The sequence below is a fragment of the Leiobunum rupestre genome, chromosome 2, assembly GCF_980474605.1.
Source record: "Leiobunum rupestre chromosome 2, qqLeiRupe1.1.hap1, whole genome shotgun sequence".
NCBI lineage: Eukaryota > Metazoa > Arthropoda > Arachnida > Opiliones > Sclerosomatidae > Leiobunum > Leiobunum rupestre.
This window is the reverse complement of record NC_143385.1, coordinates 56,334,082-56,406,170: the sequence shown is the minus strand read 5'-3', so window position 1 is coordinate 56,406,170 and position 72,089 is coordinate 56,334,082. Positions and strand designations below refer to the sequence as shown.

At 37.9% G+C, this 72,089-nt stretch overlaps 3 protein-coding genes and 2 long non-coding RNA genes across 10 annotated transcripts; 3 read left to right on the top strand and 2 right to left on the bottom strand.

Annotated features, from left to right (window-relative positions):
* Positions 1-16,057: 16,057 nt before the first annotated feature.
* Positions 16,058-16,703, bottom strand: LOC149958487 (uncharacterized). The gene is made up of 3 exons (XR_016478509.1): positions 16,624-16,703; positions 16,451-16,558; positions 16,058-16,295 (listed from the first exon to the last, which is right to left on the bottom strand). It is a non-coding gene; the product is annotated as an uncharacterized LOC149958487 (long non-coding RNA).
* A 16,907-nt stretch (positions 16,704-33,610) lies between these two features.
* LOC149958486 (uncharacterized) lies at positions 33,611-46,862 on the bottom strand. 5 transcript variants are annotated; one of them, XM_090165899.1, is made up of 9 exons: positions 46,721-46,862; positions 45,208-45,401; positions 43,473-43,522; positions 43,354-43,408; positions 43,194-43,274; positions 39,604-39,743; positions 38,101-38,139; positions 37,983-38,019; positions 33,611-37,240 (listed from the first exon to the last, which is right to left on the bottom strand). In XM_090165899.1, the coding sequence occupies exons 7-9, from the start codon at positions 38,137-38,139 to the stop codon at positions 33,750-33,752; spliced, it is 3,567 nt and encodes a 1,188-aa protein (XP_090022025.1). In that variant the 5' UTR covers positions 39,604-39,743; positions 43,194-43,274; positions 43,354-43,408; positions 43,473-43,522; positions 45,208-45,401; positions 46,721-46,862; the 3' UTR covers positions 33,611-33,749. The 5 variants fall into 5 exon arrangements, with proteins under 5 accessions (XP_090022025.1, XP_090022024.1, XP_090022022.1 ...); XM_090165900.1 differs by lacking the exon at positions 39,604-39,743 and having other exon boundaries at positions 34,360-34,488; positions 34,565-37,240; XM_090165898.1 differs by lacking the exon at positions 39,604-39,743 and having other exon boundaries at positions 43,464-43,522.
* Positions 46,863-50,911: 4,049 nt separating this feature from the next.
* LOC149958485 (integrin beta pat-3-like) lies at positions 50,912-58,715 on the top strand. The gene is made up of 9 exons (XM_090167197.1): positions 50,912-50,932; positions 50,976-50,984; positions 51,771-51,907; positions 51,975-52,047; positions 52,682-52,873; positions 52,943-53,041; positions 53,813-53,939; positions 56,715-56,834; positions 58,516-58,715. The coding sequence occupies exons 1-9, from the start codon at positions 50,912-50,914 to the stop codon at positions 58,569-58,571; spliced, it is 834 nt and encodes a 277-aa protein (XP_090023323.1). The 3' UTR covers positions 58,572-58,715.
* A 2,805-nt stretch (positions 58,716-61,520) lies between these two features.
* Positions 61,521-64,264, top strand: LOC149958484 (uncharacterized). Its single transcript, XR_016478512.1, has 2 exons — positions 61,521-61,635; positions 64,008-64,264. It is a non-coding gene; the product is annotated as an uncharacterized LOC149958484 (long non-coding RNA).
* A 2,055-nt stretch (positions 64,265-66,319) lies between these two features.
* LOC149958483 (uncharacterized) lies at positions 66,320-70,103 on the top strand. Of its 2 annotated transcripts, XM_090165904.1 has the most exons (4): positions 66,320-66,383; positions 66,905-67,062; positions 68,645-68,752; positions 69,761-70,103. In XM_090165904.1, the coding sequence occupies exons 1-4, from the start codon at positions 66,377-66,379 to the stop codon at positions 70,007-70,009; spliced, it is 522 nt and encodes a 173-aa protein (XP_090022030.1). In that variant the 5' UTR covers positions 66,320-66,376; the 3' UTR covers positions 70,010-70,103. The 2 variants fall into 2 exon arrangements, with proteins under 2 accessions (XP_090022030.1, XP_090022031.1); XM_090165905.1 differs by lacking the exon at positions 68,645-68,752.
* The last annotated feature ends 1,986 nt before the right edge of the window (positions 70,104-72,089 follow it).

The window sequence follows — 72,089 nt, the reverse complement described above, 5'->3', positions numbered from 1 at the left end:
TAAAAACATGTAGAAATGTATATGAAATAAATTTAAGAAAACTCAAACATTTGACAGACATACCTTTTCTGTTTTAAATCAACAATTTTATTATTCTTTCTTTTCATTTTTTTATACAACCATTTGTTTTTATATAGATAACCTGAGAACGGCTATAATATGAACATATACCAAAAAAATCGGGAATTAAACACAAACAACCTTAAGTTTACTATTTTTATATTCACACGTCCTCAATTATGCAAATTTTATATTAACATTTCTACTATACATATTTCATAATTAATATTTACATAAATAATTATTTTTTATATAAAATCGTACAATTCTATCAGAACTTAAACCGTAAGATTCAGGCATATAATTTCCAAACACACAAACTACATTTGGAGTACTAATATTTATACTCACACAATTATATTTCGTACTAACAATTTCACCATCTTTTAAACTTTCAAATACTGCCAAGTGTTCGTCGCATATTTTTATACTTCTCGAGGTGTTAAAGAAAAAGTGGTTCACACCAGAGCAAACTTTTTTCAATTGAAAAAGCATTTCACTCCCCGAAACTGTCACTTGCTGACAATGTACAAAGTCGGGCTTACGGGATTTCAAGTAATTTAACATCCACGATTTTCCTTCATTTCCATCTTTTCCTATTACAAATATTATTTTTCTGTCTGATAGAATTAAATGTTCCAAAAAACGTTTCTGCCATGGTCTAAGTTCTATATCTTTGTTTATTCGTTTAGGGGTTTTCATTTGTTCCACCCTACGGCGGCACACAAGACAAAGAGTCATGCCGGACAGAAAATGCACTTTGCGAAACAAACGTTCGGCCAGTGAGACAGCCATAAAGACAGGCTCACAGATGGCAAACAAACGCCCTCATCACGGCCCAACAAAAGGCGACACCATGGGCCTGCCCGAGAACCCACCCTCGCACAGCTGAGGGATAGAGAGACTTTCTCTTCCACTGCAAAAACCATCCCCGATAAGGTTATCAAATGACAGGTATGGTGAGCACCATTTGCACGAACCCAAAATCCAGGCCCAACAAGGAAAACGATATACGTCTCCCCTCCGGGGAAAGTGTTTGGCGGCGGAAAGTGTTTGTCGGCGAAAACACAATCGAAATATTTATTACCGCCACGCGCACGAAAAGTGTTTGACAGATGCCCTAGGGGGGACAACTTAAAAGACGTATTTTCAATGTAAATCGTATTATAAAACCTGTACTTGAAAAATATCTTAATAAAACCATATAATTTGTATACACTCTGCTCTTTTTTTCCAAAACACTTTTAGCGATGACCGCCCGCTATTTTACGGTAGCCTTTTACAACCCTTAGGGGCCCTAAGACAGCGAAAGTGTTTGAAAATAATGTTTGTCGGCGGAAAAGTGTTTGTCGGCGGAAAGTGTTTGTCGGCGTAAACCCATTGAACTATTTATTACCACCTCGAAAGACAGGTGCCTTAGGGGGACATTCACTATGACGGATAGTTTTTGACAGACCTATTTAAACGGTTTATCGCTGTTTGCATAACATCGTGTCAGCTGATTCCACACCACCTACCGAATAGGGACTTTTCGCCGTAGACTCGGACGGCATAGTCGAATGCTACCTCTGCCACGGACAGTTAGGCAGTTGGGAAGCCGGCGACGTACCCCAAGCGGAACACGACAAATTTTATCCTAACTGTCCATCACCCGCCGCTTTGGAGGGCCAAGATATCCCACCATCCGAGAAATACCTCTCCGGCGGACCCACAACCACCCCCGAGGGACACGGCGACGATATCGTAACTCTTACCGTCAAACGCCTCGAGGTAGAACATTTAATGAAAATGCTCGTAAAAACGCTAATTTCAGATGGTTCATTTCAACCCTTTGAGTGAACTTCGGTATATACCCTACGAAGATCGACGTAATTACCATGATATAAATTAAATACATTTCCAAAGACGTATTTTCAATGTAAATCGTATTATACAGCCTGTACTTGAAAAATATCTTAATAAAAACTTATAATTTGTATACACCCTGCTCTTTTTTTTTCAAAACACTTTTACCGATGACCACCCGCTATTTTACGCTACCCTTTAAAACCCTTAGGGGCCAAAAGTGTTTGAAAGTGTTTGTCGGCGGAAACCCTTTGAACTATTTATTACCAACTCGAAACACAGGTGCCCTAGGCCAGACATTCACTATGACGGATAGGTTTTGACGGACCTATTTAACGGTTTATAGCTGTTTGCATAACATCGTGTCAGTCCACACCACCTGCCGAATAGCGACATCATCTAACCTATTGACCTAAAATGGGGGGCTTACCACCTGGGTTTTATGAGGGGTTATAACATCATAAATCATCTAACCTATTGACCTCGTAAATCAGCTAACCTTTTGACCCCGCCGAAAATGTACGCAAAATGGGGGGAATGGGGCGAATGCTTACCCCCACTTGGGCCTGTTTCACCCCTGTTTCCCCCTTTGTAGGGACCCCTATCGGCACGCACTCACTTTTCTCTAGCGTGCTGGGCCCATATCCCCAAGGTCCGTGGATCGGAACCCCGCTCTGCTAGCCCAGGCGGATAACTTGTTTGAAGAAGATTTTTCATTTTTCATAAATGCAATTTCTTAACATGGCAACCGCTAAGCAGAGTGGCGCAGTGGGAGCGTGCTGGGCCCATAACCCAGAGGTCCGTGGATCGAAACAACGCTCTGCTAACTCAGGCGGATTACTTGTTTGCCGACGAATAGTTTTTTTTCGTTAATGAAACTTCTTAAACGCGGCATCCGTCAAGCAGAGTGGCGTAGTAAGAGCGTGCTGGGCCTATAACCGAGAAGTCCGTGGATCGAAACCACGCTCTGCTAGTTCAGGCGGATTACTTGTTTGCCGACGATTTGTTATTTTTCATAAATAAAACTTCTTAAACGTGGCATCCGTCAAGCAGAGTGGCGCAGTGGGAGCATGCTGGGCCCCTATCACAGAGATCCGTGGATCGAAACCACGCTCTGCTAGCTCAGGCGGTGTACTTGTTTGCCGACGATTTGTTACTTTTCATAAATAAAACTTCTTAAACATGGCATCCGTCAAGCAGAGTGGCACAGTGGGAGCATGCTGGGCCCCTATCACAGAGGTCCGTGGATCGAAACCACGCTCTGCTAGCTCAGGCGGTTTACTTGTTTGCCGACGATTTGTTATTTTTCGTTAATGAAACTTTTTAAACATGGCATCCGCCAAGCAGAGTGGCGCAGTTTGAGCGTGTTGGGCCCATAACCAAGAGGTCCGTGGATCCAAACCACGCTCTGCTAGCTCAGGCGGATTATTTGTTTGGCGACGATTTGTAATTTTTCATAAATAAAACTTCTTAAACGTGGCCTCCGTCAAGCAGAGTGGCACAGTGGGAGCATGCTGGGCCCCTATCACAGAGGTCCGTGGATCGAAACCACGCTCTGCTAGCTCAGGCGGTTTACTTGTTTGCCGACGATTTGTTATTTTTCGTTAATGAAAATTTTTAAACATGGCATCCGCCAAGCAGAGTGGCGCAGTTTGAGCGTGTTGGGCCCATAACCAAGAGGTCCGTGGATCCAAACCACGCTCTGCTAGCTCAGGCGGATTACTTGTTTGCCAACGATTTGTTATTTTTTGTTAATGACACTTCTTAAACATGGCATCCGTCAAGCAGAGTGGCGCAGTAGGAGCGTGCTGGGCCCATAACCCAGATGTCCGTGGATCGAAACCACGCTCTGCTAACTCAGGCGGATTACTTGTTTGAAGAAGATTTTTTATTTTTCATAAATTAAATTTCTTAACATGGTATCTGTCAAGCAGAGTGGCGCAGTGGGAGCGTGCTGGCCGCATATCCCAGAGGTCCGAGGATCGAAACCACGCTCTGCTAGCTCAGGCAGATTACTTGTTTGCCGACGATTTGTTATTTTTCGTTAATAAAAGTTCTTAAACATGGCATCCGTTAAGCAGAGTGGCGCAGTTTGAGCGTGCTGGCCCCATAACCCAGAGGTCCGTGGATCGAAACCACGCTCTGCTAGCCATTTAATGAAAACTCTTTGGCTCGTACATGGTCTTTCTATTCTAATTCTTTCAGACTTTTCATTTTACTCTATATTTTACCTTATTTCGAGGTTCATTGCAATCTCTTGGAAGGTACAAAAAACATTTTACAAACCGTACAATTTCCCAACATATGCTTTGAGATTTATTATACATTGAAAACATTTACATTTTACAGGTAAAAATGTATTTACAAACATACAGATTAGGATAATAAGGGGATCAAATAGGGGCGCAAGTAACTATTTTACAGTGATGTTAGAAGATGTAATGGGAAAAGGGGTAAAAGAGGAATTGGAGGACCAATATTACGTTTTATTCTCTACATTGCTACTAAAATTAAAGCAATGAAGCGGTCGCGTACTCTCAAATTTTAGAAAGCCCCACCTATTCTATAGTTCAGAAAGAAACTGAATGTTCCTTAGCGGAAAGTCCATAAACATCGCAATTAGTCATTCGGGACAGTCTACATGACAAGTACGTATCAAGACGATCGAGGAAAATGAGAAAAAATCGTTTCTATATATTTTTATTATGAAGATCAAACTTACAAAAAAATTTAAACCATGGCCCAAAGTAAATAAACATGTCTATTTATTTACGTATGCTTAGTCATATAGTAAATGGGGGGGAGTGACAGGATACATTTTGATTTGGTGTTGGTACTTTTGATCGAAAAATATGTGATCGACAGTCGATCATTATACGTTGCAATTGATCGAAATTCCATTTGATCGAATCCCATTTGTCATTTGTTTCATAAGATCGAACCTTCAAATGATTGAATACTATTTGATCGAATTCAAAAGTATTTATAGTACCAGTTGGTATGTTTTTATTTTACCGAATGTCCATATGAAGTGCAGAAGGAATAATGATGGATTAATTCATTTCTTTAACTGTATTAAGCCACAAAGATGAAGAGATTTTTACTTTATACACTATATGATGGAATTTTTTATGACATCGACGATAACGGCCCGTTGTTTTTGTTATATATAAATAGGGTAAGGTTAGGTTAGGTTAGGTTAGGTTAGGTTAGGTTGATGTACGCGTGCCGTAGGCGCGTATGCACCGTTGTATACGAGGGGTCTGACCTAGTTCACCGCCCTTCTATTGCTAAAAATTAGGTACAGAGTTCTATTAATTATGTAGTAGTTTTACCCTACAGTAGCTTTCTATCAAAAGCATTTCGATCAAATGGAAATTCGATCAAATGGGACCCGTTCGATCATTTGGGAATCGATCAATTAGACTCAAACCTTTGATTTGACTAAGTGCCACAGGTGTTTATTTTTCAAGTTTATCCTTCTTTGCCGAGGTTAAACTCCCTTTTGAAACTGGGATGAGATGATAAAGCGACATTTTGAATATGAATACGCTTCTTATACATGTATTAGACTGTAACAATAGGTAAAAGTGGTCCTAAAATAATATAGAATAATAACAGAACCGCGCAGAGGTTCCCACGTTTGCCACGACAAAAACAAAACGTTGCACAGTTTTAAAAACATTTCATACCTTTGAGCATGGACTGAATATTATCAGAGTCTGTGCCATTTACTCGTTCTTTTGAAAGTAATCCGTTTTCAAAAATATTACGCCACGCTTTAAGGTTATAATAACATGCCATTACATTTGGTCTATCAGCTGGCTGGTCTTCAAACATCGAGTTTCCATAATTAGGATTCATTTCGTAAGTCAACTAAATCTATACCTTGTTTACTTGGAATTTGTGGATTTCAGCTTGCAAGGTAAAAAACAGTAGTCGCCCACCCCTAAACTTTAGTAATTGCTTAATATTTCCGATTAGGTGACTGGTAGCGCTTGAATGAATACATGAATCTAACGTCCTGTATTTAAAATTCCAAAACAAAATATCGTACATATTTTAAAATCTTAAATTAAATGTAGATAATATATCTTCAACTAGTTTATTTTAAAAAATCATAGTACTGCACTGTAGTTGAAATTTTGAAGAGCTTAAATGTAGTTAATTTTCCATTGGAAGAAAAAAGAAACTTGGTGTGTTTATCATAATACGAAGACACAGCCATTAAAATTTTAATATGCTCAAAATAACCATCTACCCGGTTCCTGTAATTCACGGAAATTCCTTCAATAATGAAAATTTATCAGATATCTAATGATGAGTAAAATTTTGAATATCTTGATTATTACCTAGTCTTAGACTTTCAGTGTAATTTTTAACAGCGGACAATGCCCGGGTTAAATTATACAGGTTTTGAGAATTTAAATCATTTAGCATAGGCTTTGGCTCAAATTCTTCACTAAGCAAGCAAGTTTCTATATTGAGTAGTAGATTGCACTTAAGTGTATTAATACAATTTTTTTTAATAATAACAATAATAAATAATCAGCTAGGCTAATACCCAAGGCACCACCTTAGGCCCAAGTCATCGAGTGACTTTTAATGCCTTTAAACAGGTGGCAGGGTTACAATACGTCCCATTTATATAAAGGGACTATTTAGTGGCTTTGAGCCAAATATTTCTGTGTTTGTTTCCACATCCACAGTACTAGTACTATACACAAGGGGTCGGAGTGTGCAATAACTGGTGGCTTTACCGGGGAGTCGGGGTCCGGCTCTTGTAACCCAGCACGGGCGGTGGCGCACTGGGAGATGTTAGCTCCGTCCAAATGGTCCTATCTCCACTTGCGAGTTCGGTCCGGTGTGGGCTGGTAACTGGGCTTCAGCCCAGGATAACGGAGAGGGTCCGGGAAAACTGGACGTCTCGGCGGATTGAGTAGCCTGCTGTGGGGCTGCGGGCCTCCGTATGAGGGCACGGCGAACCCATCTCCCGGCCTTTTGGGGTTCCACTGGGATATCCGGTGCCAGCTGTGCCGGGTTATGCGGGCTACCGTGTGCCCGCCGTTCCCCTTTAGGAGCTCTTTCCAAAGGGCTTGGCTCTCTACCTTCTTGGGTAGGGTGCCGGCCAGGGTTGCCAGAGCATCCGCTCTTATTCCCACTGCTGTGTGTGAAGTGGGGGCTGGTCGACCCATTGCTGCGCCTTCTGCTGGGTTGAGTGGCTTGCGTCGAGGGTGTGACCATCAGTACCGCTACCAATGCTGGATTTGTCACCTGTCCGGGCTTGCGGACGCTGGCGTAGGGCATTATGATGATGGACCTCCGGTGGTGTGGTTTGAATCTTACCGGCACACTGGGCTATAAATCTGATGCATGTCCAGTACTATAGTACTATATATGGTAAAAGGAGTTTTGGGCCCTGGTACTACTGTCAGGAGCCCTAGGCCATTTATTTTGTATAAAAATACCTACACTAAAAACGATTCTTTAATATATAAATTACACCGACTTGCTTAGGCAATTAGTGCCAGCTGTTCTGTAGATTTTTTGAATCATTCCAAATATCCTAACTCTAGAAGGCAGAATTTATAGATGAGCGGACGAACCAAAGAAGTTATACAAATTCCCGCCAGGATCGTTAGTATCGCGAGTCACAAATTTCGAAAATTCCCACGTTTAATTTCAAACATTGCGAAGCGTTGTGATTGGTCGGATTTTTTACGGTGGGTAGAACAAGGGGTTTGCATCTTAGGTTTCATGGAAGCCATTGGCAAAGCTAGAGAAAGGTTCAAGTGGCAGACTTTCGGTTTTATGTCTATTTTATTTTGGTGCAATGTCTATAAAAATATAATATTTTTATTATTATTATCTTCGTTTAGGAGTATTCTTGAAATAATTAAAGGTATTGTACTGGCGTGTAGCATTTTCCCCGGTGACAACCGTCTCGCAGAGTCGTTGCCCCTCGTTGTATTGGGAAAGTTTAATGCCCTTATAACTTGGAACCGTTTATCAAATAAACATGTATTAAATTTGCTTAGGAAATGTAATACGTTGTGAGCTTTGTTTTGTCACAACATGATGAATGATAATTGCATGTTTTGGCCGTTATTTCTATGTCGCCTCGGGTTTTATAAAATGAGAGCTTTCGCCTTTTCGCCATTCGAGACCTTCGTGCGGCACTCACCTCCGGCCACTTCGGTTTCTTCGCTTCCTACATTTATATTCCCCGCATTGGGATAATTTTAAAAATTTTAACTTATCGTTAGTCAGTTTTCAATTTTCTAGTTTTGGGTTTTCTACTTATTTTTGTCAGTTTTCAGATATATTTAACTTTTTAATTTTCTGTCGGATTTTATGCTCCCTAACTTAGTTGATTTTCATTTTTCTGTTCATTAACTTTAAGTTACCTTTTTGATTTTCTGCTCATTAACTTAAAGTTAGCTTTTAAATATTCTTCTTATGTTTTGTAATCGCTTGGATTTCTTTACATTAATTTTGTAACCCATTGGATTTCAAACTTATCTTTGGACTTTCTGCTTATGTTTACTTAGATGAGGAAGTAATAAAGTACATTCAGAAATGGAAACCCCTTTTTGTGTGTTTTAAATAACTCTTGACGTTTTAGTTTATCTGTCTTTGGTGTTAAGGTAAGAGTTGCGAATAATATTCCCTCGTAGGTTTTTCCAACTTCAACCACAACAGCTCGTGTCTGTAGGAATTCGAGCTTTCACTGTTGATTGCCCCGATTTGATTTTCAACTGGTTGGTCTGTTTCTATTTCCTGTTAATCACGTTCGTCGATGTGGACAAAGCACTGTCTCAAGACCGCATAAGTTAGTTATAAAAAAGTCTTTTGAAGTAAGTATTTTTAGGTAAAAGGTCAATTAATTAATTATGTTTACGGTAATAGTTAGCGTAGGGAGCTGTTAGCTCGCGTGGCATGAAGGGCTTGCCACCACCCTCCTACGCATTGTAACCCGGCCACCTGTTTTAGGGCATTATAAATCGGTAGATGATTTGGGCTTAAAGTGGTGCCTTGGGTATTAGCCTAGCAGATTATTACCCTTCCGGTAACGAACCGAGAGCAGTGCGAAACTTAAGATAGTTTTGTGTTTAAAGAGATGTTACTCCACCTGATCAAAATATTTGCATGCGTCCTTCTTCGAATATGAACCACTGATTTTCATGTTGGGGCCTCTATAACGGCTGAGCTCGATCTCTGGGGGAGAAATAAGATGCACGAAACACGTTTAACTCACTTTGAGCCTTGTAATGTCGTTGAAGTTTTTAAAGACGGAGTCAAAAACGTCCCAGATTTAAAAAAAAAATAATTTGCTAAGGCTAGTGGAAATTGGGTGGTTTCTGTGAGGTCGTGTATCTCCCCAAATGATATTGACAAAAGGTAGAAGCCACTTGGGAGCATATATGGATAAATCTCCGCGAGGTGAAAGCTTTTGTACTTGTCGGCTCTCAAAAACGAAAGTCTGCGCCCAAAATTTAAATGAAAAATATTGTTGATTAATTTTATGTCTACTCTATTTTCTCTTAAATTTTCACGAGATGATTTATTTGTTTTAGTTTGTACTCAGGATAAATTGGCTCACTTAAATTATAGGTAACGAAGATTTTATCATTAGGTTGGGCTAGGAGACATGACCAGGAGTTGACAGCGTTTGCCGCGGTGAATGGACCCCGGCGTCGTGAACACAAAAACCCGTTTTTCCCAATAACCCCCGCTTTCTACCCACCCCTCGAATTTTCTTCTTTTGTTCCCTTTTTTTCTCAGCCGTCGCGTGAGATCATGCACAGTGGATCTTAAAATCCACTGTCCATGGTGAGATACTTTACTATCAACATTGCGCTCTCTGGGAGACGCGGTGGAAGCTCTCGTAAGTCAGTGGCGGCTCTACAACCCAGTCAGAACTGCTTTTTTCTTCAGCGGTAGTTCCCACAATACTCGCTAGAGAACGCCACTAAAATATTTCATCTTGAGTCCGTCTCCGAGACTGGAGATACCACGGTTTGGGGGGGGTAAAAGTTAGAGAAGGGAAAGACACGTTTTTCGTTAACAGCGCGCGTTGGGAAAAGCGCCCGGCTGTGAACTCCTAGTCATGCCATAGATATTAGAGAGGGTCACGCCACCGCCGCTCCCAGCTGTAGGACCGATTTTGGTTCAGGAAGGGAAAAGGGGGACCACAAGGGAGGATCCCCTTCCTCTATCGTCATATCTCCTGGCTGGGCTCGTAACACTGATGCGTGGGAAATTAACATTGGGTTAACGCTATGGGAAAATCGTAGTCACGTCATAAATGTTTTTGCGCGCCTGTACTGTTAATACGGTTTGGTTGATTGTTTTGAAATTTAACAGGAAAGTCATTTAAAGCATTTAAAAATCATATCAATTAATATTAAGGGTAAGATAATTAATTTTAAAAATGTTGTAGTACATTTCACGCAAAAGATGGCAACAGCGCTATCGATCCAATTTATATATTGTTGCAATATCCTGTCGAGGGGCTGATCACTCCGCGTAATCGGTGTACCTTTGACTGTTCTAATGGGAAGGCCCTAAATGGGTTAGAGTGTGCAATAACTGGTGGCTTTACCGGGGAGTCGGGGTCCGGCTCTTCTAACCCATAAGGGTGGTGGCGCACTGGGAGATGTTAGCTCTGATCAAATGGTCCTATCTCCACCTCCGACTGCGGTCAGATTTGAGCTGGATACTGAGCTTCGGCGCAGGCTAACGGAGAGGGTCCGTGCAAACTGGCCACCTCGGCGGATTGGGTAGCCTGCGGTGGGGCGGCGGGCCTCCGTATGAGGGCACGGCGGACCCATCTCCTGGCCTTTTGGACTCCCACCGGGATCTCCGGTGCCAGCTGTGCCGGGTTATGCGGGCTGCTGTGTGCTCGTCGTTCCCCTTTAGGAGCTCTCTCCAAAGGGTTTGACTCTTTACCTTCATAGGTGGGGTGTCGGCTGGAGTTGCTACAGCATCCACTCTTAATCCCACTGCTGTGTGCGAAGTGGAGATTGGTCCACCCGTTGCTGCACCTTCTGCTGGGTTGAGTGGCTTGCGTCAAAGGTGCGACCATCAGTAGTAGGGTTCTGCTACCCATGCTGGGTTTGTGTTTATTTTACCTTCATTAACGTAAAAAATTGTTGGCACAGCTGAATATGTTGTTAAACTATTTTTTATTTTAATTTTCGTAAAACATTCATTGGTGAAATAAAGTAAATTCTGTGATTAACCTGGACGTATAATGTTGCTTTAGTTTTAAGTTTTTACATTTTCCAGCCACAAAATGGTAATAAAAATGTTAAGGAGAAAAGTTAATATAGGTCTTAATAATATTCACCGATCATTAGCCTTTAGAAACTTGAAAAAAGAAAAATGAGAGTTTTTTTTTCTATTTGGGGAACAATTTCTGACTGAAAAAAACAATCCAGGCATATTTAAACAATTTGGCAAATTAAATAAATAGTCAAAAAAATGCAAACTGGGTTTTGCGTCGTTCTCTACCAGTGTTGAAGCGCGCGCTATTAACTAGCAATACCGCTGGCGCCATCTCTTATCCTATGGGCATTTTCCCCCAGAAAAATTATTATGGCTTTTTGAAAGTGAGACGTATCTCTATACTATACACTCGATGCTTTAAACCTTTAAATACTAGAAGGGCGGGTCTAATGCTATCTTCCAAAGAAGTGAAATAGCCGAAAAAAACCTATTTTATAGAAATTTATATGAAATACTTCCAGGAATTTTTCAGAATGTTTGCAGTTTAAGCTTATAATTTAATACATTTTTCATGGCAAAAATGTTTGATAATTGTTTGTATTGACTATTGATAATAAAAACTTAATATTTTTCAAAATATTTTTTTTTTGGTTTACAACTTAATAGTTCTGAAGAAGGAGCATATATTATAGGAAACAGATCAGCTTCTCTGAGGAAAAATAGGATATACAGGTAACCGTGTACATTTCACTTCCGTCAAGAAGGGACAAACATTTTAGATAATAATTGGTGAGATCCAAGAGGGAACATTCTAGATCCTTATATTTTTGTTTCATCAGAGTTGTTATGGTAGATGTATTTCGTATTTTAATTTAGCCTAATTTAAATTCAAATCTTGCCTTATTTAAATCCAAATTGAGCCTTATTTAAATCTAAATTTAGCCTTATTTAAATGGAAATTTAGCTTTATTTAAATAAGATTTTAGCTTTATTTAAATTAGCTTGTAGCTTTATTTAAATGAAAAAGTAGCCTTATTTAAATAAAAATTTAGCCTTATTAGAGTTCTTATGGTGTACAAATTTAATAGTTTAAAGGGAGTATTGAACCCTTAATTTAAATTTTGGATCAGAGTTTTTATGTTATTTAAATTTCGTAAATTAATTGACCCTTAATTAAATAAATATTTGATTCATGTCTTAAGCCTGACTTTTACTTTGATAACACACCCCGGGCTTTTGCCTATTGGAAAGTCGTGGGTTCAAATCCGGGCTCTGAAGTATTCTTTTGTGATGAGCATAATTTTAATTGGTTTTATCTAGTAAAGTACCATTCACACTATACAACTTTCGTTGACCATTTTGATTAGGCATTTTATTTTTCCAACTAATCTCGCACTTTGAAAGTGGAAGTTTAGCAAATTTTGGATGCTGCGTTAATTGTTCGATTTTACACTGCGCAATTAGTTTGACGGATGAAAATGATCAAAGAAAGTTGTATAGTGTCTCACTATACAACTTTCTTATATTACTTTCTTTGTATAAACTAAATTTTACTTCCACCATTCCATTAGACCAAGTGTTACATGTAGACAACGGGAGATGTCACCACTATAGTGAAAGAAATTCACTGCTTTAACAATGACTATATATTTGTTGCTAATCCTTTGACCGGAGCTCTGTTGTTTGGAATATTTTACATGGTGTGTATTTTCAGCTTCAATTCTTTCTCCAGAAGATGATCACTATTGGCTTTTTATTTATTTTGGATTAGAAATCTATAGAATATAGCTTATGTAGGCTTTTCATTGTCCCTTGAAAAAAAGCGCTTACCGGCTCTGCTAGAGGTATTGTATGATCCCCTCCAGAAACACCTTCTTTCTTCCAAGAGTCTACCACGCTAAAACCAGGTAAATCATTGCTTAGAGGTAAAACCACGTAACTCTCAATTTCGTTAAGCAAGCTCCGCTCAAGTCTATATCAGCCATGTTTAACTGTAACACGGGCAACGAAATAATATTATCGCTTTCTTGGCGAACTTGTTAAACTTATAAGTGAAACCATTGCTTTTTGTTTGGAGGATTAATTATGTTGAAGCCGTTGATTTGTGTCTACTAGATTTTACCGATATCTACAAAGAGAAAACGCTTGATAAATCATTGCTCCAAGTCAATATTTGATATAAATTTATAATGAGTGCGCTTCTAATTCCAATCAAACAAGTACCGCAGTGTTCCAGAGATCCCAAACTTGGAAACTAATTCCACAAAAGATAATGTGGAAATAGCTTTACATATCCTGCTTCAATACACTATACGAATTATTATTATAAAAAAGCACGCGCTGTGACACCTGGTGGAGGAACAAGCTTCCGTTCCAAAAAATGGACAATACACCATTCAAACTCTTTGCACAGACGAAATAAGAGCGAAAAAACTCTGTTTTGGCCATTGTCATATTTCAATAACACTTTTCCTCATTTGAATTCAATTTACTTAACTTTGTTAACCAAAGCCGCGCTATTTCGGCTTGAAAAGGTAAAAGTAAACAAAAGTTTTTTTTAAGCAAATGCGGGTTTCAATATCTGCCAACTAGTATAACCGAAATATTGTCGTACGCTTATATTTTTTCTAGTCTAAATTTTAACGTTTTGAGGTTGTTTTCAGCAATGATTTAAAAAAATACGTATATATGAAAAATATGCGTAGATACCACCCCTATCTCGACCCCTCTCAGGTATTTAAGGAATTCTGTCTACGCCACTGGTTCGATATGAGCGGAAATGAGAGAGAGACATTATCTAAACAGCTCTTGAGTAGAGAGTGAGATACCAATATGTCAGGATGAGCCCTTTTTGACCTGATATAGAATTTTAAATACCAGGAGTGCTATCTCTTTTTAATATATTCGCGAACCATTCGGGAAACTGTACACCACCTCATCTGGGTTTGGAAAAAAAACTTGTGGTGCAAAATTCTTTCAATCATCACTTGATGTTCAGCTAAGTTTCTAAAGGCTCTTAAGAGGTGAAATAAAACATTTTTATATTATCACAGAACGAGAAGCTCTGTGGATTTTTCTGTTTAATCGGCTCAGAAAATTACTCGCAGTTATATTTAAATTTATTTTGTTCAAATGAAAAGATGTTTATTATAATTTACGGAATAAAACTTGACGTTAAATACGATAATCTAGGACGCTATATAGTGATTCATTAACAAACAATTTATCGGCTTCTAATTTGTCAAATTTGGTCGAATCTAAGTTATTTCAACTAATAATATGACGAGCAACAAAATCCGTAAGCGCAACGGTTCTCGAGATAGTTTTTGAACGACCTTGATGGCATGGTTCAAGATCGTTCAATTTTACACTAGTAAAAGTCCCCCGGCACGAGGAATGTTCCATAGGAATTGGAATTTTTTCAAAAAGCCCGTTTTTCACTTATTTATCATTTTTCGATTTTAGTGGACACCATGTAGACCTCGTACCCTTGATTCGAAATGACTGCCTCGTGCATCATCAATCTAGCTTTTCCCTGCCAAAACTTCCAAAAATTAGCCCCATAGCAAACATGGTATCAAACTTTAGGTAGCGCACTACTGGTAGGTGGGGTGGCGGAGTGGTTAGCGCTTTCCTCTCGCAGCCAGAGTAGCCGGGTTCGATCCCAGCTTGTGGCACTAGGTGAAAACTCGGAACAACCCCTGCGTTGAGTTTGCAAGTTCTTTCCCCACTGGTTTAAGGGGTTGTCTCCCGAGCTCTTAGGTTTCCCCTTCCATAAAAACTTGTAGAGGTTAACGGTAATAGTTAGTGAAGGGAGCTATTGGCTCGCGTGGCATGCAAGGCTTGCCACCACCCTCCTACGTATTGTAACCCGGCCACCTAAATTAAAGGCTTGACGACTTAGGCCTATGGTGGTGTCTTCGGTATTAGCCTAGCTGATTATTAGCAACCGAGGGATTCTGATTTTTCGGAGGTCACTTGCCGGAAGTGGGTAATTCCGCACAATCGGAAATATTTCTTAATTCGAATTTAAAGTACGGGGTCCCATATTATCTTCCATGCTGCTTTTAAAGTCATATAAATATATGCCTTTACCTCTCTTTTTCTCAAATTATGGGAATTAAACTTCTTAAAAGTAGCTAAACAATCAAAAATTAGCATTCCAATTTTTTTGTAAAATTTGTTTTATTTCAGCTTTCCGTTGCTACACAACGCGTTCTGAAATTTTTTATGTTTACGCTTAGTTTCTGTTTTTGGTGTAATAGTCGCGAGCCAGATTTCCCAAATAGGACAAAGCAAGTCTATGGTTGGAATTTCTGGCTATTTAATTTCATTTAGTTTTTCACTCGAAGATCTATTTGGTCCAAGATTCGCATATTTTTGTTTGCTCGAAGACCTATTAGTACGAACAATTTTAATTTCTTCAAATTTCTTTAGGGTTAAGCATTTTTATCCCTTTTAATGTTGGACTATTCTACTTATTCGCGTTTTTATTAATCTTTGCAATGTAGTCCATAGCCGTGGTTCCTCTTAACTTAATATTTGCCGTGAGTCTTGCCCAGGCAATAGAGTCTAGAAACGTGAGAAACTCGTGTTCAGAAAAAACTAAAATGCCTGAAATATACATTTAAGTTTAAACAGACACGAGCCTTTATTATGATATACGCAACGTTTATATAATAATGTAATTAAGATAATTGATTTTTTAGTTTTAAATTAAATTTCATTAAAGGAATTTTAGTTTTATAAAGATTGTTGTCCCCCTCAATGTAATAGTTTTAATATTTTAGAATTTTAAATATTGCGAAGCTTTTCTTCTATTTTATGATACTCACTTGACTGGAAAAGGCGTAGCAATGAAGGCAGTAGCTACGTGTCCCCCACTCATTAGCACCAGCGTTTAACAACACAAATATTGATGTCCATCGTTTTAAAAAAAATTATTTATTATTTCTTTCCGTACATTAGTGAAATTTTTCAAGTTGAGAATCAGTCGTTGCATGTGCACTGATAGAACACCTTCGTTTTTAAACCCCTTATTTCTGAAACTGCCGCGTAATGACCATCACCTGATCCAACGCGTTCTTTGCAATAGCAACTCTTCTTGGGGCAATCGCTCTTGCATTCGCTTTCCTTATCGTAATTACCTAAAATGGATTCTTCAAAGATTTTTGGTGGTTAGGAAGAGAGGCTATAGATACGTGGCGTAAAGGCCCCCAAAATTAAACAAAAAGGTGCATAATCAACTACCATTTTTATCGAGCAGAGATTTGCTTTAAGAAGCAGTGTCCAAAATTTTATATGAAATCTTTACCTTCGGTGAATTGCAAAACCATCGCTAATAAGACCATAAATATTTGAACAGTCTGGATTAAACTGATCTTCGATTCAATACCCATTCTGTATTTCCTTGATAAACCAACTGAAATGAAAAAACTCAGTAACTAAGTGGAATCACTTTGAAATAGAGCATAATCTGGAAATTACGTTGCCTTGATAAAAATTTCTTCTTAACTTCTTTCTTCGGCTGAGCGACGATTTTTGAAACGAAACAACTGGAAATAATTTTAATTCGTTCTGTGTCCACGTAGATCGCGTTTTATTTATCTCCCACTGAACCGGTATATTTTGAAGGTCATAAATTCGGAAAAGAGTTTTATAGTGTATTGTAGAAAACTTGGACACAAAATATAAACTATTCTAATAACCAACAACATGTAAATTGCCATTTTCCTTTAGTTTGAATCCTTTGTTCGTGACTGCATAAATTCAAGAAGGTAAATTGTATCAAAAGTATATTTGTTTCCTTGAAGAAGTATCCATGAGTATTCTGCTAATGATATTTTCTAGAAACTCGCCTTTTCGCTGGCTCCCGCAGATTTTTTAAATTACGTTTCGTTAAAAAATAGGGTCACCAGAAATACATTTTTATAAGTGTCTTAATAAAACTATTACAACGGGAAAACATGCAAATTTACCTAGGGAAGGTTCGTGTTACGTATTTAGGTTAAGTATGTATGTACACTGTAAATTATGAGCCGTGATGCAGTGTACATTTCCGCAGGTTGGAGGAATTTTGCGCCTTTTGATTACTGTCTATAGCCCTTCAATGTTTCATATTTTCTTTTTGATAAGTACTTTTTTCGTAAGAGACATGTTATATACTCCTGATTTAGTGATTACATCTAATAACATATACTATAAGTTCGATAAAATATCTATTTTTGAACTTCCAACAATAGTTATTTCTAGAACGTGCTAAAGTCACGATGAATTTAGGATTGTCTAGCTCGTGTGCGACGATTATTCAAAAGTCGCTTGATGACTTAGGCCTAAGGTGGTGCCTTGGAAATTAGCCTAGCTGATTATTATTATTAGCTGATTATTAAACATATATAGATTTGATCCATTAAATATATCAGTAAATTATATGAATACACTTGGAATGTCGTTCTCTGGTGATTGCCAGAGAAACGGGCGTGGTTTACAGCGGAGTTTCCTTCCGCAGTAATGTACTTCACATATAACCTCATGTACGGTATTTTCACGCATACACACAGAAAATATTATTGTAAATTTTATAGTAAGCTGCGGTCAGCATAGATGCCAGCAGAATGCTGTTAATTTCAAAACCAACTCTGACTGTTTTTTTATTGTCATGCTTCCTGTTAAATTTACTGGACACTCTGCTGTTTAATAATACAGCAAGATAAAGTTATAATTACAGAGTATTGCTGTTTATTTAACCTTCATTCCAGACGTATTTAATACGGTAAATGCATGCAGTTTTTACAGTAAAATCCAATGTTTGTAAAATTCCAGTGTTTGCCGTAGTTTTAGTTATCAAACGTATTTAGTACAGAACCTATTCACAACCTTAAAATTTCAAAAAATAATTTACGGATTAACCCATTATCACATTGGTTTTATTAACAAATTTCAAATATTTCATAAATCAATTCATGATAGAAATATATAAAAATGTTTATCAATTATTAAATTTAACTTATTATAACAAAAACTTTGACTAAATATTTTCATAATCCAATAGAAAACTTTAATCGAAAATTTCCAAAGTGACTCCAATTCTAGTTAATCATGTTTAGCTCGAGCCTTTGTACTTTAGAGTTATAGGGAAAACCAAAGGAAATTAAACTATTTACTTGGTTTGAAATTATTAAGCACACGATTAACAAGCGTTGTAATTAATATTGCATTTTGCGTGGGATGCTACTTTTACAAAAGAGTATATAAAAATATTTTTCTCGGATATTATTATATTTAAAACTAAAATGAAACTTGCACGATTTAAAAAAATGTTTTGTCAACTAAATAATAATTAGTTGTTTTATATACTAGCGCTTGCCGCTTATAACAGAAAAAAAACAGCAACGTGTGGTAAATTTTACGCATTTTTGAAGTAAAACGTCAACCACGGTTTCATATTGTTAATTTTAATATAACTGTCATTTTAAAAACAGTACGAATATGAATTTTTATAGTCGCTACTGTTTTCTTCAAAATACAACAGAAAGCTGTAAATTTTACAACAAACTGTTGTTAACCCACTTCAACTGCAACTTGCTGTAAATTATAAACCGTATTTGCTGTTTTTTCAACAGTAAGTTTTGAGTGTGTATAACCCGCACCATTTTTCATTTTTTTAGCGTGGGTTATATAGGGGAGCGGCTTATATAAGGGAGCGGGTTATAGAAGAAAAAAATTACCTAATTTAGGATTCTAGGTGGGATTCGGCGATATTTTGTTAAAAGTAGGACGTTTATTTAACGCGTGAAGCTTGTAAACTGTTTTAGCCAACTATAATCATGACTTAATTATTAAAAATTTAATAATTTTTAATTAAATAAGATTTTATCCATTTAATCATGAATTACTAAAAAATGCGGGTTATATTCGTATGCGGGCTATCTAAGTAGGCGGGCTATATGCCTGAAAATACGGTAGATATCTACTGTGTAATTCAAATTTAGTCGTGCATCATTAGATTATTTAAAACAACCAAAAACTGGCCAATTTGATTCCTGTTCTTAGAATGCATAGAACAAACATCTCCGCGTTAAAGGAACCTTACTTAATACGTGGACGCCTTTTCGCTGTCGGAGATACAGCTTTCACCCCCACTTTGTTATCAAAATCGTGCAATCAGGACTTCACTGTACTTTTTCGAGTGTAAAGTGCCATCTGTTGTAAATTAATTTAAAACAAAACGTACATGTTTAACTGGACGATTTTGCGGGGAAAAGGAAATAAACTTAAAAAATAGTAGATACAAATATACGACAGAAAAAACCAACAATACCAAAGATTAGACAAACAAGATTAAATCAACATAATTTCATTCGTAAGAAAACCAGATTACGCCTTCATAAATTCATTCATAAAAAAGAATCAAGACTTTATTACCTATTATGCTTACGATGAGTGTCTTATTTTCAGTGAAGCTAAGCAGCTATCGGTGGTTCTGTGATAGAGCGCTCGACTGCCAAGCCGAATGGCGTGGGTTCGAAACCTGGGTGGCGCATTTGTTTTTAATCAATAGAGAAAACGCTAAATTAGAATTTCTTCGATGCAATATTTTAAATTTCAATTCCATTTAAATTAAACCAAAATTTCGTACTCTATTAAATACGCTTCCGATAAAGCTGAAGGTCTAATTTTCAATGAAGCGTAACAAGTGTCGGTGGTTCTGTGGTAGAACTTCCGCCTGTCAAGCAGGAGGTCTCGGGTTATAATCCCGCCCAATGCGATCGCAAATTGATACTAAGACGAATACCGTAAACAATTGGTGGAAACCCTGCCATTGGAGGTTGAGAGGTTGCCATAACTCGGTCCGTCCCAAAAGTCAATAAGAAGGAGTTGGAGAATACGCACCCATAATAAACGTAGCGACGGGGGGCGTTAACGAAAAAAAATAAATATTTAGTTAAATATAAGAGTAACATAATTTATAAATATTTAATTAAATGTAAGATTAATATAATTTATAAATATTTAAAATGATGTAGAATAAATTATAGTACCTAACGTTATAACTTTGTAAAGGACATTCGCCAAAGCTGTTTTTTAGAAAAACACCGTGAATTGACAAGCGTTGGTGGCTGAGTGGTTAGAGTACATCTCTTGCACGAGGCAGACCCGGGTTCGATTCCCAGCCGGCGCCAATAAATCGTAAGCTGATACTGAGACGAATACCGTGTACAACTGGTGGAAACCCTGCCATTGGACGTTGAGAGGTAGCATAACTCTCAGCACTAGGTCCGTCCCAAAGTCATTCAGAAGAAGTTGGAGAGACAACGCCAACAACCAGACCAAACCCAACCGCAAATCAATCAAACGCGTTCACAGACTGGACAGACGGAAACGGTGATTGTATAACCCCTCCTAGGGGACTTTGTCCCCTCGGAGAGGTAAAAATATCGGATTGAGCTGCAACAGCATCCCCGACGTTCACGCTTCCGCTAAATATGGGGGAGACGGAGAAGGGCCCAGGCAGTTTGAGTCTCACTCTCAACCCAGCCGAATCTTTACTAAACCAGCCGTTCGAGCTTCACCAAGATCAACTGTTGCTGTTTTGCCGAGACCAGCCGATCCTGATTCACCGAGGCCAGTTAGCTCGCCGCTCGCTGTTACTGCACCAGCCGTGTCAGACAGGGGCGGATTAACCCTTTCGGCGCCTTTAGGCACAGAATAATTTTCCGCCCCTGGGCATTGTCTAACGGGTTGGTCAGCTTAGTAGGGGCAACCCACGTACTTCGACCGTGGGGCTTTATCACAGTTTTGGCACCCCTAGAGAAATGGCGCCCTAGGCACGTGCCTACTCGGCCTAATGGTTAATACGCCCCTGGTGTCAGATGATACTAATCCAAGATCGACCGCTACGCCCCAGCGTTATAACTTTTAACCGCGAACGTTTGGTTCAAATTATAAAACTTGATCTCTTGTAAATAAAGACTCACAACAAAAATCTTCGAAACAAAACCTAACGTTTCAATATTCAATTTCAGGCGTACTGCCAACTCGTTTTAATTTGTATAATAATAATTCTGATAAATATTATAATTAAGTTATAATATGACGAACGGAAGACTAGTTACCGCTTAACAACACGTAATTTTGTATATATGAGATTTGTATGTCAATTAATTCGACGACTGACACAGCCCTGTTTCAGGGTTAGATTAATTTGCGTATGGTTTTTGTTCAGACGTTTTGCCTGACATTCGCAGATTCGGTTTAACGATTCGCTTAAACAATTCTTACGTTGAGGTTTTTTGTAGACTTAGCTCATTTTATTGATTTTTAATATCTTAAGCCGCGTTCACAAAGACGTTAAAAATGGTAAATAGCTTAAGTTGAAAGCGAAAGGTAGAAGACGAAGTTAGAAATCGGCGGTTCACAAACCCGCCGAAAGTCGAAAGGGGAGAGAAAACTTCTCAAGACGAGAGGGAAATCGGTGGAGTCCGAGGCCCGAGGAAATGAAAGACTTTGTTTACCTCGTGGTTTCGGTGCGCTATGGTTGCCACAAATAAAACTCTGTAACTGTTAGCGCGAGTAAAGGAAGTCTTTGTGAACTGCTGACTTTGTGCAGAAGGAGAAAGAGAAAGGCTGAAGTCGGATCACCCCGCCGAAAGCGGAATGCTCTTCCCCCTTTTACTTTAGAATTATCCTCAACAAAATGTCTTTGTGAACGCGGCTTAATTAACGATTCGAAAAACTTGAAAATGACTTTTTATTCAGAAATATTACAAGAAAACATCTATTGCTCTCTAACTTGGTGATTAGAACGAGCCTCCTAAAGAACGCCTATTGGTCCAATAAAATTGATAAAAGTATAGAAAAATTAAAGGAATTTGTGAAACTTTTACAACCCAATGTTGGTCATTCTTCGTTTATTAGATTTAAACTATTATGAATTAAGGTATGAAATAATAATTGCTCTACTTTTATAGGAGCTATTGTTGAGGTGAACGGTCATAGTGAGTGTCGGGAGCTGGTGGCTCGCGTGGCATGAAGGGCTGGCCACCACCCTCCTACGCTTTGTAGCCCGGCCACCTGAATTAATGGCTTTAAAAGTCGCTTGATGACTTAGGCCTAAGGTGCTGCCTTGGGTATTAGCCTAACTGATAATTATTTTTATACTCAGATAACTAAGATAATTCGACTTCCTTCTCCCAGGGAAAATTAACTATCGGCACCCCTGCTTCTAGTCCACACGTGCTTTTGAAGTCCACAAACAAAGCAATATAAATGTACTTGAAACAACCCTCTCTATCCCTTTAGACAAAGAGACTCGAATAATTAAATATTATCTAGCCCACTAAGGTGTAGTTGACGGCTTTTTCGCCTCAAGCGAGAGGAGCACTAGAAGAAAAGCGTTTCTCCGCGATTTCTTCGGTTTCCCCTTTTTTTAAAAAAAAGGAAATCATTCCGGAATCTCATTTATTCCCAAAAAACAAGGCCTTTTGACGTGATTAAAGTGCACTCATGTAAAGTTTTTCGTATTCTTTTCTCGTGCACTTGATGCCCGCGGTTCGTCTAAAAATTGTCATTCTCCATAACAAAAAGCAAATCCTTTTAATATAACAAGGTTATCAATTAAAAAAATAAATATTATATAAATAATCTGTCGCCTAAGCTACGATTCTTTTTAGTACCGATATTATATTTCAAATTATTAAGCATGATTCCATGGATTAATTAAAATATGGATCAGAGGATGAAATCGAGGATTAGCGAAAAATAGAAATGACAACTTTTAAGCTACCCTTCGCATAAAGAGAAATAATTTCGCGAAATAACAAGAACGGCCAAATCCGTTAATATTACCCAAAAAAAGGGGGCCCAACTGTACAAACCTTCCTGACGCCGCCACTAATAAGACTTTAAACTGCCTCAGTGCGGCAAAAACTACGACCTGTTTCGTTACTCCTCGCGGTTCCGCTCTAAAAGTTGATTTCTTACTTTTGGAGCTCAATCGTTTTCTTTTAATCTCTACGATTGAAATCGAGATTCCAGACGAGCATTTTTCACTTGGCAACTCTGCGGACTAGCTAAGCGTTTTGGCGTTTCCCTTTTCATGCAGGGCAACTTCCACTTACACGCCATGAAATTCAGTTACTTAAGTTGGTGGGAGCCTATGTATAGGGAAAGCATAAAAACGTATAACTCGCATGTCCCGAAGATGAGCTTATGTCACGAGAATAATGAGTTTTCAAATTATAAAGCAACAAGCTTAATATGATGTTTTTCTCTTAAACCAAATCAGTAAAAATACATTGATATCATCAGTGTGTGAAATTTTCACCGCAAAACCAGTGAAACCGCAAAAGCACTGATATTTCAGTACACAATTTTTTTGCCGTTGGTGGCGGCCTTCTGTTGGTGAGGGGTCATAATCCGGCACCGACTACCTTGTTTATTATCTTTTCATTTAGTGTGTGAAAGTGCAGAGTTTTGCCGGAGCAAAATTATTTGCGGAACGAACGCCAAAATTGAGTGTTACAAGAAACAATAATGCGTCTACTCTTGTACCAATGACAGTCAGTGCCAGGACGCCTATACAGGGCCATTAAAAAAAATAGGAGGAAAGGCTAAAAACGCTTGCCCCCCTGAAGAAGCGACGCCTTACTGTTACGGCACTAATATAAATTGCTATTGCAAGTATAAACCATAAAATGGGAACTCAGGTTAATTCTAGTACACGGAAAGAGAAAAGACATTCGACACCTAAAATTTAAAAATAAATTTATATCAAGAGAAAAAATTTCATCTCTAAAAAACATAAAATAAACATGAATTTAATAACATTTGTGAACTGGTTAAAGAGGTTTTCCCCGAGCTCTTTGGTTTCCCCTTCCATAAAAACTTGTAGAGGTAAACGGTATATTTAGTTAGTGTAGGGGCATGAAAGTCTTGCCACGACCCTCCTACGCTTTGTAGCCCGGCCACCTGAATTAATGGCTTTAAAAGTCGCTGGATGACTTAGGCCTAAGGTGGTGCCTTGGGTATTAGCCAAGCTGATTATTATTATTAACTATAGTTATATTCCATGGAAAAAAGTCATAAACCAAAATTTTATCTTTTTAGCATAAAAAATTTCTTTGGTAAAACCTGCTAAATGATTCACCATGGGAAATATTGAAGCTTCAGCTTTAGCCAAACAAAGTAATTAAGAATGCATTGTTTGTTCGTTTTTTAAATATAAAAATATAAATTTACATAAATATATAAAAACCAAATATTTGGTTTTACCGTGGGACTATGGTTATTTATTTATTTTTATTTGTATTTTTCAATTCTTGACGTGCGAAAATCACCTAATTAAGTGTGAACAATTATAAGATATCAAATTCCTTCAAAGCCCTTCTTGCCACGCGAGCCAACAGCTCCCTACACTAACTATTACCGTTAACAAGTTTTTATGGAAGGGGAAACCGAAAGACCTCGAAGGGAGAACTTGCAAACTCAACGCCGAAGGAGTGTTTCCGAGTTTTCTCCCAGTGCCACAAACTGGGATCGAACCCGGCTTCTCTTGCTGCTAGGTGAAAGTGCTAACCACTCCACCACCCCACCAAACAGGGAATCAAACTGCTGACTCCGATTTAGCAACTCTTCCCGCTGATCGTAACCTAATTGGCCAACAACTAACTCCCAAAGATCCCCCACGCCCGTATTCACAATAAAGCCCCGGCTCCTTAACGTTAAGACTGGTCCCAATAAAACGCAAAGGTAAAGTGCCATTCTTACAATCAAATATATTCTTTACGTAAAGTCAAAGTCTAACCCCAGTAAAAGGCTAAAACACAGGCCCTTCACTACCCAAAATGGTACACAGAAATGTCAACATTTCCTCGGAAAACTCCAGAATCACATACCCCAGGCAAGAAACATTTGGCCCCCGCCGGGAAAAGTGAACGATCACAAACTTGCACCCCATGATCTAAAAACGCCGTACATTCTACGTTGGACACGCGCACATTATTTCCCCGCAACCAGCCACCACAGCTTACCGCATTATAAGTAACATTACAAGAATCAGTACTGATAAGTGAAGACCTCCCCGACCCCAACAAAGGCTTCATCAAGAGTTTCCCGAATCCACTTGCTTAGGAATGGTGGTTTCATCCTGTGGCCGAGGTGGGTGATCCCTATTTAACCGGAAAGGACAATCCCTAACAAAATGACCCCGATCCCGAAACAAGTAAGAGGACGTTGAAAATGAGGTGCCCCGTCTGAACATCCCGTGACTGACCCAGATGCCGCGTCCCCAGAGTTCCCACTTGCCCGATACATATTCCCAAAGCCATGAGTGGAATGGAATTGCGACGGATCATCCAAAGGTCTCGCACCATTGGAAGCTTCCAGCCCCAAATTCCGTACTACCGCGTCAAATTATTTAAAAAAACTACAAGGCACCCTCGAGAAAAAGACCTGGGGCACGATTCTACTCTTTTCGTTATTCCAACGAGAAAATGCTAAACGATCGGATTTCAACGAATGCCATAACGAAAATCGTTGTGAATTAAAAAAATTGGTATTCCACTCTTATAGTTTGCAACATTCGTTACGAAGTTCTTCGATAAGTAGTATGGACGACAAGAATTTTCCCTAGAAACATGCAATGACGTCATTGCTTACTATCATCCAATAGAAAAAGACGTTACAAAACAAAAATACAAATAACAGCAGACGATTTCCGGTCTTGAAAAACGCGTCGGTCCAAGGCTTGTTCGGGTGTATGTATTTGACAGTGGTTGTATTCTAATTTTCTAAACATGAATAAAGGAAAGAGAGTAGCTCGAACGTATGACAGGCATCGTGAAATTATGATAAGATTTATGGAAGAACACCCACATTTTCTATCTGGAACCTTCACAAATACTTTTACAAAAAAATAAAAGATTGGATGTGGCAGGAACTAGCTTTGCAATTAAATAGCGACGGTAGTGGTCCCCAGAAGGATGTTCCTAAATGGAAAAAGTATGTCATATTCCAATCATAGGTATAAAAAACATACAGCGGCGGCGCTAAGACTTTACACAGGGTAGGCTATAGAAGGTTTTGGGGGCCCCCCATAAATAGATCAGGGGCGAGCGATTGAAATTGTCTTTTTATTTTCGTTAAAATTTTAACGATTAGAGTAGAATCACACCCCAGATGAAATTAATTCAAACATAGATTCAAAAAAACTTTTTTATAGTAAAAGTTATAATTAGGCTAGAAAAGTTTAGAAAATATATAGGCGCTATTTATTTTACAGCTTAAATTGAAGACTGCGATTGAGGGGGCCAGATAATATTCATAATTTTAAAGTATCCTGAGAATAATTTTTGGGCCCCCTTTTCATGAAATAGGGGCCCCTATTATAGGCTACATAGGCTACAAAAAATTTGACATAGGCTATAGCCTACTTAGCCTGAGTGTAGCGCCGCCACTGAAAACATAACAGTAAATGTAAAACTTTGGTGTGACTGGAAATGTAATGCAAAAAGTAAAGCCGCAAATATTAAAAGAAAACCTACTGGTGGAGGACCAAAAACCAAGGAATTTGTCCTTAGTGCTTTGGATAAAAGGTTATTAGCGTTGTACTTTGATAATGTTGAGTTTGAGGGTAACACAGGTCTTGATGAAGCTGGATTTGGTGTTGTTTCTGTTAGTAACAAAGTGTAGCATTTGAAATTCATTAGTCTTTATATTATGCGGTTTGTATATAACAGCCTATGGAGTACCTTTAAACTGACAATGGTAACAGTATGAAGACCTTTATGGAGCTAGAAGGATCTGACGCTGGAACAGTGAACTTGTTAAAATCTAAAAGTGACATAGATATCTAAATGAAAATCACGAAGATTCCATTGACATATTTGAAACTAACACAGAACCGGTGGTTTTTCTCCAAATTGAAGAGTGTACTGAAAATGGATATATATTTACCCAAACACCTGGTAAATATGAAATAATTGTGTGGATTATTCTAGTAGGTGTCATAAAGAGTAAATATAATTATCAGCTAAATAACAAATCAAATATGAGTCAAAGCACCTTAAAAAATCAGTTTGGTAAGTCAATTTTGGGAGATAACCCTTCGAGAAACTTTGCTGAGAACACAAATACCAATAGCAAAAATAGTCCATCACTCATTGGTAAGAAATAGGAATATATATTTCTTTTCCATAGTTTAAAATTTTCTATTTTCAGTTAAAGTTACACCTAAAGCGAATGAAATTTTAAAGCCTGCTTTGAATAATAAGCCAAACACATTGAAGGAGATTTTAAACAAATCTAACTCTGTTACTTAAAAGATAATTGTGATCAAACTGGTAAAACAAATAACAAATATTGTGGAACTGTCCTGTACATTTAAAATTTTAAAGAAATGAATAAAAACCACTATTGCACAGTAAAAGAGTTTTGTTTATTAAAACGCTACGGCCGTTTCGGCGCACTAACCGGCGTCGTCGTCAAAAATACAACTGGTAAAAACTAATTTACTAATATGAAGCCATGTGCGAGTCTTGATTTTGGGGCTTGGAGTCGAGTCTCGAGTAACTAAAATTTCCCTTATTGAGTCATGTTTTATTTTTTCTCGAGTATTCAAGTATTTAGACTTACATAAAAAATAGGGTTTCGAGTACTCTAATAGTTAGGTTTGGTTTAGCTTTCGAGTACTTGAATAGATAGGCTTAGCTTTCAAAAATAGACGTTTTGAGTACTCATAAAATTAAGCCTATTCGCCGAGTACTCGAAAACTCGGTAGTGTGCCCAATAGACGTTTCGAATACTCGAAAAACTAAGCCGATGTCTCAAATGACAACTCGACACTTTTTCTAGTTTTTCAAATAAGGTTTATAGAGTTTCGAGTCTAACAAAATTGAGTACTCGCACATGACTACTAATATATTTTATCATTTAAATATTACATAAGATTCTAAATGCAAATGTTATCTGTAATTATCAACTTCGAATGATCAAAAAAATAAATGTGGAATAAGAAGTTCTAAAAGTAGGATTTTTTAATTTTATAGCAGCTTAAATTAATTTGGTGCAACACTAAAACCAATTATGGCTCTTTTAGGGAAGTTACTGGAAGATCAGTGTGAATCTTTTTATTAGCAAGCATCTGAGAATTTAAAAATATTGAAGATGAAAAAAATGTTATTGAAAATAAAAAATAAAATATTTTAGAAAATATAAGTTTTGCTATTGAGAAAATAGCCTCATCCCTAGAAGATATGGCAAAAGCCGAGGACAAGAAAGCAAGAGCCGAAGAGAAGAAAGCTTTAGCTTTGGGGGCGGCTGAAGGGCCGGGCAACCCGGGGAACTGCCCGGGGCGCCGGTTTGAGAGGGGCGCCGAAATTGAGTTGTGCCACAAGCTGGGATCAAACCCGGCTTTAGAGTATGTGTGATCCTTATTTGAGTCTTCAGCTTCATCTTTCACAAGCTTAGGATATTTTACATTTAGTTTTTTTGCAACTCAACCCGAAATAAATTCATGACCGATTTGTTCGGTTGTTGATAAATCTAAATTTTTACATTTTCCTGTTATTTTGTTAGTGGTATTCTGTAGCATCAGCTGTGTCGTTTCAATTAAATGTAGAGTAGAATCTTCATGTTGCGACTTATTCTGTTCGCAGAGATTGCCAACATCAATTCCAACTCAATGCAAAACATTTGCTACAACATACGTTTCTGTTTTTTTTCTTATTATTGCTATGTTCTGCAATTTCTACAAGTTCCCGTATACAGTTTGCTGTTATAAATTTCTCTGATGTCTGTGATATAGTGTTAGAATTATTCTGCACCATTCCAGGGTTCTTTCCAGGGGCGGCTGAAGGGCCAGGCAACGGTTTGAGAGGGGCGCCGAAACTGAGTTGTGCGCCTTTTTGGTTTACCAAGAATTGGATTGGTTTATAAATTTTTCAATGAAAGCATAACATAATTTGAAAAATCTTTAGCTAAGTAGAAATACAAATCGTTTTCCCAACCAAAATGTCCAACATCGTCGATGAACGTTTTTTTTGCGACTATTTATTTTACAATAGTAAATAAACCATAAAATTACGGTGCATAGTTCTGACGGATAAAGCATGTTCCTGCTATTTTCCTTATAAACCAGGGTATATAATGTAAAGAAGAATAGAAGTGTCAGAATTTTTAGTAACAGGGGCCATACCACCGGAAGACTATCATCATAGTGCCCTACGCCAGCGTCCCCAAGCCCGGACAGGTGACAAATCCAGCATGGGTAGTAGCGAGGGGCTAGTCAGTAAGAATTTGCCTGTACACCGATTACGTAATCATTAATGAGTACACATGATTACGATGAGTACAGAATGATTACGATGAGTACAGAATGATAACGATGAGTACAGAATGATAACGATGAGTACAGAATGATAACGATGAGTACAGAATGATTACGATGAGTACAGAATGATTACGATGAGTACAGAATGATTACGATGAGTACAGAATGATTACGATGAGTACAGAATAATTACGATGAGTACAGAATGATTACGATGAGTACAGAATGATTACGATGAGTACAGAATGATTACGATGAGTACAGAATAATTACGATGAGTACAGAATAATTACGATGAGTACAGAATGATTACGATGAGTACAGAATAATTACGATGAGTACAGAATGATTACGATGAGTACAGAATGATTACGATGAGTACAGAATGATTACGATGAGTACAGAATGATTACGATGAGTACAGAATTATTACGATGAGTACAGAATAATTACGATGAGTACAGAATGATTACGATGAGTACAGAATGATTACGATGAGTACAGAATAATTACGATGAGTACAGAATGATTACGATGAGTACAGAATGATTACGATGAGTACACACTCAACCCAAATCTTTAAAATTGTTACAGATGAGTAATTGAGTACGGGATAATTCCAATGAATACGCGTGATTACAGATGGTTACGTGCTATTAGAAATGATAACACGTGATTACAGATGAGTGCGCGTGATTTCATAATGATTACGGGTGATTACAGATGAGTACGAAGATTACAAATGATAACGGGATTACAAATGAGTATAAAAGATTACAGAAGAATAAGTAATCATCTCTCCACAGAACAACGGGCTTTACATAACGCTTTTGTGTAAGCTTCTTCCCTTGAGCCATCCTCTGCATCGAGGATTGGTGTCATAAGCCACGGTCGAAGTGGATACCCACTATCGCCTACAGTTACAAATAGTCATTAACATTATTAAGAAAAAGAAATTATATGTTGAGTACAAACCGATAAGCCAGAAGTCTCTACTCCCCTCAATATATTTTATCTCTAAATAATTTGACACCTTGAACATTCGGAAAATATGAGAATCATGAGATGAGCAAATGGTCCTATCGCCACCTCCGACTCAGGCTAACGGACAGTGTCCAGACAAACTGGCCGCCTCGGAGGATTGGGTAGCCTGCTGTGGGGCAGCGGACTCCGTACGAGGCACAGTGGTCCGGTTTCCCGACCTTTTGGAGCATGTGCACCGGGATCTCCGGTGCCAGCTGTGCCGGGTTATGTGGGCCGCAGTGTGGCCGTCGTTACCCTTTAGGAGTTCTTTCTGAAGGGTGTGGCTCTCTACCTACGTGGGTAGGGTGTCGGTTGGAGTTGCTATAGCATCCACTCTCTATCCCCCAGCTGTGAGCGAAGGGGAAGCTAGTCGCCCTATAGCTGCGCCTTTTGTGGATGAGTGGCTTGCGCCGAGGGTGTGACCATCAGTAATAATAATAATAATAATAATAATAATAATAATAATAATAATAATAATCAGCTAGGCTAATACCCAAGGCACCACCTTCGGCCTAAGTCATCAAGCGACTTTTGAAGCCTTTAATTCAGGTGGCCGGGTTACAATGCGTAGGAGGGTGGTGGCAAGCCCTCATGCCACGCGAGCCAACAGCTCCCTACACTAACTATTACCGTTAACCTCAACAAGTTTTTATGGAAGGGGAAACCGTAGAACTCGGGGGAAAACCCCTTAAACAAGTGGGGAAAGAACTTGCAAACTCAACGCAGAAGGAGTTGTTCACCCAGTGCCACAAGTTGGGATCGAACCCTGCTCCTCTCGCTGCGAGGCGAAAGTGCTAACTACTCCGCCACCCCACCGTTGTAAGGTACTACTACCCATGCTGGATTTGTCACCTGTCCGGGCCGACACACTGATTGTAAAAACGGCCATCGAACTAGCGAAGATTCGTAGAAAAGAAAGCATAGCTGTTGTTAGAGAAGATACTGACCGTGCGTTGTACTGTAAGGGTAAAAAGAAGGCTTTTAATATGTTAAACAAGAATAAGGCATTGCAAAAAAGGTCTTAATATTTTACGATATAAATTTGACAAAGAATGAAGTAGAACAAGCGGGTGAAGCGTTTTTATTGTCCCTATATGGAGCTTCTGGGAGCCACATTTTGGATGAGGAGAGGTACACCGCTTACACTAAAGCTACAGCCAAATCATCAATCTTGTCTACTTTAGAGCTGGCAAGTCTTCCCCCAACTAGCGCCTCTGCTCTGAAAAGCAACATATCAACTGGATCCCACCAACTGGGGGCGGAACGTTTCTGGTCAAGAACTGAAACCTATTTTAACCACCAAGAAAGCCGCCCCTGAAGAGCTGCTAAGCATGATTGCATGTATATGCAACGATACGTGTGACAGTTCTTTCGAATGCCGAAAAACAGGCCTATTCTGTTCGTCGTCCTTGTGTAAAAGGTGTATTGGCTTGTCTTTTTTGAATAACAGTACCGAAAATATTCAAGACGAAGGTTCGGATTACGATGACCTTTATACTAATTGTGTTTTAAATGGTAATTTTATAAATGCAGTTTTAGCTAACGAATCATTTAAGACTACTCCGGAAACTCTAAGAACAATAGAACAGACTCTCCTACCATTTATGAAGTTTTGGTCCGACATTTTCCAAGATGGCGATGAAAGAACAAGAGGGAGAGTTGGTGAGATTTCACCACGCGAAAGAGCGCCCCAAGATAAATAAGAAAAAAAAGAGAAAAATTCTTCATTAATTTGATCTACGTTCACCAGAAATTTGAGCTAAAATGACTTTACTAATTGGATTAAAATCGATTACTGCCCCCAGTTTGTTCAAGGTTGGATTAAAAAAAAACGGAAGGTTGGATCCCATTTGGATCAAAAATTAATCCGAAAATTTAAAATGGTTGGATCTCGTTTAGATCCGGGTTTTATCCAGTTTTAATGAAGGCTTAATCCCATTATGATCAATATTGGATTCAAAATTTATCAGGGTTAAATCCATTTGGATGTAGTCTTGATCCCATATTGATCAATATTGGATTTAAAATTTATCAGGGCTGGATAACATTTCGATGAAGGTTTGATCCCATTACGATCAATATTGAATTAAAAATTTATCACGGTTGGATCCTATTTTGATCAAGGTTGAATGCAGTCTTGATAAATATTTTATCCAACTTGTATGAATATGGAATTCAATCTCGATCAAAACTATTCAAAACTTTGATTTATACTGAATGAAAATTGAATTAAATCTTTGATCAAAATGGAATATTTGGAGCCATTCTTTACCAAAAGGGATCCAGCTTTTTAAAGAATTTGTATTCAATCTTTATCAAAATACGATCGAACGTTGATAAAAAATTGGATGCAATCTGGTTAAAAATTGGATCCAGCCATTTTTAATCCAATCTTCATCAGTCTCGGATACTGCCTTGATATTGAACAGTTGTTCGAATTTCATTCACAATGTCAGTGTCCCAAGTTGAAATCGAACTCGACTAATCTGGTTTGCGAGATGAAAATTCTAATCACAGATGAGTATTCGTTAGGCTTCAAAATCGTTATTTTGGTGTTTGGATTATTGTTATTATTTCCGGTTGAAAATCGGTTTCGGAAAGGCCACAATGCCGCCCAACTAATGATTTCACTCGCGTGCTCGAATTTCGATTGGTCGAAAAGGCGATTCTTTTGGTGTCTTAAGCCTTGGCCGGATTCTTAAAACATTTAAAATTTGGCAACAGAGTAATGTATTTTAGAACGATGTATCATATGACCTTCTACTACAAGCGGTTGGAAAAATATAGCGAAACGAAAATGTCCAGAAACCTTTGTCCGGGACTGTACACTGAAGTAAGAAAAGTTTTATTTTAGAAAATTGAAGTCAGTTAGGAAAAAAGAATCATTTGAAGTATTTATAAGGATATCAAATCAAATCAAATCATTTTTATTTCAATTTCTTACATATTTTTTGCAGTAAGAGGGCCAAAACCTACAGGTCTGTCAAAAGTAAAAAACTAAATCGCTGAAATATAATTGAAGCACATCGAAAATATTTATTATTTTTTATATAATTTTTATTTTCTATGACAAATGAATCACTTCTTTGTAGCACACAGAAAGTTACAATGTATTTAACAATAGAAAAAAGTAAGTTTTTTAACCTGAGCTACAATGTGAATTAAGAAGGTAAATTCGATCTTACCTGATATATATCCAGAGTATGTGCTTAGAAATTAAATAAATCAAGCAATATGAAATCACAGCAAGCACCTATTTTGATTATTGCAGCGAGCAAGCGCATTTGGCATGTTTGCCTCTTGTTCGGTATTTTCGCTCTTTCTCCCAAAGGACGAAGATCGATTCGGCCAGGTTGCGCCTTTTCCATTCGATCCATTCACCTTTATGTCGCTCTAAATCTTCCAAAAAAGCTGTGGATATTTCGTTTGGAGTGTAGAACAAAATAGCGTCCTGAAGGGAAGAAGCTGTTGGTCGGTCCGTGGCAACTTCCTTTGAAGGAAAATACAGCAATCCCATTTTTAGATCCCATTCCACGATAGCTAACTGAAAAGGTGTTTTTCCGTCCTCGTCTCTGGCGCCTATATCCGCGTCGTGCTCCAATAAAAGTCGAACCATTTGTTGGTCGGAGTACAAACCAGTTGCAGCCTTGTGTAACGCGGTTCGATGTTTCTTGTCTTTAGCCTCGATATTGGCACCTTTTTCCAACAGAATGGAGACTGATGCAGTTCGACCCCAGTTCGCGGCAATATGCAAAGGAGTTTCTCCAAATTGATTAACAGCTTCGATATTCGCTCCGTGCTCCAATAATGCGCGAACTATATCGGACCTCTCTCCTTCACTCGCGGCTAGGTGTAAAGGCGTATCTCCTTTATGATCCTTCGCTTCGATATCAGCCTCATATTGTAAAATAATGGCGGACGCTTCGTCGTTCCAACTGTCATTAAAGGCTATAATATCTGAGGCAGTAATGTTGTGGTTATACATACCCAAAAAATCGGATCTATATCGTAAACGAGTGGTAAATAATTTATCTTTGTGTTCATATAGCCGCGCCGCTTTGAGTAAGGTTGTTCTACCTTTTAAATCTTTAGCCTCCGAGTTAGCCCCGAGAAACAGAAATGTTTTGACTCCCTCCAGTGTTCCTTCGAGTGCCGCAATGTGCAAGGCAGTTAGTCCATTCTTATCAGCAGCTTTCAGATCAGAACCGTGAGACATTAGAATTTGGATTATGTTTCGATTATCTCCCGAATTATCTTTTTTATCAAGACTAGGTTTACAATATTTAGCGGCGTAGTGAAGTGGTGTTTTATTGTTTTCATCGCGTTGGTTAACGTCAAATCCTCGGTCTATTAAGAGACGAACCATGTCTGCACTCGCTGAATCTATTACACGATCCCAAGCCTTCGAGTCTCTTCTATCGCATCCGAGTTCCAAAAGATATCTGGCCAATTCCATTTGGTTCCATTGACACGCGTATGACAGTGGCGTTTCACCATCGTACTTGAGATTTATATCGGCCTTTCTACTCAGAAGGGTTTTCAAGCACTCTAAATTACCAGCCCGTATGGCCGTTAAAAGTAGAGGTGAGAGGTGTGACCGGACTCGTAAGTTCAATGCCGCTCTTTGGTCTAAAAGATATCGTAACGCTGTTTCTTTATTTTCTTTAATCGCGACGGCTAGAGCCGAACGAGAATCCCAATTATTATTCGGAATTCCTGTGCTGAGGAGCCAAAATCGGGTTTCGTCGTCACCGGCATTTTGTAGCAATCGCCTCAAGCAATCAATATCTCCAGCAGCGGTAGCCTGCTGGAACTCTTCTAACAAACGTTTCTTCGCACGCAAAGATTCGTAAGACGCCGAGATACCTGGAAATTTTAATACAGATTTCATACAAATGTCCATCGAATCTTGGTTTACCCATTCTAAATTTCCATGGTGTTCTATTTTCATAATAACAATCTCTTGAGTGGATTTGGGACACGACGAAAGCGTGTCTAAAAATATTTTGTTTAAGGATGTGCCAGTATTGAGCTCCTTAAAAGTCGATTGTGTCTCGAACTCCGATACGAATGCGAACTCTGATACAAGGGCGAACGCTGATATCACGGAGCAAAAATCGATGGGCATGTTTCCATCGATTATCAAGCAATTCAGAAGGAACCGATACGATTCGTATCTTATTTTTACCAAATCGTTCCCCCACGATGTTATGAGGCTATAAAAAGTAGACTGTGGATCAAGGTGCCAGGCTTTCAGAATTGAGTTTTGAATGAGTCGAAGCTTCGCTTCCTTAGTCTTTAGAGTCCCCAAACCACTTTCGAAAAAATTTTGAACGACGTGTATATCATATTTAAAGGTCAACAATACCCTTTCGATCAAAATCTCCAGTACTTCCCAAAAGTCGTCTCCTTCAAGATGTTCTATACTTTCGACAAAGAACTCCGCCACGAAAAACTCGGCGAATGTCCGATGTATGAACATTGGATTTTCCCCGGTTTCCGTCATGATTGCCACTCTCTTCACCTTTTCCAGCAGTAACTCATTCTTTTCTTTCTTTGTGCGATGAAGTTTCAATCTCTGAACAAAATATTCGCCAAACATCAAACGGAATGCCGATTCCCAATGGTACTCTTGGACACGTCCCTTCGTCAGGACGCTATTTTCATAGCCACTTGTACTCGTCGTGTTATTATACTTAATTTCTTCCTCTTGAAATTTCATCGCAGTAAATTGCCCGTACAATTCGTATATGGATATTGTCTCCCATTGATCAGAGACATTTAATTTATTTTTAAAAACTTCAGCTAGTAGACGACATTGAAGAGGTATTCCCATAAATTCAAGTTGATTATCTTTAATCGAGGTCGAGAATATACGAATCAAATCCTTCGCTTTAGACTCCAGCATTGTTTCATCCTTAATAATCGATTTTAGTAGCCAATGTCTAACGATGAATTTTAATTTATCTTCGTCATGGAACGGAATCATTTGATAGCAAGACGCTCCTAATGGCTTAACAAGGTCTCCTTCTGAATGTGGCCTGGTCGTTACAACCAGATTTTCAACTCGACTGTTCTTTAAGCCAATCAGCATTCTTTTAACAATATTTTCGTACTTTGGGCTTATTTCGTCGAAACCGTCACATAGCAGGACAACACCTCCTCTTTTCAGCAAACACCACTTCAGCAAGGTATTCTCGAAATCGACCTCTTTACCTTTCGAACTGTATATCTCGAAGACAAAAAAATGTACAGCTTCTGAAGTACGTTCGAATTGCAAGTCGATATTCTTTTCGAAGATTGTGCCGTAACTTTTCAAATCGACGAAGATTATCCAACGATTGGGGAGCATCTTTTTCATCTTTTTCGCTAACTTTTTAAGGATTGTGGACTTTCCTGTTCCCGCGTCGTCGGAAATTATGGTCGTTTCACCTGGTCGCATCCCTTCAATTAGCTCGACGAGAGTCTTTTCGCCGTTTTCTTTAGATGGTAAACTTTTAAAGGTGCGTGGTATGAAATAGTGCTCCGTTTCTTCCAATCCTGGTAGTTCTTTTCCTAAGTGAACGTCAACGTCATGGATGAGTTTGTAAAGAGTGTAGTTGTCGATGAGATCTTTCAGTTCTGCTCCGTTGACATTTCCCAATAGACTTGATAGGCTTTGTTTTTCCTGAATGTTTTCTTGTAGAACCATCAGTGACTTCGAGAGCAATTCGTTTTGTTTTGCATTGCTCAAATCGGACCATGGTATAGGAGCTATATTGAAATTTTACAATAAATTAGTTTATTTCTTATAACAAAGACCTATAAAAATATCTAGATTACACAAACTTTTTCCAAAGGTAGAATATTCTTAGGGTAGGTTTTTGTAATTAAATCTTTGAATACTTTGGGTATTCAGGGTCATATCTTAAAATGCGGAATATTTAGCTTTTTTATATTAACATTACTCGTTGTAGCTATAAAACGTCATAACCTTATAGTCCCGAAACATGAGAATTTAACTTTGCAGCCGTGAAGCATTTTTGTATTCCCCTTTATTTAGTCTTAATAAATAATATGTCAAATAGAGTTAGTTCTAGCAGACATTTTTAAGGCGCTTTCAAAAGCCACTTCCTATGGTAGATTTACAGTGATAAAATGTAACCGACTAAAGCTTGTTTTCCACTGGCGCGCGCAACGACGCGTTTCTCAGCTTTGAAACGTTCTAACGTTTTTACGCGCGTAAAGAAAATAACATTATGACGCGCGCTAGTGGAAAACAAGCTTTAGAAATGTTTTTTAAAAGGTGGGAAAATTCTAAGATGCATAGAAGGACAGTAATTTAAATAACTATCCGACAAATGACTATGAGTAGAATTAAAATCCACTCCACAATCATCAGCTTGAAATAATTGCTAATGAATAGCGTTAAGGGAGAAAATCTTATATGAAGTACAATTACGATTCATTATGGCTTAGACACGCATCATTCGGTAAAACAAAATGCTCAACTTACATTTAAAATTTGAGCAATCTTGAATGATCTTTTTATTCTAAAATGAAAGATATAAAGAATTAAATAGAGTCTGTAAAAGACTGTAATATGGCCTTCCCAAAAATGAACCAGAACTTACTTTCACAATTGTAAACACGTTTCCTTCCCCCCCTATCATCTGAAAATGAAACTTTAGTTAACCATTGCTAGATATAAATGAAAATGTTGGTAATGGTCATCATAATACAAGGTAATATACTCCTCGTACCCTATGTGAAAAAATAGGTCGTTTCATCCAAATTAAAATAAATAATTATACTTAAAACCAAAAATAAAACTAAACTAAGAATTAAATGTATGTAGAACCAAAACTAAAGTAGTTTTAAACCTCCAAAAAATGTAGGTGTAAATATATATAAAAGGTATTCATTTGTATATGTAATATATTTTAGCGCATTTAACTTTAAAATTAAGAACGCGCGAAAAAGGCAGGAGAGTTGTGTTTTGAATTCTACCACGAGCGGTCGTGTGAAATTTGTCTTGAATAAAAGCTTATATATTTGAAAGTTATTCTTAACGTTTTTTTTGGATTTAATTATGACGGTTAAGCCTAGCGAACAATTTATATGTGATCCTAGTTTTTCGGTCGATTAGGATTAGCTTAGAGAATAGCTAAACGCTCTCCCACAAGTACGCGACGGGCTATTCCGTTTCTAAAATAGTCGCTTCACCCTGGATTGAAAATAATTGCCTCGCGCGTCGTTTACCCACTTCCTGCCTGAACTCCGAAATAATTAGCTCCATTGTTACCATGGTAACTAACTATAGATAAGACCACGGCCAACAGCGCGTCATCAAAGTTGGCCGTGATAGGACTATTACAGCGACCAATGGAGGATCGATTTTTCGGAGGTCACGTGCATGAAATGGGTAAACGCTTCGTTACAAAACCTTCAATCAGAAAGCTCTCAGAATTCGAATCTAGGGTACGGAGTTCTATATTATTCTTGTCATAATAAAATGGAAAACAAATGGACAGATTTCTGGGACCAATTTCTATAACAAGGATCGTTCTTGACGAGGTTGCAGAAACACAGGAACGGCCTTAAGCCGTTCATTATCGTCAAATTTGGAAAAAAAATAATCTAAATAATGAGATGTAAAAACGGTTTAAATTCACAATTTATTATTTTTAGACCCCAATCGTTTCGAAGGAACTGTGCCAAATTTCTGGAATAATTACACGTTTTGATGGTTAAGATATTTCAAGGATGCTTTTAAAATAATGTATACATATAAATTGCTAGAATATTGTCTATTTCATTGTATATATAAACAATTACAAATGTGAAGAAATTAAAAGGACCATTATTACGGCTAAGGCGTTGTTCACAATTATGTTTTATTATTTCAGTTGAATCGCGTACTTTTGTCCTCTTTCAAACTAAGCTTAATTCTTTTTTATTTAAAGTTAAATTCTTTGACAACCCTCTTAGATCTGGTTTTATAATTTCTAATCAATTAATCAAAATTCTTCTACACACTTTTAATTCCTTACTGCTAACCCCGAAAAGTTAATCTATTTTCTTGAATGGCAAACTTATTTTGTAAATTCTAAATTTATTGATTGTAAAGCGCTCACCTATACGAACCCAATGTTTTTATTTTTTATTTCCAAGTATTGCCTCTATAGCTTAGGTTTATCCGTTATAGCAAATCCCCTACAAATTGATTAGCACCAGTTAATTATTTTAGCTCATTCATCCGGTGTTACAACTCCAGCTAGAAGATAGTAATTAATGCTTTTATAAAATATGCGAATTGGCATGTAAATATCAAGAATAAATTACATTTCCTCTGAAACGTTGAATAGTTAAATAAATTGTGAATTTAAACTGTTTAATACCTATCTTTGTTAATTTGTTTTCGCACTTCATCTAAGGAATTACAAATAAGAATCAAAACATTTTGATAAATATTAAATGATTTTATGATATCAAAATAAACGCTGCGTATCAAAGTCTCAGCGATTGTCATTTTGTTACAGGATTTCTTATACAGGGTCTTTTTTTTTGCTCGGAAAAGTGTTTTTTTTCAAAAACTATTTATAGTACCGATTTCAAATTTGGAAGGTCAATTCTCTATACCGGGGGACATCAGTTTGAGAAATTTGAGCGTTTTCGGTAATGTTTTTCACCAATTTTGAAAAATTATTTTTCGACCACTAGGTGCGAGATAAAAAATTTCTATTATAAAGTTGTAGGCCGTCATCGAAAACCCTTAAAAATTGTTCACTCGACGAAAAACAACTTATTTATCAGTGAAAATTTGAGCTTGAAAAATTTACAAGTTGGTGAAGCCAAATTACGATTGTTTGAAACGATAATTGAAACCGAATTACCTAATCCAGTTGAAACTTTGGTTAAAAAAACGACCGGATTTAAAAAACACGAGGCTATAGGTCAATCCTAAACATGCATTGGGTATTTAAAGGAAAACTTTGGGAGATTATTATCAGTGTTTGATAATATTTCGAACAATGCCTCGTTATTCAGTAACTGAGCGTACCGAGATAGTTGCCATTTACTATGGAGAAGCAGCGCAAAACCTTAGAAGAGTGACTGAAATCTTCGCAGAAAGACATCCAAATGGAGCACCATCTGTAAATACAGTAAGACGAGCAATTCACGATTTCAATAAATTTGGTAACTTGCAACCTAGGTTTCGCGGATTGGGTCAACCGGACTTAGACTTCGAGAACAATGTACTCGCGTACTTTGTGGCATATCCTCGTCACAGTTGCGCTAACGCCGCTGCTGATTTGGGTTGTTCTGCAAATCGTGTGTGGAAAATTCTTCGTAAGAATCGCTATCACCCATACAGAGCTACGCTCCACCAAGGACTAATTGACGGAGACCATCAAAGACGTTATGAATTTAGCAACTGGTTACTAAATGCTGTCCAAGAAGATAGACAATTTTTGCGCCATGTTTTGTTCTCCGACGAAGCGTCATTTTCTAGAGATGGGCCCTTTAATCATCAAAACAGCCATCTTTGGTCTGACATCAACCCACATTGGGGTTTTGAATATCATCACCAGGTTCAATTTGAACGGGTCAATGTTTGGGTTGGACTTGTTGGAAACCGTTTGATTGGTCCCTTTTTCCTGCCGACGAACCTCAACGGCCAAAGGTATTTACATTTTCTACAGAACGAACTGAGTGACGCAATCGACGACCTTCCATTGGCTGAAAGACGTCAGTTGTGGTTTCAGCAAGATGGCGCCCCTCCGCATTTTTCCCGGCAAGTAACTGAGCACCTCAACAACGAGTTTCCTGAAAGGTGGATAGGGAGAAATGGTCCAGTGCATTGGGCAGCAAGGTCACCTGACCTAACACCGCTGGATTATTTTCTCTGGGGATTCGTTAAAGCAAAGGTATACGCCACGCCCATTGAAACTAGGGAGGAACTCATTAGACGAATAATCAGTGCTTGCCGAGACGTCACACCAGAAATGGTAGAGAAAGCGTTTGAGAACTTAATTGTCCGCGCACAAACCTGTGTTGCAGCCAATGGTGATATTATTGAAAATGTTTTGTAAAAATTTATGTGAATAAAATATCTGCATTTAAAAACCAAACGTATACATTTTTTCAAGTGTGAAAACTCTACTACGTTTGTATTAGACTTGTTCCCTTTTCAATTATCGTTTCAAACAATCGTAATTTGGCTTCACCAACTTGTAAATTTTTCAAGCTCGAATTTTCACTGATAAATAAGTTGTTTTTCGTCGAGTGAACAATTTTTAAGGGTTTTCGATGACGGCCTACAACTTTATAATAGAAATTTTTTATCTCGCACCTAGTGGTCGAAAAATAATTTTTCAAAATTGGTGAAAAACATTACCGAAAACGCTCAAATTTCTCAAACTGATGTCCCCCGGTATAGAGAATTGACCTTCCAAATTTGAAATCGGTACTATAAATAGTTTTTGAAAAAAAACACTTTTCCGAGCAAAAAAAAAGACCCTGTATAATATCGTGTTTAAGAAGCATTCCCTTTCTGGCATTTGAATTTATCAAATAAACAACGATTTCAACTAAGCAAACGTCATCTGTTGATGGATTTAGAAACTGTTCTGCTAAAACCGATCTTGGTGATTTACCAAGTTTCAGCGCAAAAATCGGCCAAAATCTGCTTATATTTCCTATAGGTTGTCGTTGATTTTTATACATTGAGTGACTCTTTTCCTGTTTATTTGATGGATGATGTTTTGTTATTGCTAAGCCAAATGTAAATTTAGTTTAATCATAATTGCATCTAATAGCTGTTTAATATAAAGTTAATAAAAACCACCTATGGACTGTAATGGAGGTAAATTACGCCAAAAGGTAGAAAAGTACATAAAAAAGGGGGAAAAAGGAAAAGTCTAACCAATTATAACTTTATAAGTAATTAAATAATAGTTTAGTTTGCTTGCGTTTCCGTTGAATTACGTTTGTAGAACCTGTTTTGTCAGCAAATATTTTTTTAAACTCTAATTCAATCAATTGGATTTAAATATTGATTTAAAACAGCCAACCCTGAATATTTTCAGTTCATATCAATAGATTACTAGTTATAAATCATTTATTACTGATCTGATATTTCGTGAATATAATCTCCAATAAGCAAGTTTCAACAACCGCACCGTGTTCTATCGGCTTTAAACATAACAGGTCACCGGGGTCACGCTGAGGTATGACGTCAAAGTACCATCTTCATCTAGGGTACGTTCAGAAACAGTAAACGGAAAAAAACCCGATGGATTTATATTTTCCACCGATGAGCTTTTTCGTCATAATGACGTCGTAAGTTGCTGAACGCTTTTATTCAGTCATCGGTGTTTTTTTAAAATAGCATAGCATTAATAGTAGTTTTACGTCAGTAATGACGTCGGTCATCGGAAAAACCGACTATCTCTTTCGGTGACTTCGGTGTCTCACCGGTGACTATTGTGACGTCAATACCCGAAATTAAAATGCCGTTCAGTAAAACACCGGTGTCAGCGGTGACTCAGCGGACTCACCGGTGAGCGTTTCTGAACGCAGCCCTGTTTTTTTCGTCAACCAGCGCGTGTGTCAAATATTATTGAAACTCACTTATTTATTTTAAAAACTTCGCTTTAAATATTTTAAAGTCGATATATTATTAATTAATTAATATTATTAATATAATTATTATTAATATTACCGCTTGTTTAACACTTATCGATCCACCACTTTCGAATTTATTCAAATCCCTGCCAACATTTTGAGTGCATTGTGAATAAGCCTGAAAAAATTGCAAAGGTTTGGCAGTTACGACTAGCACGTATCATTCCTGAGATTGCTTCCGAATTAAAACCACTTACCCCTGGATTTTCCTTCTTTTGGTCGTCCATTATTGGCAAATTCATTCGCTTACAGCTAAGAAACAGGAATTAACTTCAAGTCATTGTGGTAAATATTCATTGCTCGCTACCTTACTTACGGTTAACAGTTTGTTTCCTTAAAGTTCACGTAAAAGTTTTCTTGGTTTTCCTATAAAAAAAACTTAATTTAAATATCTAACGAACTATATCTTGGTAATGTAAACCATTTTTTTACAATTATGTTCATTTTAAAAATGGTTTTGCAATGCTATAATTTAGTTACAACAAACACAAAAGGTCCTTATGATATTCGTGAGAGCTCAAGTTGAGAGATTTCGTTATATCCCTATGATATTCAAAACCTCAACTAGTGGTTTTGAGATGTTCCTCGGGAAAGCAAATCTTATTCATGGACCATAGGACTTCCAATATTGAAAAGTTTGAGAAGTGCGAAAGATATTCAATTGACATTTGAGGGATTTTCGTTACATGACGTTAAGGTGCTAGGAATATTCTTAGAATCTCAGACCGACTATTCCCAAATTTCACTTATTTTCAGTGAAAACATCAGATTGAATACTAGAAAAACAAGGATTTCCTAGACTTGTACACCCGGGCCAAAACCTTTAAGAATATTATGGCTATTGAAAATTTATAGTAAATGCCCAAATAATTTCATAACACCTATTAAATTTTATAAAATGTTTTACTACAAATGAATGAACCAAAGAGAATGATTGTCAGAACATGTATACAAAATCAGTTAGTTTTTTCTAATTTGTTTTAATATTTTTATTTAACCCAAGTATCTTTATCATCAGTAGTTGACCCAACTGCTTTATCAACATAAATCTCTGTTTCTGAAGAGCTACCACAATCTTCATAACATCTACCGATCTCTTCGTCCTTGTACAAAGTCCATACTAAAATTCCGGAATGAGTTTACCAGACTTTTGCAGGTTTTTCCTGACCAATTAGGCAAATTTTTCCTGACCATTTTTCAATGAATGTCTGAGGTAAAATTTTGCAAAAAAATATAATATGCATTTTAAATACATCTTTTAAAAATTTATTTACCTACTTTGGGACCATTTTAAAATTCCCTGACTTTTCCCTGACTTTCTGGAAATGTTTTCAAATTCCCTGACTTTTCCCTGACTTTCTCAAATCATTTTCAAATTCCCTTGAACCATTTTAAAATTTCATGACTTTTCCCTGACTTTCTGGAACCATTTTCAAACTCCATGACTTTTATCTGACTTTCTGGAACCATTTTCAAACTCCATGACTTTTCCCTGACTTTCTGAAACCATTTTCAAATTCCCTGGGACCATTTAAAATTCCATGACTTTTCCCTGACTTTATGGAACCATTTTCAAACTCCATGACTTTTCCCTGACTTTCTGAAACCATTTTCAAATTCCCTGGGACCATTTAAAATTCCATGACTTTTCCCTGACTTTATGGAACCATTTTCAAACTCCATGACTTTTCCCTGACTTTCTGAAACCATTTTCAAATTCCCTGGGACCATTTAAAATTCCATGACTTTTCCCTGACTTTATGGAACCATTTTCAAACTCCATGACTTTTCCCTGACTTTCTGAAACCATTTTCAAATTCCCTGGGACCATTTAAAATTCCATGACTTTTCCCTGACTTTATGGAACCATTTTCAAACTCCATGACTTTTCCCTGACTTTCTGAAACCATTTTCAAACTCCATGACTTTTCCCTGACACTCTGGAACCATTTTCAAACTCCTTGACTTCACCCTAACTTTCTGGAACCATATTCAAACTCCATGACTTTTCCCTGACTTTCTGTAACCATTTTCAAACTCCATGACTTTACCTGACTTTCTGGAATCATTTTCAAATTCCCTGACTTTTCCCAGACTTTCTGGAAACATTTTCAAATTCCCTGACTTTTCCCTGACTTTCTGGAACCATTTTCAAACTCCATGACTTTTCCCTGACTTTCTGGAACCATTTTCAAATTACTTGACTTTTTCAGGTTTTCCTAGGTCGTGAACGAACCCAGTTGTACTAAAAAAAAGGGATATTGAATTAATTAATTAGCCTTATTCGTTGATGGGCTGACAATATAGATAATGGTTTGTATCTCGCTTTTGTCATTCTAGCATTGACCTTAATACACGCAGAGAAGTAAATTAAATATCTTCTGCACACGTAGAAATGAATTAAATACAACTTAAAATACCTTCGGGGTGCTTTTTTACATCCTTTACTACTTAACCTTTGGTAGTGGCTCTAGGTATCGGTTTTATTTTGTCAACAAACCGCTGACTGTCGCTGTCCGTAGCGGGGGTAAATGTAGCTCTAGGTGCAGTTAGCTAAGTTTAAGGCTTAGCTAACAAAGATGGCTTTATACATAGCTAACGAATATGCAAACGTTGTTTATAGGGGTCAATATTTACAATTAATGATCAAATAGTTCGGGGCAATTCCACCACTCAAAGCCTCCACAGGACTACCAGATCTGCTACACGAGTTACGCAAATAACATAATAACAATAATCAAATCTTTGTACACCTAATTACTAATAATTTCCAAAAATCATTCGCTGACTAATTTCGCATAATATATCGATCATTTCCAGTGATTTTCTTAAGAGATTTCCCATGATTACCGACGATTTGTACACCTGATTACTACCCCCTCGTAATAACTCTAAGACTTTGTGCCAAAAATGAAATAAAAATAAAAGAAATTAAAAATTGTTGTTACCTTCGGTTAGAGTAAAAATCGAATCGTTGCAGAGCAGTGACAGTACAGTGAATAGAAAAATATATCGAAGTCGAACAGCTCGCGGACGTTATTTGCAGCGATGAAAAAATGGCTTATGAATCTTATCATGTATATGCATTTTCACCTACCGCGACCTCTATGTAAAGCTTTTAAAATTTATAATTTAAATAAAAAATTATCTTTATTAATTAAATTTAAAAATATTAAATTACTTTAAGACAAAGCTTATATAAAAACAAAAGTATGCTATAAGTAATTTTTTTCCCTCAACGCCGCAAACGCGTCTGTGGCGCTGGTAAAAATATAGATCATGAGGATTTTTAATTTGGTTTTGGATATTACTGGATGGAGCCAACTAGGGAGGTTTGGGTCTTTCGCAGTTGCTGGGCGAGATTATAAAATGAATTTTTCCTTTCAAATATTACTATTTTTGATTTAACCTAGGGTTACATATAGACGTCGTTTTACATTTTTTAACTAATTGGGAGGTTGTTTAAGTAGAATTCCTGTTAAACTCTCTTGCCACTGGAGTTTTGCAAGGTGAATAATCTCAAATGATACGTTATTTGACAATCACTGGGTAGCTCTTACGTACCTAAATTAAGAAACTTCTCTTGCCTTGGTTCATTTGCATCTGCAGGGCTCGCATTTTGCGCTAATTCTCTCAGACCACATAATACACGGTGAATGAAGATACCGTAGAATTTGACAATTTAACTTATTTCCGTGTTGTAATTGTGCTATCGTAATAAACGTTTCTTAGCTGATTATGTTGGCGACTGTAAATAATTAACTTCTAGAAATAATATAGACGTACTTTATCTTCAAATTGAGAGATAAGATAACGACTTTCTGAAGTATATTTGAAAGGTGTACTTTGGCGAAATCCATTGCTACTTCCTTCGAAAATAAATACGAAATGAATCCTTCACCTAATTGGCAAATATCTTTCACTACGTAATTTAATTAATTTGGTATTACTTTCTGCATTTTTTCGCATTTTTTTAACAACGATGACATTAGAATTTTACTGTCAAGCCTTATGAATCGAAATTCTACATTCTTATGGAGTACTAAAAAAGCTAAATAGGATTACTCGAGTTTTGTAATTGTAGGCTGCTTTCCCTCTGCTATACTTTTTCTTGATTAGTGTTGTTGAAATTAAGTTTAGTCATTTCAACAACACTAATCGACGTGAGCCGCTTTTAATAATTTAGCAATATTAAATTCCAAGCAGACGATTTGAATGGATTTCCGTTGGAAATGGAAAACATTCTGTCAAAGGGTACTGGAATGGATTTCATATGAAATTGATCTCTTGTTTTCAACTGGGCTTCAGGATGACAGTTAAAAGGGGAAACTTTTAGTTTAAGAACTCCGTAGCGTGCCTTACTCCGTCACGTTTGGATTTTGCAGCCCGTCAACCGCCGCTGATGGTCCCTGGCATAAACGTCTTTCTTACCTCTCCGAGTGAACTTGTTCACGGAGAGGTATTGGCTTTGTCGTGTCTTTCTGTCTATGTGTGTGTTTCCCACTGTCCCTATTTGAAATTAATGGGGTCACTGGATCCCCAGGTGCGAACCATTCTATAACCGTTCTGGGATGGTAGTTAGCAGTGGAAGAATAAGTCACTCTAGTCCTCATCTGTTCGAGGGTGGGTTCCGTGCAGCCCATGGTGTCACCTTTTGTTGGGCCATGATGAGGGCGTTTGTTTGCTATATGTGAGGCCGTCACGATGGCTGTCTCACTGGTCGAACGTTGTTTTGCAAGAGCACTTTTGTCCCGACCGGTTTAGTCTCGTAGGCCGCTGTAGTGGTTAGGCGGAACAGCGGGGTACAAATCCATGGTTCTATGTCTATGTGTGTGTGTCGCAGTTGGCAACCTGGGTCAAGTGTTATCATTGTGTTCGTAGTTTCCACAGATGTAGCGTGATCTGAGATACGAGAAGCGGTATTGCAGTTGTCGTGTGTGTATTCGTGTGTTGTGGATAGTTATTGTTTTCTAACGTTAAAATCGGACTGGCTGGTGGGTATTATGAGCAAAGTATCCATATCGAAATAGCAGATCTTCCACGAAATGTTTACGTTCTATTGGCAGCTTCGGATGGGATTTGAACCCGGTCGCGTGTTCATCTACTGCACCACCGAAGCTTGCTAGTCTGTAGAGAAATTCGAGAATACGAACCGATTGAATGTAAGCGAAAAATATACCTAAGAGTGGAAAAGAATACATGCAGGAAGAGAATAAAACTAAGTTCTAATGCATGCAAGGCAATAGCTTTAAAACTGAGCCACCGACGCTTCGTCAAATTGTAATATTTTTAATATTCTAGACTAGATCGCGATGGATCAGCCAAAAATCGAACCCGGGTCATTAGCTTGATAGGCTATTGTTTTACAACCAAGACACAGCCACCTCGCACGATACTAAGAAATTTATTGGCATAAGAACGAATTTAATATAAGAGCAGATTGGTGCCAGACGGGAATCGATCCGGGTTTTATTGCACGGTGCGCACCTGTTTTAAGACCTAGCCATCGACGCTTGACAACGTGTTTTTATTTCAATTGGCAGTCTTGACAACGTGTTTTTATTTCAATTGGCAGTCTTGACAACGTGTTTTTATTTCAATTGGCAGTCTTGACAACGTGTTTTTATTTCAATTGGCAGTCTTGACAACGTGTTTTTATTTCAATTGGTAGTCTTGACAACCTGTTTTTATTTCAATTGGCAGTCTTGACAACGTGTTTTTATTTCAATTGGCAGTCTTGACAACGTGTTTTTATTTCAATTGGCAGTCTTGACAACCTGTTTTTATTTCAATTGGCAGTCTTGACAACGTGTTTTTATTTCAATTGGCAGTCTTGACAACCTGTTTTTATTTCAATTGGCAGTCTTGACAACGTGTTTTTATTTCAATTGGCAGTCTTGACAACGTGTTTTTATTTCAATTGGCAGGCTTGACAACGTGTTTTTATTTCAATTGGCAGTCTTGACAACGTATATTTATTTCAATTGGCAGTGGCAACGTGTTTTTATTTCAATTGGCAGGCTTTACAACGTGTTTTATTTCAATTGGCAGGCTTGACAACGTCTTTTATTTCAATTGGCAGTCTTGACAACGTGTTTTTATTTCAATTGGCAGTCTTGACAACGTGTTTTTATTTCAATTGGTAGTCTTGACAACGTGTTTTTATTTCAATTGGCAGTCTTGACAACGTGTTTTTATTTCAATTGGCAGGCTTGACAACGTGTTTTTATTTCAATTGGCAGTCTTGACAACGTATATTTATTTCAATTGGCAGTGGCAACGTGTTTTTATTTCAATTGGCAGGCTTTACAACGTGTTTTATTTCAATTGGCAGGCTTGACAACGTCTTTTATTTCAATTGGCAGTCTTGACAACGTATATTTATTTCAATTGGCAGTGACAACGTGTTTTATTTCAATTGGTAGGCTTTACAACGTGTTTTATTTCAATTGGCAGTCTTGACAACGTGTTTTTATTTCAATTGGCAGTCTTGACAACGTATTTTTATTTCAATTGGCAGTCTTGACAACGTATTTTTATTTCAATTGGCAGTCTTAACAACGTGTTTTTATTTCAATTGGCAGTCTTGACAACGTGTTTTTATTTCAATTGGCAGTCTTGACAACGTGTTTTTATTTCAATTGGCAGTCTTGACAACGTGCTTTTATTTCAATTGGTAGTCTTGACAACGTGTTTTTATTTCAATTGGCAGTCTTGACAACGTGTTTTTATTTCAATTGGCAGTCTTGACAACGTGTTTTTATTTGAATTGGCAGTCTTGACAACCAGTTTTTATTTCAATTGGCAGTCTTGACAACGTGTTTTTATTTCAATTGGCAGTCTTGACAACGTGTTTTTATTTCAATTGGCAGGCTTGACAACGTGTTTATTTCAATTTTCAGTCTTGACAACGTATATTTATTTCAATTGGCAGTGACAACGTGTTTTTATTTCAATTGGCAGGCTTTACAACGTGTTTTATTTCAATTGGCAGTCTTGACAACGTATATTTATTTCAATTGGCAGTGACAACGTGTTTTTATTTCAATTGGCAGTCTTGACAACGTGTTTTTATTTCAATTGGCAGTCTTGATAACGTATATTTATTTCAATTGGCAGTGACAACGAGTTTTTATTTCAATTGGCAGGCTTTACAACGTGTTTTATTTCAATTGGCAGGCTTGACAACGTATTTTTTTTTCAATTTTCAGTCTTGACAACGTATATTTATTTCAATTGGCAGTGACAACGTGTTTTTATTTCAATTGGCAGTCTTGACAACGTGTTTTTATTTCAATTGGCAGTCTTGACAACGTGATTTTTTTTCAATTGGCAGTCTTGACAACGCTTATTCATTTCAATTGGGGCATTAAATAAGAAAAGCAGCCGTCGTCTACCTAGAGGGGCTGTATCTCAGGTACGCAACTAGCGACGAGCGTTTCTTAATTCCTCATTCCAATATCCGTCAAGCCTAAGTATTACACTTAACGCTTCTGTAAATCGGTCGAGTGGTACATTCTCAGTTACCCGAATAGGTTTATCATCCAACGGCATTTCTGAGCATTTTCCCATCAACAAATTAGTGTGAACCCACTTTAGGAAACGGATCTACACATGTACATGCTTTTTAAAAATTTTCTAACTTCCTTTGACTGATTTACATCACCTTTACCATCAATTTTTCCCGGACCGTTAAACAATTACGACTAGTTTCTTGATATTGTTTGTCTTAAGTACTTCGGCTCTTTCAAAATAATGATTGCATTTACTATTCTGGTAAAAATTTCTTTAATTGTATTATCTTCCGTCCATTCCTCAGAGGTTCAGGGTAAGTGGATGCTGCATTTATATATAATGATGTATAATATATAATATATAATATATAATATATAATATATAATAACGTCAGTTAATTCGATTGTTTTTCAATCAATCACGGAGAGACTAAGCTTATTCTAATCCAACGCATACGAAGAACCCGAAGAACGATCTAGTTCATTAGCATTCTGTAAATTCCTAGCTTAATTAGCCAAACCATTATCGAAGACTTTGTAGCGTTGTACTTCAGGGGCACTTAATTTCGTGTTTTCGTGGTCTTAAAAATTCGGTTTATGTTCAGTCCTTTGTGGTAGGTATTTTCTAAAGCGCAAGTAATAAGGTCGTACATTTCAAAATATAGGATATTTATATCATCAATAAACTTTAATTATTTTACTGAATACAATGGTTTACTTAAAAATTTAAACGACTAATGAGTTAGGTTTCGCAATAGGTTTACAAGTTTGTGAGATAAGCGAGGTCAGGAATCCATACCTCTACTTGAAATGCTTATCGCCGCAGATTTTCGTCTTGATGTGGCTGACGGTTTTTTTTTGGTTCACTTAACAAACAACAACGTGAGAAGGGAGCGCGCGCAGAGGGGATTTTTTCTCTCGTAGGCGGGGCCAAAGCCGTCAGAGTGGTCTTACCATACGGGATAAGGCAGGATAAGCATTCCAAGTAGAGGTATGGATTCCTGGTGAGATAGATACGAAAAAAAATTCCGAACGTTCCTGTCTCAAGCAGCATCCGGCCAAACCCTACTCGCGGGGGAATTTACAGAAGGGCCCATTAGGAGGATATTTGTTTGAAATTTCATCGGGACATTTTTTTGTTTGTCTTAATTTCTGACGCATTCGTGAACGGTACAGGATGCGTGTGCGAATCCTCGGAAGACAACAGCCAACCAATCGACTATTCTGGATGTTACTTGTAAGATGCACTTTGTAAGCCGATTGAGTTTTGGACGCATAATAATTGTTATTTTCCGACATTGAAGAGCGAACAGCACTGAACCGTGCTCAGGAAGGGGACATTGTTGCTGTGGGATCTGCGATTGCTTTGCTAGAGAGGTAATGTACAGACATTTTATATTAAGCCAGAGGAGTCGGATAACCTTTGTCACAATTTCTCAAAAACTTCGTAGAAAAACCTCTATAATACCTGAGTCAATTTAGGAAAAAAACATGAAACCCACGTTACGATCATCGATACAATTTTTAAAATCAGGGCTAAAAATGTAAAAATCCGGGCAAAAGGTAGAAATTTGGTCTGCAAATTTATAAATCAGGTCTACAAATGTAGAAATCAGGTCTAAAAATGTAGAAATCAAGTATAAAAATGTGACATCAAGTCTAAAAAAGTAGAAAACTGGTCTAAAAAAGTAGAAATCAAGTCTAAAAAGTAGAAATCAGGTCTAAAAGTAGAAATCAAGTCTAAAAATGTATAAATCAAGTCTAAAAATTTATATAACAAGTCTAAAAGTTTATAAATCAAGTCTAAAAATTTATAAATCAAGTCTAAAAATTTAAAATGTAGAAATCAAGTCTAAAAATGTAGAAATCAAGTCTAAAAATGTAGAAATCAAGTCTACAAATGTAGAAATCAAGTCTAAAAATGTAGAAATCAAGTCTAAAAATGTAGAAATCAAGTCTAAAAATGTAGAAATCAGGACTTAAAATGTCAGGTCGACTTTTGAATACATAGAACCCGACTGAAAAGATTTCCGGCCGATACTGCGAATGCGACACTTTCACGTGCGCCCGTGCCGATGGCGAAATTTGCGGCGGGAAAGAACGTGGAAGGTGCGAATGCGGATATTGCAACTGCTTACATGGCTGGACTGGAGAGGCCTGCGATTGCGAGCAGTCCAACACGGCCTGCTACGCGCCTAACGGGGTAAAACATAACCATTTTACCGCGCTTTTCTGCCGCAAAAAACTTTACGAAGACCATTTGTAATTACAGAAACTCTGCAGTGGCCACGGCGTTTGCGAATGTGGAAGTTGCAAGTGCCTCCATTCGCCAGAGGGCCGCTACTCCGGAATCTACTGCGAAGATTGCCCCGTAGAGCCATAAGTCTATAATCAATTTCCATAAGTGTGTCAGTTAAGATAATTATGATATCTATGAGTGGAGTGACGCAGAACTGACGTGATAACCAAAAATTTAACATCCTTTAACGAGAAAAATTAAATTACCACGTTTTCCTGCACGCACTTACTATCACGACGAGGCTAGGGGCGCGTATTAGGTCAAACCACAAATACAGAAGCGTAAACAAATCTGGTGATTTAAAAGGTTATCCAAAAAGCATTTTATTATTATTATTAAGTAACATAATCACAATAAGTATGACCATTAGCAAATATTTTCAGCGAACTTATTTTCAGAGATATTGCGCAATCAAATTTTAGTTCTCGGCACAGAGCCCCCTAGTGTCTAAATATGCCCAAAGGGTCAAGGCAAAATATACTATTAGCAAGGATGATAATATATTATCATTAGTGTCAAAAAAAGGTTCGGTAAGAAAATTAGCATTAAAACAATTGACCGATATCAAAATTACGTATTTGCGAGCGACACTACCTTTACATCATGAGGTATAGCAGGCCTATTTACTCGCTTTTATACCCTAACATGGCGGCGTATTTTCACACGCAAAATGAATATTAAGATCCACCAATAGAAAGTGTCAAGCTTTTATTATTATGTTACTTATGAGAAAAGTCAAGTATCGACCAGAAATGGTAAAAATGATAGTAGACTGACACACTTATTTGAAACTTGCTTTTAACCCCATTGGATATTTAACGTTATCCTCTCAAATATTTCCAGACTTGCCCATCCAAATGTGATCAATTCAAAGAATGTGTCCAATGCCAAATGTTCCAGACTGGACCACTTACCGAGGAACAATGTCGAAGCTGCCCTTTTACTCCCATTCGAGTCGAGGAGATAGAACGCGAGTACCCATTTCCGATGAAAGACGCTTCGATAAACCATTCTGTTTTTAGCTTCTCCCTTTCGTAGCCAATTTAGCACCACTGAACAATACAAGGTGTTTTAAAAGGTTATGCGAAGATGTTAAGGAGTTGTAGGAGTGAGTTAAGAAGTATGCCTGTTTTTCCCATTTTCCTACGATGAGTGAAAAGAGCGCAAGAGAGATTCAACGTGTGGACGGTGTGGTCTAATATCCCCTGGAAGTAGGCTGCAACCAGCGCAAAACCAAGCAGCGGGAAAATGCGAACATTAAGGTTTGGGTTCGTATGATAGGTAAAAAAGTACTTTGTAAACTAATCGAGGTAACCAGTGTAAAAAAGTAATCTTTAACAGTATTTAAAGTCCCTGCTGCTTGTTTTTGCGCCTGTTGCAGCCTTCTTATAGGGGCCACTTTGGCGCTCTTCTAACTCATCGTAGGAAAATGGGGGAAAACAGGCATGCTTCTCAACTCACCCACTACAACAAATTTTTGCATAACCTTTTGAAACACCCTGTATAATTTGGGCCAGTCAGTTACCAGATTATCCTGGCTATAGATGCAATTTATGATTTAAGGCTAGCGACCGTCGATGCAAAAATCTCCATTAGGCCTAAGCCATAGTTTTCACTAACGCGAGTAACGGAGAGTATAAAGTTTTTACACGCGCAAAGAAAAATAGATTACAGTGATGGGCACAGCTCCTCTCATTGTAAGCGCTTTTGTTATTATGAGCGAAATTAAGCGGCAAAATATTTTTTAAAAGAGTGCGAAACGAAAAAGAGAGGAACGCCAATTTCAGCGCTCAAAAAAGAGTGAAAAGAGAGGAGCGCTTATTTTATCTCTCAAAAAAGAGTGAAAAGAGAGGAGCACTCATTTTGCTGCTCTAATAAGAGCGAAAATAGATAAGCGCTCTTTTTGCTGCTGTAAAAAGAGCGAAAGAGAGGAGCGCCGATTTTACCGCTCAAAAATGTGTGAGCGGGAGCGGATGTTAGGCTAGCGAGTGCGAGCGGTGAGTGAGCTGAGCGGCTCTTTGACGAAAATGCCCAGCACTGATTATGACTTCCGAAGTTTAAACTATGGCCGCGTTCAGTAACAGCAAACGGTTGGACCGTTGAATGCGCATTCGCTACTGTACGACTTTTTCACTTCCGGGATTGACGTCACGTTTGCAAACGGAGCGTCAACAAATAAGCGGCTGGAAGATCCGCTTATTTCGTTGATAAACGCAATCGTGACGTCACAGCACGCGGGAAGGCTAGTTACAGACGACACGACAGACGATATTTTATAAAATTTACAACAATCTTAAAAAAGCGGTCAACAGACGTGGCGTAACGATTGCCAAGGGTTAATTAACAATTTCCCCTCCGTTGAGCGTCACCTTAGGCGTCACTGAACACAACGTTCGCGTAGAAGCCGGCTTCAATGCGTTTTGGAAACTAAGCCTTACTTCTGGCACGAGGCTCCAGGGCCGGATTAAGGGGAGGGCATAGGAGAAATTGGCCCCGGGCGCTATCTAAGTATGGGCGCCGAAGTAATCTTGTTATATCCATATCAAATTACGAAATCTAAAATATTTTTTAAATAAATAAAATTAGGTGGAAAAATAAGTTCATAATAAACTAGCTCTTTGTAAGATAGAATCGTACATACGCCGTGCGTTAACAGCGATTCCCCCCAAGACGTCGAAGTCCATGTAAAATAAGGGTCGTTAGGACTAGCTCCGCTCGACGTGCTAACTTAGCGTGCTCTAGGAGTAACAAACACAAGGAGAACGCAACCCGTCAAAATTCGTGCATTTTCTTGCGTACAGTTTTCATTGGTTAGACGCTTTAGCGCCTGGTACCGTCGGAAGGGGAAAATTAGGAAATTGTCTTCCCCCCCTCCTCCCGCCCGTAAAACGTTCAGCGTAAAGGTTCGTCCAATGAAATTTGTACACAACACGGCGTTAGCGTGTTTAAAGGCTAGCTGTGTTTTCCTTGTGTTTGTTGCTCCAAGGCGCGCTTTTGTACGTCTCGTATCCATGGAGATAGCCGTTTCCGCTATCGACGGAAGTTGAAGAAGCTATTAAAATAGAGCAAACATTCGCCGCAGGGAGTCACGTATACCGGTTCTGATTTTTTATGGAACGTTAGATCTATGGCGGATTATAACTAATAAACTTATGCTACATTGCTAGTAACTATACTCGAAATCACTGTTACCTTCAACCACTACCATCGGTGGGGATTTTCGGCCTACATCGGAAATTAAGTCCGCTAAATAAAGTGATCAATGTGAAATATTATTAGATTGGAGTTAGGTGAAATATAATGTATGTCACTAATACGAAGTAAGAGCTTGAAAGGATTTGTAAAAAATAAGTATGTTCGTAAAAATATTTTCCCTCTTAAAATTGAATTTAATAAGTACCTCAACCACCGTCATTCGTTATAACATCCGCTTCTACATTAATAAAATAATAAATTTTTAAAAGATTTTACAGCTAAAGACTAGCGATTGGACAGAAAACTGCTAATTTTTCTACGTAAATTAAAAAGATGATAAATATTTATCTGTGTGTGCCAACCGCTTTAGTTCTCTCGGGTAACACTGATTTCGAGTATAGCAACCTGTCTGGCACCATTTTAAGCCTAATCGACAAGGACCTTTTCAAGAGTACTTTTCAATTGTATTAATACTATCAAATGAGTTGCTGTTTCATTGAAGAGTCTTTTAATAAAATATTCTTATTAATTGTAAAATATCCTCAAACAGTAGAAGAAGCGGATAAAAGCATGTGCACATACGTGGATGAAAGCGACGATTGCAGGTTCACCTTCAAATACAGGATTGACGATGAATACAATGAAATTATTTATGCTCAAATTACCAAAGGTGAAACAGTTTTGCCTCACTTTTTGCAGTCTACAATAAGCGAGTTTCAATATTGTCTGTACAATTTTGTTAAGAGGGTTTTGGTTGTGAGTACAATTTTTCATTACGGCAATTAGGGCCCGGTTATTTTCTACAAAAACGGTTCTAGGGAATATTTCTGTACTAGCCATCGTTTTTGCGTAATCGCAGTTTTAACGTTGCACACGAAAGTCCGGTAGTGAATTCCACTCCCTGAGCGAGGAGGGAACGAAGGAGTGACGCCGGTTCATAGTTCCATGAAGGGGAGGACGAATGCGGTACCACACCGATCGCCACAATGGGGCCTAGCCCCCCGCAGTGATAGAGCGAGAGAGCGGGGACAGTGCGCCATAGCTTTTGTGTACAATAGCTTTGACTGTCACAAGGCGCTTTATAAGCCGACGCGTGTAAAGGGACCCTAGTGATGCTGACGTCCCACGAATAGCCAATAGACGTGGCGAAGCAGACAGCCATCCGCTGAACCATTTCGAGCTTGTGGATTGACGCCGCTGTGTGGGGGGACCAGACCAACGAGCAGTAGTCCAGGATAGGAGTCACGTGCGTCTTGATGGCGGAGGCCTTCGTGGGGAAGGAGCAGCCATGCCGATGGCGGCGAAGAAATCCAAGGGCAAGGTGCGCCTGAGAGACGATCCTCGAGATATGGGAATCCCAAGAAAGCGTGGATGTTACGGTGACTCCAAGATATTTGAAAGTGGGGACATGCTCAAGGGCCTCCCCAGCGAGTTAGTACCCGTAGGGGTGATGCTGGAAGCCTGGACGGTGGAGGGAAAGCACCTTGTACTTTTGGGGGTTTAGCTGAAGCTTCCATCAATCACTCCAGGAGAGTATTTGGTCTATATCAGAGTGAGGTGGTCGGCTGGGGTCCCGATCGCCCTAGAGAGGGCAACGTCGTCGGCATAGATGGAGAGCCGAGTGACGACTCCAGTGCCGACATCGGTGACGTAGATGGTAAAAAGAAGCGGACCAAGGACCGACCCTTGCGGGACGCCCGACCCGAGTTTTCTATTATAAACTCGGCTACATGGACCAAACATAACGTACAGGTGAGCGGCGGGGGCGTTTTTATTCAAGGAAGGTGCCAAATTGTAAAACGCGTTTTGGGTACAACGTTCAAACTGCGCATGCGCGAAACGATGGTTCGTACCGAAATATTCCTTAGAAGTTAGAACTGTTATTCTAGAAAATAACCAGGCCCTTAATTCCGTAATTGGGTTTATAGAACTGATCCGTAAATTCAATAAAATAGAAGATATTCGCCAAAGTCCATGTTCCTGCCATAAAAAAATTGAGCTCACAAGCAAATGGTGGGGACTTTTGAGAGTTTATATATTATGACTAAATGAAGGTGCCTGTAAAAATTCAGCCCAGTAGACATTTTTCCGAAGTTTGGCCAAAATTGTTACTTAAGTACTGGACTTTTTAAGCAATTTCTAATAATATTATAATATTTAAAAACAGAAATTATGTAGTATAATATAATGTTAAGTTCGTAGTGTGGAACCTTTATTCAGTCTGCCGTAATTTTCACTAGTAGTCGTTAGATGGCACGACGATACACCGATATTTTTATTATTTTATTTGTGGACTACCCCTTATTAAATATTGGTGGTACAAAATAGTAAACGAAATGTAACCTTCACAGATTGTCCCGAACCCGAACACGTTTTTTGGAGAATATTTAAATTTTTAGGAAAATAATATTCTCTCGATTGGGAGTCACAAGTGCAAAGAAATGGGAAACTGCTCACTTGATCTTCGAGTGAAAATAACGTAAAAATTGTTTTATGAAAAATTCACTTTTAAAAAAACTATTTCTAACATTGTATTTTAAGCGACGTTCTATGTAAAACCTATTAATAAAATTTTAACTTCGTAAATGATATATGAAATTATTAATATTGTTCTGCTTTAACTTTTAAGATATTTCAAATACTAAGTTTTAGGCTGCTATCGCCATCTATAGTAAAACTTTTGAAATTGTAAACTGATGGTGTTACAATTGCAAAGGGATATTATCCCTCGTCAAAGGGGTTGAATCACTAGTTTGGTAAAATAAAAGCATCGGGACGACTCAACCCGTGCCTGTCAGCCAAGCAGCTCCTACAAGCGCGGTTTAATGCTACTGCCAAATGTAGTCGCCCCAGTGTCACGCTCTTAGCAAGGAGCCTCCTGGCTCTTACATTGTTAGTCTCTGCTGGCACGCGCAACAGATCCACTCTTGGCCAGTACAAAGGTTATTACGCGATATAGTGGAAACCAAGCGGCATCCGTGCAGGAACGCGAATAGAAAACAACAAATAAATTCTAACGGAGTCTCAGAAAATGAAAAATCAAAAAGCACTTCTGATTGCTGCTTTAGTGCTGATAATTTCTCAGCTGGCCATTTTAACAGCATCGATATGTAAGTTCAATATCGCTTTAATCTACTGTTAATAGCGAAATCGATCAGGCTTCAAAAATATCGCGTAAATTGAACAATCTTAATTTCGGCACGTTGAAATGAATAAGCTTGGAAATTAAGAATTACACAACTTTTGTTTGCGTCGAAGCTAACCGTTGCGGTGATTTTGCCCTTTTGAAAATCAGTCCTTATTTCTGGCGCACAACGAAACAAGCATCTAAATTCGTTTATTTATATCACGGCGCTAATTTAAACTTTTTTTTCCAGGAAGGTAATAAATACTTACTGATTTATAAAAAAAAAAATTATCGCACTATATTCCAAGCGATTTTTTATATAAATACTATGATAGACCTTTCTATAAAAGATTGAGTTCGGGGGTGGGGAAAGGAAAACTGTTTTTGCAAGAATGATTTACATCGACCTTAGTATGTATTATCCTTGTGTTTTACTCTTATATATCGATGATTGCAGGGTAATTTAACAAAGAGTAAATATTCAATATTTACCTTCGAGATTTGATGACAACTATAAAAATACGCTCCGTTATTCATCGGTTAATTAAAGGTAAAATTGTTAAAATTACCAAATATAAGATAATAAAAACTATTTTTAAATGACGTTTAGTTTAAAAAATCTTTATAAAATCACTAAGCCTAATTTTAGCTCGGAAGACATTTGGCTGAGAAATATAAAAGTACCGGTAACTTCTTAATATTGTTTTGTGAAATTGGCCGTGTGTGACGTCGAAAAAACAGTTTAGACGCGTTCGAATCTTTTATAGAAAGGTCTATTGAAAGAGAAGCCCATTGAAAAAATCAGCGTTAAAAGAAACATTTCAAAATTAAAATTTTTCGCGGTTGTTAGATAATTTAAAATTTCTACTTTACATTATGTTGGCGCCATCTGGCTAGACTTAAGGTATTTGAAGATCATTCTCTAACGTAGTTACCCCCGAGAGGGATCTTCTCGACAAATATGTAGAGGTGTTGATTGTCTTGTTTAGTAATGTCAACGCATCGTGACGACCGAACACCTGCCAGTCGGTGCAATACTGCCAATTGTTGTCGCTGACGTAGCTATCAAGCTAGGGTTTTCCCAGGTTTACCGCACGCGCATAGGCGTCGCTCTTAGTCATTACAAAGGTTTTTGAGCTTTAATAAAAGGCATAACGTGAGCTAGTATAAACCAAGCTTAATCCATGCAGGAACGCGAATTGGAAACAGTAAATTTTCTCTAACCAAGTCTCAGAAGATGACAATTCAACGAGTGCTTCTGATTGTTGCTGTAGTGCTGCTACATGTAATTTCTCAGATGGGCATCTTAGCAGCATACACATGTAAGTTAAACTTCAAAACAGTTGATTAAATTTACACATGTACTTGCTTGGTTCCAGTATCGCTTTCGCTAAAGACAGATTCATGATAATTAAGGTTCTTTAATTTCAGTTTGTAAAACGGATGCCAATTGCAGTGACTTCTGCGAAGAGGGCTGTACCAAATACAAGTGTCAACAGGGCGACCTAATAAAATATTGCTCCTGTAGGGATTGCTCAATTTCATGACCAATAAACAAAAATTATATACGCTCTAAGATAATAATAAAAAAATATTTGTTTTCCCAAATAAGCTTTGTCTGATTTGTCATCCATTAAATTAAGCCTATGGAAATATTATTAAATATTTTTTTAGATGCGTGAAAATGCAATGTTTTTGGGTATCAAACTGAATTTCAAATTTTTTTTTCTAACGCCATTTGAATACGAAATCGGGTATTTAAAACGAATAGTTTTGTCTAATATTTTCAATGTAATTCCAAAAGCAATGCGAGGCTTAATAATCTAGATGAATAAGCAGCACCACACCACGCGTTCCATTTTTATGGCCTTGAAACCAACCATGAAGAAATTCCCGCTCTTATTCGACCAGTTTGGCCAACTACTCGAAATACCAAATATTTTCTATGGCCCTTTTCGAATATTTGACCAGGTAAACTTAAATGCCGCGAACATTGTTAAGGTCTTTTCGATTTAGTATTCGATTAATAATCTGACTGAACTATATCTTGCACACCCCTACAATTTTTGTAGTAATTGAATTCCATTATTTTCCATATGAGCGAAATTGGATTTTCCAACGCTTGTACGCGATTCAATGTCAAAGTCAGAACAGGTGTTTCAAACGAGGTGGTTTTCCCAGTTTGAGTGGAAAGCTGACGGTTGCCGCAGTGCGATTTCCTACTTTTCCATTTGTCTCGCGTAAAAATTAACGGCTAAAACACCATTACACTCTACAATGAAATTTCAACAAACGGTCTTCATCGTAGTGCTATTGATATCTATGGATAATGTTTTCACAAAATGTGAGTTACAAATAAATTAAATGGTAAATTGAATTAAATTTAAAAATTAAATTATAAATCAAGAAAATATTATATCCTTAAAGCACATTCCAAAATATATTTTGGAGAAATACAACGTTTGAATGAAAATTTAACTTTACTGTGTCCTAGGAATGACCCTCCTCCTAGCTGTGTCTTTCCACTCGTGTCTTCCCCCCTTACAAGGAGGATGAAGAGTAATTCGCGGAGAAATACGATACAGGGGTACATAGTATTCCCCGATTTCGATAGGGGTACACACTATGAATTCGTACCCCCTAAAATTGCATTTAAAAACTTACCTCTTAAATTTTCATTAATTACATTTAGGACTTTTAGGTGTATAATTGTAATAAGCATTATATCATTAGTATAGTAATTCTATAATAAGTATAATTCTATAATTATAGAAAAAATTATAAAGGAGTACACGAAAAACACGACAAAGAATGTTTTAGCAAAGGAATTTTATTGATTTATATTATTGTGTAGTAAGTCAGGAAATACTATAACAGCAGCAGAGTAACTGTTTGGACAATTTTAATAAATGTCATTTTAGTAATTTGGGCAGTCTTGCTGTTCGTTAATTTTGGTTGTGCAGCCCTAAAAATTGTCCCGTCCTCAAGGCTTGGATTAACAATAGTAGTGCCTACCTGGATATATCACTTGGAAAAAACCTGACAAATAAATGACTTTTGCGGCAGCAGTGCCGCTTTGGTGAAGTTAACGGAGAATTTCCGAAACTCCCGTAACACGAAGCCTTTTACAAGGCAGAACCCGTAACAAACACTTAGGAAATGCACGCGGAACGCTAGAGTGATATATCCAGGTAGGCACTACTATTTTTAATCCAAGCTCAAGGTGTCACTGACTCTATCTACGGAGTACGGACACAAAAGTGTCCAGAAGGAATGACTTGGTAACGGGCAAAAGACATCAGGTTGTAAGGCTTATTCTCAGAACAGTTCACGAGCAACAGTGCGGGAAGTAAATTTCTCGTAGAGTGTGGCTTTTATTAACGAATAGTGAAACAAACTAGCCACGAGTCTTTTGGCAGTAATTTACCCATTTTTGTAAAATCGACAATAAGCCGTTCCCACCCCCCCTACCATGGCTTCTATAGAGTGCCCCCTACATTCATTGCCGAACTATTAGCAAACCAAGCGGGACTCTAAAATCTGTCTTATTTTAAATAGTGATTCAGCAACGAATATAGAAATGGGAATAGTCTGATTATAAAATTTTGTCTACTATGAAGTAAATGTTTCAATTTCCAAGTGATTTATATTTATACTTAGGTAGAATTACTGTGACCCTTAACGGATCAGAGTGTGCAATAACTGGTGGCTTTAAAAGGGAGTCGGGGTCCGGCTCTTGTAACCCATAAGGGCAGTACGTGGCGCATTGGGAGATTTTATCTCTGATCAAATGGTCCTATCTCCACCTCCGACTTCGGTCAGGTATGAGCTGGAAACTGAGTCTCAGCTCAGGCTAACGGAGAGGGTCCAGGCAATCTGGCCGCCTCGAAGTATTCGGTAGCCTGCTATGGGGCCAGCGGGTCTCCGTATGAGGCGCAGAGGTCCTCTTTCTCTGCCTTTTGCAGCCCACCGGGATCTTCGGTGCCAGTTGTGCCGGGTTACTTTGGCTGCTGTGTGCCCATCGTTCCCCTTTAGGAGCTCTTCCTGAAGGGTGCGGCTCTCTGCCTACTTAGTTAGTGTGTCGGCTGGAGTTGCTACAGCATCCACTCTCTATCTCACAGCTGTGCGCGGAAGTGGGAATTGGTCACCCCATTGCTGCACCTTTTGTCGGGATGAGTGGCTTGCACCGAGGGTGAGACCATCAGTAGTAGGGTACTACTACCCATGTTGGATTTGTCACCTGTCCGGGCTTGTGGACGCATTCTGATGAGACTACCAGTGTAGTAAGCGTTTTGATTCTCTTGAATCACCGGTATAAAAATTCTGACCACATGTATTGAGACTAATCTTCCCCATAAAAAAAAATAAAATCAGCCTGATATTTTATGATTTCCGTAAAACTGACGTATTTTGACGCAACTGAAGCACAGACCAGTGTCGTCCCCCCCCTCCCCCCTAAAAAGCAGATGAGATTCCTAATTTTTATCAATTTACCGGAATCTCTATAGTTTATATTCATTTTTAATTTTACAGTCTCTTCATTTTCAAATCGATAATATAGATGGCGACATTATGTCCAATAGTTCATTTTTATAAATATGGCATAGGATGTCATCAGTTTCATAAACGGGTTTTGGTTATGTAGTGGACTAAAAATAGCAACAGATGGTGCTAATTTTTCATAGTTGACTAAATAACGTTTTTGTCCATTTGCAGACTGCTTCAATGTTCTTCAACCATACGAATGCACTGAAGCGTGCAAACAGCAGTGCGAGAATGGCGATTACACGTGCCACGCTGGGGACTTGATCGGATACTGTGGCTGTAACGACGACGAACGCACTAGCTGCGAACCCAAATAGCCACCAGTTTGTAGTGTCGCACTGGCTCTCTCCAGCCTCAGCGTTACGCGGAGTACTGTAGTCAGACGACCATTGTATGATAGAGCTCTCAATAAATAATTAATTATGTTATCCAAATGTCTTTTAATCGATAAATCCAAATTAAAATATTTAAATCAGGAAGGCTATTCTGTAAAAATCAAAAATGACAAAAAAATCATTATCGATCAAAAATGGCAATGTGCATGTGGAGAAGGGGCGAATATCGTAACATCAAACTATCGATAATATTGGTTAAATTCAAAATCGTGGCGGTCTTTAATGCCGATGTAAGTGATTTTAATGAAATGGTTCGACATACGGTCGATGGTTCCAATTTATGTCTTGGACACCAAAAATAAACAGATAGTTGTCGTCCGCTTAAGCATTTAGTTTATGATTTGACTAAAGTACCGGATATAGTGTAACATACTGCCACTATTTAAAATTGAACTTACACAATCGATAGTTTGATATTTCGATATCCGCCCCTTCTAAAAATAAAAAATGGTCATTTTTGGCGGATCGATATTTTTTGATATTAACAGATCGAACTCGCCATCTTTTTTTTTAATTTCCTCTTTAAAATAATAAGATTTTAATATATTTTCAACATATATTATTATCAAAATTTACGGAATTGACAGACCTTCAAAAATTGTCAGAAGCCGAACAATTATTTTTTTATAATAAAAATAAGTAGTGATATTTACAATGACGCAGTTGCTTATTTACTTTACTAATAGCATAGAATAGTATTAAGATTGTCAATTCCTATTTTTCTGACGCTCATTTTTAACCACTGAATGATTAATATGGGCATTGTCGAAACAGACAACTGTTAGGACAATTCCCATATAAAACCTTTCAGAGTTAAGTTCCGAAAACTGTGTTTGAAAGTGTCAGGTAAGGGTGCCGGGAGAGACCATAATGGGTTACAAAACAGCCTCTCGTGCTCGCTTGCTCGTTTTGAGCGTCGAGGTTTTCGCTCCTCCGTTTTCGCCTTTCACTGCCATGAAATCACATATTCGAAGAATATGCGGAAAAGCATCCAAAGCGTATTCTTTTGAGCAGTCACTTTGAAATACCACATTGGAGACGTTCACAAATTACGTACACACAAAACAAAATCTACTTTCTTGATTTCTCTCTCGAAACAGCAATTGGAGTGACCCCCAGTCCTAAATTACGCAAACAATTATTTAACCACGCCCCATTGCACCCCCCTCATTTCAAATAGAATCATAAACCTTAAAGGGAATATAACCTGCAGAGCAATCTTTATGGAAGACCCCTTCAATATTTCCAATTGCCCTGTACAGTGGTGCCAAACATTTTTAAAACCAAAGGCAAGAGCGGCCAGAACTGCAAACGATGGTGTTCCACACCAAATTCCTGAGGTTATATTTCCTTTAAAATATTTTTATTTTTTTACATGTAGAAAACCAATCATTCTATTTCAAATTAGAAATACTAGTATAAAATTGCTAGTGTACCTTAATTAAAATGATTGATAATTTATGTTCGGGCATATAACTATATGTGACGTAACATATAAATCAGTGACTCCTAATCTCCACCTGTAACATTTTGCGATATTTGTACGAACCCTTTTACTGCGTTAAGTAATTTTTGAACCTGCCCTAATATATTTAAAAATTATTTATTAAATGTTTTAATCAATTATATGTGCCTTCTCGAAACAAAATTCTTGTCTACGACCACTGAATAGACAAAGCTATTTTCAAACAAGATTTGTGTAACAGTAATTGAATTAACGTGGTGGAATGGTGGCGCCATCTACGAAACGTAACGATAACTAAATTCAATAATCATCGGTCAAAAATAGACAAGTTAAGCATCCCCTCGAAAACGTGTAGACGTACCATTATTACGTACATTCTACACCCTTACAAGTTCCCCCGTTCACGTTGTCGGAAATTGGCTAAGCCTGTAATGTCATAATCGCAATATCCAAAAACAAAAGAATACACAATGCCTAGAAACATTTCAGGCGATTGAAAAATGCTGATTAGGGCTCATGTGACTTATTTCAATGATAAGAATGATTGCAATCTCAAACACAATGACTTCGTAATAGATTGGGCCCTCCTATATATTTTAGTTTATATATAAAGTGACTTTTCCTACTGATAACCGTACATTTATTATCGAAAACAGAGGTCCGGAGCATACAGTGCAATCATGAGTTGTAAGTCATTCTCTTAATTATTATTTTTAAAGCTACAAATAGTTAAAGTTAAAGGGATTTTTTAATACTTTGGGTATCTTAAGATTATTGTTATACATATACATGTATAAATCATAAGTGTAGCCATGTAGGATTATGCATAAGAAATTTTCAATTTGACCTTGTGTCAGATAAATAAGGTAAAATTGGTTTTAGCTACGAAAATTACGTTATGTACCACGTCAAGTATAATGTTACTTTTCTTTGATACTCTTAATAGCATATGCGTATGAGTTACATTCACTTTCATGTTATTTCTTTAAATAATCAAATCTTTATTATTACTACTTAACAATATCTAAAGTGACGGTCACTACAGAGCTTAAAACTCAGTTTTGCACATTGGCAGTTTAAGCAATGTGATTGTAAGTGTCGAGAAACATGTTCCAACCGTAACTCGAGTCATCATACGTTTACGATAACCTCATACTATCAGTGTTTATATAGTGCATTAAAAAGCATAACTATTCAATTCTTCACAGATTACCCAACAGGTCCACAATACCCACCGGGTAGTCAATATTATCCACCTCAACAACCGACCGTAATTGTGCCACCCAACAATGGAGCAACAGTAATTGTACAAGAGCAGTACAGGCCACCTCCGCCACCACAGCAAACCATCATTATAGAGGAACAGGTAAACAAATAATACACTTTCTTGGTAGCCAAATTTGCCAAAAGTGGGAGACAGAAGGAAACAGAATATCTAATTAGCTACGGTCATGCTAGCACCTAAAACGTTCCAATACTGTAATTATAGCTATTGATGTTAATTTATTATTAATTCACATAAACCTTATAAAACAACTAGTTTTCTTCAAGTGTACCTTGTATTACATTTTGCTATAGCAGGTTACACAACGACGAAGTAGTGCTATGGGCTTTTTAACATAGCTTTAGTAAAAGGTGGGAAAGGGAGTGATTTATGCTGAAGTCAAAACTTCCGACTGAACTCTTTTCACATTGGCAGCGCCCACAAATCGGTTTGCAACTTGCAACTTGTCAACCTGTTATAGCCCTTAATGGGCCATAGTGTGCAATAACTGGTGGCTTAATCGTAAAGTTGGGGTCCGGCTCTTGTAACCCATCAGGGCGGTGGCACACTGGGAGATATTAGCCGTGATCAAATGGTCCTAAATCAAACTCTAACTTCGGTCAGGTAGGGGCTGGAAGCTGGATTTCAACTCAGGCTAACGGAGAGAGTCCAGGCATCCGTTTTGCCTCAACGAATTTGGTTTCAAATTGTGCAGTGGCAGGTCCCTGTATGAGTCACTATGGCCTTTGTTTCCTTACCTTTTTGGACCACACCGGGGTTCCAGTACCAGCTGTGCTAGGTTGCGCTGTGTCGCAGAGTGCCTATTTTCCGCCTTCTCGTACCATTTCTTAAGGCTAAGTGGGTCCCTATCTATGGTGTTGGCTGGCGGTGGTACAGCATCCATCCTAATTCACACCGCTGTGCCCGAAGTGAGGACTAGCTGTCCCAGTGCTGCGCTTTTTGTAGGGTGGACTGGCTTGCGTCGAAGGTGTGGCGGTCAGTAGCAGGGTTCTCTCGCTGCTCCTGGCTGTTTTGTCACCTTTCCGGGCTGTGGACGCTGGCGTAGGGCATTATGATGAGACTACCGGTGATGTAGGATGTTAATTCTCCCAGGTGCACCGGTATATAAATTATCACCCAATGTCAACCTGTTATGATTGCACGATGTGAGTTAATAGTAAAATAAATAATAATAATCCGCTAAGCTAATACCCAAGGAACCACACAGGATTAAGTCATATAGTGACTTTTGAAGCCATTTACCGGTGGCTGGGTTAAAACGCGTAGGAGGGTGGTGACAAGCCCTTCATGCTACGTGAGCCAATAGCACTCTTCACTTTCTATTACCTTTAACCTCAACAAGTTCTTACGGAAAGGGGAAATCGAAGAGCACGAGGAAAAAACCCTCTAACCAGCAAGGAGATAAATCCAATGCATGCGTGGAGCGGTTCCGAATTTTCACCCAGTACCATAAGTTGGGACCGAACCCGGCTCCTCTTGTTGCGAGGCGTGAGTGCTAAAAACTTCGCCACCCCAGTATCTAAAGTCTAAGGAAAACTTGTATTTTAATGGGGCTGTGCGAAATAGAATATTTTGGGAGGTCAGGGATGAAATAAACTAAGAACGACCGCGACAAAATAGTCGGCCAATTATAGCTGAAGTACTTGGTATTTGGGTTCCACAGATGTTAACCAGAAGGGAAAGAAGGAATTTGAGAAAATCCGAGATAAAAGCCTTCAAGGCGAACAGGTGTTGCAATTCACCTGACCATCAGCACTGTGCTGACAAAAAGGTACGTTAATAATTCAACCATGTCTTACGTCAAATTGTGTCAGATAACGATTGCGAGTTTATTCTCGATTTGGGACATTTGGATTTTTAAGCGTACGCCAATTCTTCGCACAGTCCAGGTGAATGGCCTTTCACTACAAAAATGAAAAAGTCACTTGGCCAATTCTGCCTTTCGATCAAATAGATGGTCACTTTAGTACCGATTTGAACCGCTATGTGTCCCCACATTGGAGTTCATAGCGAAAGCTGTCGCCCCTTAAGTGAAAAATTATCGTGAGGTCGTCGCTATAGGGGAAGGTTTTAGCGTCATTTACCTTTCCCGGAAATGGGCTTGCGCCAATAAATGGTTTCACCTAAGCCATGACTCACAATAAGGACGTATGGTACTTAGATGCTTTCGTTCCGCCTAAAACGTGCTTCCCAATGACAGAAGGGGTTTTTTTCCCGGTTGAGGCTAGGGACATCTATCGGTATTCTTTAGCATGGATCAATGATAAAAATTTAACTAATCTAGTGATTTAGTCTAATAAGGAATCTGTACAAATATGCCTAAGGATCTATTGGCACCGTTCTGTAGAAACGGTCGGGACATAAATACGTCGAAAGTAAGACGTTGAGAGTATTCTAAAAATCATTGGTTGTCCAACGTCGCGAGCGAAATTTAAGGCTGTACATTCCAAGTGTACACATATATAGTTCACCACTTGATATAAATTTTGAGATTTTACCTGATAGATTTCGCCACTGATAGTCGTTGTCTTGATGGATGTAATTCTTAGATGAGATATGTTCTAGATAAAATCATTTATTATTTCATATTGAGGGGGAAATGGGTCAAATACCCCTTTTTGATGAACAACTGATAAGAAATTTCCCCACTTAGACTAGGTATGAAGATTGTCCCCTCTATGCTCAATTTATACCAATACCACCTACACGACTAAATAATTCTAGGCGTACGTGATTAAGAATGGTTGCGTAACTTCCTGGATTATTTTAATTTCATTAGCGTCCAAGACCCGGAATTGGTGCCATGATCGCTGGAGCTGTAGCGGGTGCTTTCACCCACAACCATCACCATCACCATGACCGGCACCACACACCGCCACATCACAACCCTTGGGAACACCACCACGCTAACCCGTTTGATCATCATCACGGAGGTCATCACGGAGGTCATCACGGAGGTCACCACGGAAGTCACCACGGAGGTCACCACGCAGGTCACCACGGAGGTCACCATGGCGGTCACCATTAAGAGAGCCTCCCTATATGAAATCTATTTAAGCATCGCTCGATGGTTGTGTTTTAAAAATGTTAATTGATACATAAATAAAATTATTTAAAATTTTGATTTGATTTTTATTTCAATTGAAAATTATCAAACTACTCATTTTAAGAATGTCAATGCCTATAACTTCAGTAGTCGTGATAACCCAACATCGAAATAGTTAGTCAAATCAGCTAACATTTGAAGCAGACCTTTCAAAGTGCAAAAGAATATTTCCCAAAATAATTAAGCGGTTCCCTAAAAGCGTAATTCAGAAAAATGTGCAGTTCCCTAAAAGCGTAATTCCCAAAATGTACCGTTCCCTAAAAGCGCAATTCCCAAAAATGCAGTTCCGTTTCTTGAGTTTGGAGTGTTGCATTTACAGTCCGAAAGGAAGTACCTGCAGGGCCTGGCAGAGGCATGTCAGGACCCCGGTTAAAATTATATCATCGCGGGCCCTATTTAAACAGGTATTGCCAGGTGTTTGAGCTGCTGAAAGGGTGCAATTGTTCCTTTCTCATTAAAACCACATTTGTGGGCCCGTTTCCGCTGAGCCCTGCGAAATTTTCGTTAGCTGACTTTAAAACACCGTTATCTCCGTTTCGAACATTTTCTGATGTATTAGAGTACAATTCATTTTGAGATAAGAAATATACGATAATTTATTAAATTAGAGGTTATAATAACTTTAAAGAGATTTTTCCAGTTAACAGGTTAAGCCAGCGTTATTTGGTTACATAATAGAAAGATGTTTTAGCTTTATGGGAAATCATTTGATTAAAACTATCCGTATAACTTCAGTATCGGATCTAGTGGTCGACATTATTCATCCATTATCCGAGGAAATTTCGGTTATTTTTCAAATAACCACCAAAATCAGTTTTTTTTATCCGTTTTTCTACTTCTAGTTAATTGTGAAGATAATTTAATTCAGAAAAGTCAAAAAACAAATGAAATCCGATAAAATAACTGTAAATCTCAAGAAAATGATATATATTATTTAATCACTTAAGCTTACCAAGAATGTATTTATTTATAGTCAGGGAGAAAGCTTTTTCTTCCCGTGTTTATTTGTAGTAGGTTTACGTTTTGAATGAAATTCCATGAATCATATGTGTAGCTTTAATAAAGAAATACGATTGCTTAGAGGATTTTCAATATAATTTATTAAGATAAGATAAAAAGTAAGTTTTTTATTAATTATATTTAATTATTTTAAGAAAGTTCATATATTAACTATTTTTATGTTATTTTAGACCTTTGCATGATTCACAATTGTGGTTTTTATTACAACGAGGTAAGACATATCCTGAAATGTAAGATAGTGTGTTTTGTATTCCAGGCCCTTGGCTTTCAAGTGAACTTTTACAAATTTGAAATTCTTCCTCCGATCATGCCCTGGGATAATAATTATTTGCTGATGGAAGACTTTCATCATAATCATCTGGAATTATTATATGGGTCTTATATAAGTCAATGTTAAGAAGGAATTTGTCTCGATATTAGGTTTAGTAGCCTGCTGAATTTCAATTGTGAATGAAACTGTTTACAACCCTGTTCTGTAGATATAGTTTCGCTTAAACTTGCTGCAACTGAAACACAGGTCCTTTTGTAGGTCTATTGTTGCGCTCTTCAGGGGCGTAGGAACGTTCAAGAAGTTGGAGGGGGCAAAGTGAAACCAAAAGGGGTCTGGAGAATGGTTTTGAATTTTTAATGGAGTGTAGCTTTTTCAAATGCATTTGTACATTTTTCTACTATATACATTGGCAGGAAAAGACTGAAATTTAAACACAGTTGAGGTTCTTTAAGCTTTATATGCTTTTAAAATGATAATATGAGCCTTGCGAAGATTTCAACCTAGTAAAATTCTAGGGAGGGGCATTGCCTCCCTTGCTCCCCCTGGTTCCTACGCTCTTCCACCATTTCTACAGACTGTTTACTAGATTCTTTTTGAAAATTGAGTTTTAACTTATGACCCCGTTACCAATGTATAAATTTCATTGTACCAGTTGTTTTATGATAGTCCTTGATATCATTTTCTACTAAGTTCTCCGGAACCTTTACGTTT

Bases quoted from the DNA above. Each gene is read 5' to 3' on its own strand.
- LOC149958486 (XM_090165898.1), bottom strand. From the start codon at position 43,398: ATGAATTTGCCAATAATGGACGACCAAAAGAAGGAAAATCCAGGG. The intron at 38,140-43,193 runs GTAATATTAATA...TTTCATTTTCAG, and splicing joins CGATAAGTGTTAAACAAGCG to ATGATAGGGGGGGAAGGAAA. The intron at 37,241-37,982 runs GTAAGTTGAGCA...ATTTCAATATAG, and splicing joins AGATTGCTCAAATTTTAAAT to CTCCTATACCATGGTCCGAT.
- LOC149958483 (XM_090165904.1), top strand. The intron at 67,063-68,644 runs GTAAACAAATAA...TGGGTTCCACAG, and splicing joins CCATCATTATAGAGGAACAG to ATGTTAACCAGAAGGGAAAG. The intron at 68,753-69,760 runs GTACGTTAATAA...TAATTTCATTAG, and splicing joins AGCACTGTGCTGACAAAAAG to CGTCCAAGACCCGGAATTGG.
- LOC149958485 (XM_090167197.1), top strand. From the start codon at position 50,912: ATGATTGCATTTACTATTCTG. The intron at 52,874-52,942 runs GTAAAACATAAC...TTGTAATTACAG, and splicing joins CCTGCTACGCGCCTAACGGG to AAACTCTGCAGTGGCCACGG. The intron at 56,835-58,515 runs GTGAAACAGTTT...TAACCTTCACAG, and splicing joins TTATGCTCAAATTACCAAAG to ATTGTCCCGAACCCGAACAC.